The sequence below is a fragment of the Glandiceps talaboti genome, chromosome 2, assembly GCF_964340395.1.
Source record: "Glandiceps talaboti chromosome 2, keGlaTala1.1, whole genome shotgun sequence".
Classification (NCBI taxonomy): Eukaryota; Metazoa; Hemichordata; class Enteropneusta; family Spengelidae; genus Glandiceps; species Glandiceps talaboti.
This window is the reverse complement of record NC_135550.1, coordinates 32,038,312-32,110,400: the sequence shown is the minus strand read 5'-3', so window position 1 is coordinate 32,110,400 and position 72,089 is coordinate 32,038,312. Positions and strand designations below refer to the sequence as shown.

The following is a 72,089-nucleotide window of genomic DNA, read 5'->3' as shown; positions in this document are numbered from 1 at the left end:
TGTTCATATTTAATGATTCACCAGTGCTACCAATTCTTTGTTGCCTTCAACTTAAAAATTATTCTTTCAACTCATAGTATTAATTTCAATATTGTTTTTAATATTCATAATCCAGGCATAACATGAATGTAGATGTGATGTTGTCAAGTTAAACAAATGTTTAAAAGCAATTTAATCAACAATGACTATACAAAGTGAGCTCTTCTCTCTTTCTGGATCTCTGAGCTTGTATGACATGCCAACATAGTCCCTGACCTGATTACCCCTCAAGACAGTCCCTGGTCACCCCTCAAGAAAGTCCCTGATGACCCCTCAAGACAGTCCCTGATTACCCCTCAAGACAGTCCCTGTTTACCCCTCAAGACAGTCCCTGGTTACCCCTCAAGGCAGTCCATGATGACTCCTCAAATGAACCTGGAACACTAGTTAGTACTAGAAGTCCCCATATAATACAATTAATAAAGTTGACAAGTATATTGTAAATTGTTCATGATAGCTTGGACAAGCTGAAAGAAAGAAAATTAACTACCATAACCCAAATTGATTGAAACACTGTAGATAAGAAAATTAGCTATGAAAAGATATCATTTAAAATGGTTGGGACAATAAGTCACTACAATTATTCCCCGTTTTGCAAAGAGCTCTGTTAAACTTTCATTTACAGCAGTTTATAGCAGATACCCATACTTGTTGCTAAATTGAAATGTTTTCATCAGTTCCTATCAGCTGGTCAAAGATAGTATGTTTCAACAAGACATTGAATGCATGAATGAAGCTGAAGCAATCATTTTGTGTGCTTGAAAGAGATTATGTACACATTTATAATCACTGATGGTGTTTTTAGGACTCCCTGTTAAGATTTTATTTTGATGTAAATATTTAAGATTGATGTACCCATTGGATAAATAATTAAGAATTGGGAGCTGTGGTATTTATTTGAAATGATAGATGAATTCTGTGTAGTTAAGTTTTAGAACACATGATCTATTCATAGTGACTTGGTAGCTGTAATTCTGTAATTGACTGGTTATAAGATTTCTGAGCATGTGTGCAATGCATTATTTTAGTTGCCAGTAGTCATCTGGCATTAAACATGAAGTAAATATTCATTACCTGAATTTGTAGAAGAAATATGAGAACACAGTGCAAGCAAGGTGTTGTATATTACAACAACTTTTGTTGTGTTTTTCAAAGACCACAGGTTTGTGATTTCAAAATCAAATAGTATTACTTCAAATATTAGGAAAACTTTTGATTGTTTGAATGTTGTCAGCTAAAACATATACATTTGTTGATGGTCTGATATATTATACTCTTTGATTATATCACTACCTGTCTAGATTGATGCAAGTAACTTATCTAAAATTGATTGTATATATGCATAGCTGACATATCTATGGGCATCACAGCCTAGCACAACAAATGAATTATCATAGAATAACCCTGCATGGCATAAATGTACTGTTGTCTATGACCAGAATTACAGTTATAATGTCACTTTGAATATACCAGCACTTGTTATCACCAATGTAACAATAACTGATGTGTACAGAGGTCCTTGTGCAAACATCTTTTAATAAAAGATATTACAGAAGAAACAAGTCTTGGTATCTGTGTATTGTGTGACATTGTAACAATCGTCAGCATTCAGGAAACAGGAAACTAGGTGGGTGATATACACAGGTTCTATAGTATACTACTAGTGGTAGTAGGTCATTGTGATCACTGTGTTTGTAATGATGTCATGGAATTGCCAAGTTATTGTTGCTTGTGAGAAGACAACATTGAAAATTTTGTATTTATACTAATCTCTCATGGAAAGACTTCCTTTAGGGTTAGATTTAGGGTGGGGTGGGATGAATGAAGTCTTTAATACCTCTCTCCGTTGTAAATACATGTCTACTAGAAGAATATGTGTGAATTCAGTATAAACAATTAAACGTGCAGGTGCCAATCTGTAGGGCCACCTTAAAAAGTCATGGGTCATATGGTACACTTTTGATATACCTGTGAGTGTGAGTATGTATGGACGAGTCAAGAATTGTCTCTCCCATGAGAGGATCACTCACTTTGCATATGGGTTTTAAAAGGTCACTGAGCTAAATAAAGGAATATCACAAAATACAGAGGAACTGATACAGAGTGGAACAACAATTTAAATTAAATGTGGAAAGTTTGTAGGTGAAGTCAGTGATGGTTTGGACATTGTTTTCATTTCACAGCTATTATAAAAAAGGAGCCATGCATTTTAATATTCTTGAGTATGTTTATATCGTAATAACAACCGATGTCTTAATACTATCATTTATGATATGTTTACGGTATTATATTATAAAGCCTTTTCTGCAAAATTATAAATTGGATACAATATGAAAGCTCATATACTCTTTATTTACATGTTATCTTACCAAAATTTTAAAATTTGTCGGTAAAATACTACTTTAAAATATAACAGTCCAACTCATTCTGTCGTTATAACAACAGAAAATAATAACCACACTGTTCATTTCTGACACCACAACTTAGATACTAACATCGCCATTCTTATATAGGTCAAGTTCAGGTCACAGAAAATTATTATATAATAATAGTTGTCTGAGATTTGGCAACCAGTTCATTATTTCCCTGTGAAACTTTTATACTCCTCCTGGCGATATTGGATAAATCCAAGTTCAATACCAATCCTTGTAATCGTGATTACGAGATTGAAAGCTGAAATGAAAGGAGAATAACGTTTAGTACAAATAGACTGATTTGAAGATACTGCTATAGGTGGACACATTTCACAGCTGTGATTTGAAGATACTGCTATAGGTGGACATATTTCACAGCTGTGATTTGAACAGGTGGATAATATTTCACAGCTTTCTAATTTGTGTTTTTATATCTAACATTGAGATCATTTTTGATGCGCTCTGATTACTTCAACGTAAACTCTGTTCATATGAATTGGTTCATGATTAATTAATAAGATAGTTTTTAATGGTGTTAGCTTTATTTTACTAGTAAAAATAGTAGTATATATACCAACACAATATTTTGTTTACAGGTCAGGGTTTCAATCCTCTTTCTTGAAATAGTATTATATTATATAATATCATATTATATTATATTATATTATATTATATTATATTATATTATATTATATTATGTTACGTTATGTTACGTTACATTACGTTGTGTTATGCTATGCTATGTTATGTTATGTTATGTTATGTTATGTTATTATGTTATGTTATGTTATGTTATGTTATGTTATGTTATGTTATGTTAAACCGAACTGCTATCTTATCAACAATACCATACATATTGAGATACGGAGAGCAACTTCATAACTTTCTATGTAGAATAGATAAACATCCATGTGAAATATGATATGTAATAATGGTACCGATCATCGAGAAACATTGCAGTTGAACAACTTGAAGTCTAACAACAAATTGTAATTGGTTGTGTCTTCAAGTGATTTCAGTACTGCCTGGCCACTTTTAGATGTGTAATTGTTAAAGTTCTAGTAATTTTCTTTTCTTTTCATATAAGACACTTACTCAGGACAAGCCATTCGAATATTGCGGTTTTCCAGCTTTTGCCAGCCTGGAGACTATACACGAAACCCAGCAACGTAAGATGGAAAGATATCGCGTGAAATAACTGAAAGAGGAAACAATTTAAATGAATGCCAAAGTAGATTAAATAAAAGTAAAGTTTGATTCCACATGATCCAGGAAACAAGGAATACAACGACAATATCTATCAATATCTAGACATCCCGTCATCGTCTGTATGTAACGCAAATAAAAATTAGTACCACTCTCACTTAGTAGATAATTACTTTTGTTTCTACTTTTTTTCACAGCGAGCTCGAATCATATAATTAGTAATTGTATATTTGTGTTCAAACTGACCTCAAAATATATACACCGATGAAGAAAACTCTGCCAACGAGCTACAAGTCGAATGTACCGTGCACCGTGCACTACTGTCAAACACCCTCGGTTACTGTCTCAGTTGTTATTTGATCTTTTTCAGATGAAGAATCTAAATTTGCTCTACTCACCAAAATAGTTTGAGTAAATCCTTGAGTCGACAACCATAGTTTTTGAATTGTTGTGTATTGTAAAATATCGTTGAGTAACGCTCCCAGGAGAAATATACCCATGCAGAATGAGAACACCACGTACATTCGTTTCTTCCTCGTATGTCTGATGCAGTCCCAACTATTTGCCATGACAACCGAGCCATTTGGGACGTGTTAAACTTAGTCCGATATCCATACAAACGAGTTGAAGTATCTGCGTGACATTGCCAATCCAAAAAAATTATAAAAACATTTTGGTACAGTATTTATGTTTACAAATAGGTGCGCTGATGAAACATTCCATCGCGGGCGTAGTAAATTACGTCATCGAGAAGAATCTAATTTCCCACAATCCAAAGCGCTCGAAAAAGAGCGACGCGTCGCGTCGACGACAAACCCACTGTACAACATTTTACCCACAACTCTCTCTGATTTGTAGTATTGGACACCATCTCCTTGAAGTCAGACAAATCCCACCAGTGTATAGGGTTTTGTAAAAACATTTTTTCCATTTGTTTCTGAATACCCATTTTCATCGGTTCTGGTATCAATGATTTATTGTAGAAGAAGTAGCAATTTTAGGAATTTGTAAGCAGATTTTCTTGAAAGACATGCAGAATATTTGCAACGAAACTAAGGAAAATATATGCACCTGTTATGACTTTGCCAAAGATATAGATTTATTTGAATAGGTATGACAAAAGAAATTTACATACTACAACTCATCATACACACTGACTACCCAAGTTATTGACACTTTGACATTGAAAAGTGTTTATTCACAGCACATGCTTAATTTAGTTGTTAGTTCATTTTTATACAAAATTTAGAACTTTATTTTTGATTCCTAAGCGTTCTTTTGCTACATATTAATTGAACTTAATTACTATGCTTAAAATGTTGAAAAGTATGGATTATTGAAGAAGTTATAAAATAAGGAACCTCCAAGCATACCAATCAGAGAGAGTTGAGGGTAAGATATTGTACAGTGAAACCCAACATTCCCTTATAAATGTACTTATTATGTACAGCCACAGACAAGAATAGAATAGAATCTATTCTTGTCTGTGGTACAGCACACAAGTTTCGAAGTATGCCCGTTGTACTGCTGCCCTCTTGTGGTGAGATATGTGTTTCGTATGTTGCAGTACATTGTATAGTTTACTAGACACCCATGGTACTGGGGGGGGGGGTACATTGAATCTGTGCAAAATTACTTGGAGAGGCTCTGCTAAGACCTCCAATCCCATGCTGTTGTCATACCACACATCCCGAAAAAAAGAAAACCCTTTCCCATACCAACTGTATCGCACAAAATAGAAACTGTATAAATATATGATATATGCAGACGGCAGCTAGTTCATATAATGAAACAGCTAAATCCTGAGCAAAATTTTTTTTGGGAGAAACTGAAATCTAAATTTTAATAATTCTAAGAGTTGTTTTGAAAATGATATAAGTATTCTGAGCTATTAAAATTGAAGCAAAATCTACCTGTCCAGTTGGGCAGTGTTTTCCAAAATCTATTGACTCGAAAACGTATACCCTTTCTACACAGTGCAGTTAGCCTTTGACCTAAGAGGTGTAGTCAGCATTAGTAATATCTATGTAATCAGAAATATTTTGAACTTTACATCGCTGCACCACCACCATCACCACCACCACCACCAACAACAACAACAACAACAACAACAACAACAACTGCTGTATCAAATGTGTATATTTAACAGACGTATTCTAAAGAGTAATAACACCGTTATATTATGACTATCCTTGACTAGAATATTAGCTCACAAGTCACTGTGCTTGGAATCATACTGACTGACATTGACTAGCTAGGTTTACGGTTTTAACGAGTGCCGGTTAAAATGACAGCTTTTTAAGAGTGTTTGTTAATATGACAGCTCGAAACGACAACTTCACATGGGCTGAGCAGCTACTATTAAGCCGCATTTCATGAACGTTGGCGTACACTTGGTACAGGTATGCAGGGTAAATACAATTGTCTGAACATATTTCATTACTGTTCAAAGATTTTTCGAAAAAAAATTGTTGTCTGGCGTAAAACTTTCCAAAGATGCCTGACCATTTGGACAGTACACCAAGTACATCAGGGTGTGACTTAGTCCAGCCATGGATGTATTACGCCCATGACCAAGCTGCTAGCATGACGGTGCACGCGTTTCGCTCAACACCGGGAAGGGACGACTTACTCCAGGAGGCGCGACTCAGACTCAGAGTCAGAAACAGTATTAAAATATCCACGCTACATTTTCCTTCATTTCCAATGCAAAATAACAAATCCTAGACGACAGCGGTTGCAATGGATGAAATTCTTTGAAGAGGGAGTCTTCATGGCAACCAAAATCTTCTAGGTTTTATTCACGTCACTTCCCATGAAACCATGGTCTCCCCTAAGTTATACCTCAATGGTCTAACGGATACCAACATCTTTTTTTTTTACGAACAACACAGTTTGGAAAAAACTCTCGCCAATCAATACTTGGAGTTTTATACATGACGATTAACCAGCCCCGTTTGAAGATCTCCTTTTCGTAAAACTCGAAGTTGAAATCGACCGATCATTTGTAAGGAAATTTTGCCTCATCTCCTAAATGTATATTTTAGGAAAGAATAACAAGATTATTATGTGCTATCGTATAATAATTGATATACGTTGTTTCCCTTGTGTTGATGCAACAATATATATTTAACGTAATCCGGGGAGCGCTTCGTCAGATCGATCAGACGTATATGGTCATCAGATAGGTAAAAAGGTAAAACATGCAAATCAATGAAGTACGGTAACTTTAGCCTTCTTTTACAGAAGATTTTAAATCAAGTTTATCTCACGACCTTTGCCACCCGAATCTCCTCTCTGTTTGTCTGTCCCCCCCTCCCTCTCTCTCTCTCTCTCTCTCTCTCTCTCCCTCCCTCCCTCCCTCCCTCCCTCCCTCCCTCCCTCCCTCCCTCCCTCCCTCCCTCTCTCCCTCTCTCTCTCTCTCTCTCTCTCTCTCTCTCTCTCTCTCTCTCTCTCTCTCTCTCTCTCTCTCTCTCTCTCTCTCTCTCTCTCTCTCTCTCTCTCTCTCTCTCTCTCTCTCTCTCTCTCTCTCTCTCTCTCTCTCTTACATATATCTCCAAGTCTTGCTTCACAATGTTTAGAGACACCAGGACAGTATTATCTTAATTATTACCAATTGCCAGCATTGAACATTTGCTACTAAAGGAAACGTTATAAATAGTTTGCTTCAATTCCTTGACGCCGATAACAAAAGCAATACTTGATGTTTTTTGAGCCAATGTTCGGAAATGTAGTTTCCATTTATCAAGGAGCCTTTTTATGCTTGTTTTATTTGTCATTGACACGGTCTTTTAATTTATATAATTTATATTTTGTTAATTATTTCAAACTGATGAATAGAAACATTATAGCAATCCTTACGAGTTTGATTAGCATACAAACATTCCATTTTGATATCGAGTAGCTAAGCCTGATTACTTTTTCAAACTATTTTCTCATCAAAAACACAATGAATTTCGTAATTCACCTTTATTGTTTACTTTTCTGTTATCTGTTCATATATATCTTTCTTTTCTTGTAGGAAATCAATTCAAAATTAATTAAATATTCAATTGAATTAAATATGTTTCCACTGTATTGATACTCGCCATATTATACGAGTGTCTGGATTACGTTCAACGGTTGACCCTGAATAATCACATGGTCATGTTGTTAGTGGTGGAGGGGTAGCTTCGTAATCAAACACACAAGTAGCCCAGAATTTCCTTGATGAAGTTTAGCTTGGTCATTTTGCTAGATGAGGGCGCCAGTATTCTTCAAGTTATGAAGTCATCGTGATGAATCGACATTTATCATAAAATAACGTTGTACAATGTGGATACATAGACAAGTGATGTCACTGCTAGTAATGGGGTCAACACCCGGATATCGATCACCAGCGATAAATGACAAACACTATTGTCTTGTCTATTACTATACACAACACCAGATATGGGCTATACACGTACAGTTCGTCATGCATCGCAATTATAATTCCCTTGTTTAGTTTCAAGGTTTGTCAGCGATTTAAAATTTGCCACATCTTTTGCTGTGTTTGTACATGGTGGTAGCATGGACGTTGGGTTTAATACTTCCATTGTGGCAGTGGGTTCCATAAAGGTATGGTCCGTGAGTGAGTAGCGATAACTGTCTTTGTTGGAGCGAATGTTGTTTACCTTGTGTTTGTGTCGACCCTTGTTTCATGTTATATATTAGTCACTTATGCTTTGCTAGTCGACGATTTTGTCGTGGTCTTGTGACGTCACATTCCTGGGGTCACATTTTGCATTTTGGTGAGGTTTCACACTGTCGAGTCTATCTATTTGCAATGCAAATTTCGAACAGCACTCATATGTAAATCACTGACACAATCACCGACCACCAATATTTGTGTCGTGTTGTGACGTATGCGGCTCACAACAGTACTTTACGGAATAATGGGTGTCTTTCAAAGCTTTTTATAAAACAAAACCATTTGCATAAGTGATAACTATACGAACTGGAGCTGGAAACCGAAACTCGTTGTTTTTCGTTCAAGGTGACTATCCTTATGTTTATGTAGCCAGGACTGCTACCGTGTACGCATATAGGCAAACATGGCTGACAAGGCGGGTTTGAAAGGTACTAGTAAAAGGTCGAAGAAAGGAGTGAGGTCGAAATTATCGAAACTCTTCCGTAGAAAGAAACGATACAACGAGTTCGGATCGTCTGCAAACATTGTAACGCAGTGTGATGGAAAAGAAATTGACGTTGCCGAGTTGACGACAGAGGTGTCTGAAAATGGCGTCAAATATCACAATGACTCTAACAAAGGTAATCCTAAGTCAAAAGGGGGTCAAAGTCTACCAAAAGTGGCCAAGAAGGATGGCAATTCATCAGGGGTGGAAAATGAAAGGTTTGTTGATATAACAACAGTAATAGTCGAAGATATACCGTCAAGTGACGATTTTCCGTTGATTGACTTTAATGTGCAATGTGAGGCTTCCAAAAGTGACATTACTGAAAAGCAACTCAAACATAATGCCGAGTATCGTATTGATTTAAATGTAAAAACATCTTGTGACACCACAGTGACCATCGCTCCAGCGGATGAAAAGAACAATTGTCCAGGTGTACAACATTTATCAAGTAAAGCAGACTTGGGAATTAGCGACGATGAGGCTGTTAACAATGACACAAATTCCAATACACAAGCTATGTCGAAACCAGACAATAAAAACAAAAGAAGTAAATTCGGCAAATCGAAGACATTTCGAAAACTTAAGAAAAAACTCCGTCTTTCAAAGTACAAGGAACTTTCTGAATCAAGAGGAAACGTGGATGTAATTCCTCGGGGTGACGATGGTTATGAGGACATAAAGAAGAAAAAGAGACTCCAACAGGTGGGTGCCCTGGGCTAGGGTGGTGTTGATACGCTTACTCCAATCTCTTTTTAGTCGTCTGAGTTCCAATCAATGGAACAATAGTTAGACCTATAGATTGTAACTTTCAAGCTACACAATTGAATGGGGTTCTGCTCCATAGTGTAAAACATGGGGGATGTAAATTATAGAGAGTGGAAATTGTCTATGTGTAAATGTATAGAAATCAAACAGTCAACCACTGCTGTGTTAATAGTCCTTGGACTATTATATATTGTTAATATGTTGCTTTGATAATTGATTGCCTAAATTGTTGTCTGGTGAGTATACTTCTATTCTATACCAGTTTATCGACTTTTCCACGACGATAAAATAACATCAACTACACACAGACTCTAAAAATGTACCATTAAGACATACTGAACTGACGGGGAAATCGTTGAATCGTGACAGCGTCCTTTACAAGTCAAAAGATAATACCACTGAAAACAATACGACAAACAATAATACAATATAGTGTTGTTGTTATTGTTGTTCTTTCTTTCTGTTTTAACCTTGTCGTACACAATGCATCAAGTAATTTGCTATTAGGGAAATGACTGTAACAAGACTTGACATCTTATTGTTTAATTAAATACTTATAACAGTTTATATTGATTGTTTCAGGCGGGCAAGAATGTGGGAAAGGCATTCCGGACTGGTCTACAGAGTGTACTGGACGGCTATCAGCATGTTTCTCCATTTTTTGGCTACTTCGCCACCACTACCTATTCCGATTCAACTTACCGCAAGAATTACAATCCATACAATGCCAGTATGAGAAACAGACCAAATGTCATCCCCGTATTTGCATAGAGACATCAGAGGCCGTTTGCCAATGATTCATCGAGTTCTACTCTTGCAAACATGGCAGAGGTTTAGATACAAGCCATTCTGATAACCAACACCTTACGAGTCCAAACGTGATAGCTACACCAATATAACGATTCCCATATAAGGCAATAATTATCACATTTCTGCACGTTATGGCAAATATTTTATCAAGTATGTTTGTTCTATAGTTTTTTGTATAAATATGATTGGCTGACTGCAGTGTTATTTTCGTCAGTACAAACAAGTCGTCATGAAGGATTTCGTCTGGATAATTTCATCTCAATCTAGGATGCCAACATAGAGAGATCTGAAAGATTAGATAAAAGATAACATTAGACTAATTTCATCCAAGCATTACGTTATCACAGTACTACTTAACCACGATTATACAATGAACTCAAGGAGACTTGACTTTGATAACTTGAAAACTAAAAACCCAACTTTGCAAATGTCAATATAGTCTTCCCTTTCCGAATTTTAAAATCCAACTCCAAACAGAATTAAATCCACCCTATTGTGCTTCCATCATGCATACATTATTTTAGGATTTAGTCTTTGCTAAAACAATTTACTAGTACGTAATTTTACCACAAAGGCAGTTAACTGTAAATCTTCAATCAGGAATCTTCCAACAAATGTTCAACCATTAGACGCCACCCTTTGTTGTTTGGCTACACAGACAATGATGGTCAGTCAGTCTAGTTACATTTTTATATTGTTTTACTGTAAGTTATTTCGTTTTTAAAGAGTTATAAATTGTTCATAGATTTTAATGAAACTGTTTGTTTGAATTTTGATACAATTTTTAGCACGACTGAACTGAGAAGGTTCAGTAGTGATATAGGCATCATGTGGCAATGTGTGTGTGTGTGTGTGTGTGTGTGTGTGTGTGTCTGTCTGTATGTCTGTCCGTCCGTGTGTGTGTGTGTGTGTGTGTGTGTGTGTGTGTGTGTGTGTGTGTGTGTGTGTGTGTGTGTGTGTGTTTGTGTAAACAACTTAAAGTAAAAATCACTGTACTGATTGCCAGGATATTTGTCGGTATATTACCTTGGGTGTCTCGTTGGGAAATTGCTCTAATCAAAATGATCTTACCACCGGTGTGTGACTTGGGTTATTATTTTGGTAAAAAAAAACCCTTAAACTCCAAAACTGCTCAGCATATCGTTTGGTTGGAACATTCTTAGAGATGTTTAGATTAAGAATTGTTCATGACATGATGATCCCATCAGTGATATGCAAATTAGATCTAAAAATGTGTCATTTTTTGTCAAAAATATATAGTTCCAAAACTACTGAGCAGATTGGGTTGAAATTTAATGTGGATCCATCTGGGGATGTGTAGATGAAGCTGTATTCATAACGTGATGATCCCATCAGCGATATGCAAATTAGGTCAACAAATGTCAATTTTGGTCAAAAACTTATATCTTGAAACTGCATGGTGAATAGGTTGAAACTCGTTTGGGATGTTTCTTGAGCTATTATTCTGTCGTTATTGTTGAAAACATTTCGACACAACTGGCCCTAGCAACCATGACTGAAATGACGATACATATTACAAAGATAACAAGATGGTATGTGAATACAGATTCAAACAATGTATGCAAATATGCCTAGCAACAGGAACACGCCCATAACAACAGCTAAATGATGGTTTATATTGCAATGTGGAAAAGTGGGAAGGGTAGGCCGAAAATGTATGCAAATATCCCTAGCAACAAGACCATGTCCATAGCAACAGCCAAATACAGCTGCTACAACGCTATTGGCGCTATTTTTAGATTACATATATATAAACTTTTCAGATATACACGAACGTCACCTATCAGTGTGTTGTTGTGTTATTTAAATTGTAATCGAATTTTTTGTGAATTTCGATTCGGGTAACGATTTCGTATTTGCCAAATCTATCATACATAGTCGTTACAGAATCGTTTTCATAATTTCTTTGATAAAAGTAATGAGATACTATCACAATAAATGCAAAGTAAAATCTTTAGTTTTTCAATGAAATGCGTTTCTGGAATAAAACATGTCATAACTGAATGATTGAGACCAGTAATTATAACTTGATGGATAACCTAAACGAGCCTTTAATTTATCGTACTGGTTATTAAAATAACGACACACACCTGCCCATTACTCTGTAGTGTCATCTCCGGAAAGAAAGTCACATCAACTCACCTCCGAATCGGTGTCGTCAGCCAATGTAGCGCCACCAACGACCAATCATTCACCTGGTGGCACCTGATCAGCTGACATGTCAGTAGCCATCGTGGAGGAAACCAGTGTTTGACCTACTGCTTCAACCCGGGACAGCCAATTGTATAGAATCTCAGACCACTATAATTTCTGAGATGGAATCCATTGTGTAACTAGTCGGACCAAAAATGATTATATCAGATAGACTTTAATAATGAAACATTCATATCAGACAACAAATAAATCCGTAACATATAATTGCCAAGTTATTTCTCAACATGAACTTGAGAAATAAGAAATGATGGCCTTCTTTGTTATTGTTATAGCGATGGTCGAGACAGGACAAACTTTTACATCTTTCAATGTTTCTAATGATCCATATATTTATGCGTCTCTAGGCAATTAGTGTGTAGTCGTAAAAACGTTATAAATAGAATTTGTAAGGTCCGTAAGGTCGTTATCCCAAAGCTCAGGTCATGCCATATATGTAGAACATGCAGGTAGAAAGGGTAGAACAATAAAACGTGACAGCGTATTGAGTACTGGTGCATTGCCTGTCAACAAAGCTCAAAATTTATGACGCCAACTTTTCACCTTTGGTTATTAAATGTTAAGCGCCCTCAATTGATAACTCCAGTTTACTACTGATTCAATAAATGAGGCAGTCAACAAAACAGTTAAGAAAACCAATCAACACGTCAAACCAAAACATGTATACATAAATAAATTACATGTAATGGTATTACACATTCTTACATATTACATCTCACTATTAGTGGTCTGAGGTTGTATATGGTATGGAATGTACGTGGACAAGAAGACTTGCACTATTTCAAATCCCTGGATCTCTTTTTTGTCGGGGTATTCCGATACAATTGTCTTTGTTTATCGTTTGAGTATCACGCCCAAAGCTGAATTGTTAAAAACTCCTGCAGTGGTGTGGTCACACAGTAACCAATGGAATCCTATGAATGGGCATTGTTTGGTGTTGAAAGGACTTGGTATGTAATGGCTGTGACGTATAGATGCGCAAGTATAGCAGATTTGCATACACTCAACACAAATACAGTGACGGTGAAAAAAAACTGTGCAATCCAGCTGACGATAATTTAGGTGACACTTCATGAATATTTGATCATATTCGCTGTTCGTAGTGAGCCCGGGGCGAGCTCGGAATGTCGTGCCAACATTTGACAGTTGAACATTAACTACAACAAATAATTGTCGTGGAAACCTGTTAATTATTGGCTTCGTAAAAGTACACTACGGATGAAATTCCACCCTATAGTTTAACATTTGTTTTGGATCGGCATGTTGTGATCTGTCGTCATACGACTACATACAGTCCTTCACAACCATGGTAAGCCAGATTGACGATCAGATTGAAGGGGAAGCCGATTTCCGCTCGAAGCAGGAATCACGACCAAAAGGACGACGAGGTGGCTTCTTCCGTCTCTTCAGGGCCTTTTCCGGAAAGAAGTCGTATGATCAGCTTGATTCTAGCGGTGATGTTCGCGGTTCATCTGACGTAATCGCCTGTGAAAGTAACGTAGAAAATTGTTACCATTCTTCGACCAAACTGAACAAAAAGGATGGTTTCTTACGTCGAAGTTTTCGGAGAAGTAAACGCAAGTCACGAAATGCCAGACCGTCGTCAATGTGTGATTTTCGCACCCTGGAGAATCGATATTCCGGGTCTCAGATCGGCATTTCATCTACAGGTGATCCCAGCAGAGAAACTGGAACACGTGATGACCATAATAGGTTTATAGAAATAGAACCATTACCAATTATAAATGACCCGGGCTCATCTGTGGCTAGGACGTTAGATACTTTGCCATGCGATAGAAACGACATCGACAGCGAGGGTTCAACAGGTAAGCTTACAACTGACAAACCAACGACCTTCTCTGAGACGGTTAATGCCACAGGCAACACACGGGATCATAATGGCGACCCGACCCAAATACAATTGGAAATCCGTGCTTATTCAGAAATTGGTGACAGGTTACAGGTTGCCGAAACAAATATTAAACGGAGTGATATGAAAGCAAGCGTTGCAAATGCACCAGAGCACCAAGCAGAGGCGACGAAATCGAGCGGTGTGTCGAAATTAAGTCGGAGAGTGTCTTTCAAAAAAGGAGTCGTTACAAAATACAGCAACTTAGATTCACCGGACCCTGTAGAAGTTGCTGAAAAGTACACCCCATACCCGGATCTCTCCGAAAATAGACAAGATGACATTACCGGTGCAATTGGGAAAGTGACTTCACCCTCGGTAATAAAAGATCCGGTGAATTGGACCAAGCAAAAACTTGCAAACATCGCTTCGAAAACTCAGATGGGGTCCACCGGTACATATTTTGAACGCCACGACAGTTCTCACGCTAGGAAACTTTCCCTTTCTAAACTGAACCGACGAGTTTCGTTTAATGCTAAATCGGTTGTCTCGTCGTATGCTGATTTAGATGCAAGAGATAGAGATAATGATGAAGTCTTTATTGAAAGCAATGACAGCGTTATTTCCGAACTCGATGGTGATTTACACAATTCTTATGGAATCTCGACAGGTGTGTCAGAAGTGAATCTTGAGGAATTCGATAAGACTCTAAACCCAAACAAAAACAGCGACAATTGGAAATTTTGGCAAGGGACTCAAGTCGCAAGCAATGATTCTCAACAAATGCCGAGATTCAAATCAAATCAAATTCACGACACAGACAACACAGACAATGAATCCATGATGTCCGTTAGCTCAACGGTGACGACCAGTTCGACAGTCAGTGGGGCAGCTTCTAGGGCAACTAGAAGAATGTCTTCAAATTTGATAACACCTGTGCGTACTTACCAAAATCTAAATATCCCAGATGAAAATTCTGACTCTGGTAATACTCAAACCAAAGTTGTTACGATGACAACGGAGAGAAATAACTACTATGCATTCAGTGAAGAAATAATGTCAGATTATGCCAGGACACCGACCGACAAACATCAACACTTCTCCCACGATCAAAATGAATACCGAGATTATTTGAGTGGGACCAACTCCGTGAGAGGCAAAAACAACGATCTAATTGAATTTGGCAAAGAAAGTGTACTTGATGCCTCTAAAAACCACGATATTTCTAAACAAATTTGCCCTGACAATAACACAACTGTGATGCCCTTATATCACGACCTTAACGATGCAGGGGACTACTCACACCAATTTAGCGGGTCCGGGTCAAATTATGAGGTCAAAGGATATATAGAACAGGGAGGCGAAGTCTTCGAAAATCCACATTCGACTCATGTGCGGCCGTTGGAATCTACGAATCTGTACCAACATGAACGTGAACATAATTATAAAATTTCTGACATAGATACAATCGATGATGAAAACCACGGTAACGGTCACCATGGTAACGGTCCAGATAGACAATCAAAAAGCCATGTATCAGGGTACTTGGGTTTGAAAAGTTGGGCTGATGCAGTGCAAAACACTGCCAGTGGTGAACCGGTCAACGAGTTCGAGCTGAAAGAAAACCTTGGCGAATTTGGTCGAGGGGAACCAAAAAGGCAGTCAAAATTCCGAAAGGTAAGTCAAACGTGGTGGAAACAATCTAAAGACGAATGATTTCTGATTACTTTCAAGGTGAACTTAAACCCAGTGCTTGCCTGGTTTGCCAGACATATATTTTAAAAAACGAGAATTTTTGGATACATTTGAGAAGCTTAAGTTAGAGGGTCTCAGCTTTATATTCATATTTTGATCGTTAAATTATCAATTCAAAACTCAATAAATGTTTAGCAATTAGCGTTCAACTCAATGCATGAATGTATGATTGGAGGGCATAAATAGTGAAACTAAACTTGGTGAAATTGAATACATACTCTCATGACTGTAAGAAGACAGAGCTGCCACCACTATTATCTCAGACCACTAGAGAAAAACCAAGTGGTCTGGCAGTATTATTTGGAGAAATAATTAACCAAGAACTTAATAGAGTATATTCATCATTACCTTATTGTACATATCCGGTAATTTAATAATTACTATCCGTCAAACTTTATAAAAATTAGTAATATGTTACATGTGGTTGATTCACAATCTTTCACTAGCAAACACGACTTGCATCCATCTATCCATCGTTACATTGTAATGGATGTATACAAATTATCAACTAAGATACACTCAATGTCTGTAATGATGTAAGATTATCGATACTATTGGCGTATACAGTCAAAAGAGTAGAATAACACGAGTTTCTAGGACCACAAAATTCGACTAGTTTGATAAGATTTTGAGGCCAGTCCAGTTTATAGCACCAACAAACGTTTCTGTTTTGTTGTACGAATCGAATTGATATGTGAATCTATTGACGGATCAGGACATCGTCCAACCCTATTGTTGTTTTCCGAAGGTCGGAACTTTATCCCTTACGTGTATGAAATGACAAAGCCTGGACTCGAACAACTTCTCAAACATTCTAATTTATTCACTGTTTGGTACTTCGATATGACCTCGTGATAAACGTCAGTATGGCAAATAACAAGATTGACCTCAACTGACCCGATGAATTCCACAAATCTTTTCACGTAGAACCTGAGTTAGAATAGAGTGGTTGTACCACTGAGTTCAAGAATGATGCATTACTGTGTATCAATTCCCAAATGTGTCCACTTATGACCACGGTAGGTTGCTGTTACAGTAGCAGTTCATATGAAAATTTCAATCAATCGAACACATGTATGATAGAATTGTACACATCAACAGCCTTGCGATTACGAAATATTTAAACCCGTACCCTGGCACACTTACTTCAATGACACATTCATTGTTTTTTTTTTAGCAATACATTTTTGTGATTAATCGGTGTTTCTTCATGCTTAGTTAGTGACTCAACTAGTTCACCCGGACAATACGGTTTGTCAGTATATATATATATATATATATATATATATATATATATATATATATATATATATATATATATATATATATATATATATATATATATATATATATATATATATATATATATATATATATATATTGAGGGTAGAAGAAAATCAAGTCGGGTTTTTCGTCTCTACAAGCCTGTTTCGTGAGTAAATTACTCGTCAGGAGATGTTGATGTACATCGAGTGATTTACTCACGAAACAGGCTTGTAGAGACGAAAAACCCGACTTGATTTTCTTCTACCCTCAACATATACTCCGCTCTGCGTGTAGACGTATCGAGCACTGTACTACGGACAAATCTTACCACTGACTTCCTATATATATATATATATATATATATATATATATATATATATATATATATATATATATATATATATATATATATATATATATATATATATATATATATATATATATATATATATATATATATATATATAGTTTTGGTAGTACTGGAACTCTTTCTTGGTTGTAACTCGGAGTTTCACTCATTGTGCGATCATCAGACAACTCTTGTCTGAGTTGTCTGATGATAGCACAATGCGTGAAACTCCGAGTTACAACCAAGAAAGAGTTCCAGTACTACCAAAACTATTACGCTCTGCCACTGTGGTATAGAGCACTGTCTTAGCAGATTGATACTCACCGAGTTATATATATATATATATATATCGTGATTGTTTCTCTTTGTTTTCAGATGTTAAAGAGAAGGGGATCCAAAAACGAGAAATATCCCAAAGGCGAACGGTTCTAATATGACACTACTGATACCAAGTCATGAAGTGAGGTGCTAGGTGTATGTAAACATTCAACCTTCAGAATTGACTATTGTAGTAACACCACGTATCAAGCCAATAGGTGATAGTGATTTATTAGCCTGCAGATGGAGCACTGGGAATTTACAACTTAATTTTTTGTAATTAATCATTTTTAGAAATTTCATTATATGGTAATGTAAATATTATTGTTTGAAAATTTATTGTGGGATCGACAGTTATGTTTGGTTATATTATAAAAGTGTGTTTACTGATAAGATGGAAACGATGACCAGAGAGTCTTTCCTACACTACTCTGGAATCCCTACTCAGATAGTTTTGTTGTCTTCTAAGGAGGCTATTTTCTTGGTTATTTATTCTTTAATTAAAATGACAAGGCTCCCGAGGAGATTTTGTATCTTGGTTTTGAAAAGACTCCCTAAGTAGTTGTCTGAAACTGTACTAGTGTAGTTTAATGCACCTATCAAAAATGGCGGGAAATGGGAAAAAATAAATGCTAGTATCTACACTGTATAATTTATTTGGGTTTTTTTTAACGGAATGTTCCGAAACTGCCAAGGAAGAAAGGGTTGCCATGTACTTGTGTTGTACTGTAACAATTATATACTCTGTCAGGGTCCAACGCGACAGTATTCGACTTGTACGTCTGTAGTCAGACAGGTTTTTCACATTGAGATAGTAATTCACATACACAGTAAATAATATTAGTATCTACAGTTGATATACCATGGGAACGTAGATTTGTTATCATTCTATATTGTTTCAACATATTTGAATATATTATAAAAAAGAAATTTTCGTTCTTGTTATTTTCAAAGTTGTTTTTCTACATATTGAATTGAAATACGTTGTTTACAGAGTGGCAGAGCTTGATTGGTTGGTTGTGAGTCTTCTAATCTTTTGATTGGCTCACTGGACCTGTAATCGTTGTCATGGGAACATCTCATCCTTTCAATTCCATTCCATCCATAGGTCTACAGGGTGTGATAACTTGAAAAATAGCTGTCATATTTATGTGTCTCATAATCATAAATCTCACGCTACTCTGACCAAGCCCTGTCACTCGACCAATTAACACACACACACACACACACACACACACACACACACACACACACACACACACACACACACACACACACACACACACACACACACACACACACTTGCCGTTCATGTACTATATGTTACGTTCGTTGGTGGCGCTAGTGCAATTACCAACGGTTGTACAATTCAGCCTGTGTTCTATATATCTGGAGTTGAATTGATCATGGTTGTAGAATTGATGTGATTCTACATCCATGAATTTATCCACTTGAAATTAATTTCATAAAGTAACAAAGTAACACTAATGGATCGTCTTTGTAAGTTTTAGATTTAGATTTGTCACTCAGATCGTTTACTATACTTTTTTGAACTATCTTTTACAGTTATTTGAGTAGATTGATCATGGTTTGATACAGTAAAAAGCAATATAATCACCTATTCCCTATTTAATATGTGTATGATTGTGCGTGTTTTCAACTTTACGTCAACTATCTTGATATTATTGATTAGACCGTCATGTACTAGTAAAGGGAACAAACCCACGGGTGGGTGTCACAACAAACCCACGGGTGGGTGGGTGTCACAAGATCAAGTTCAATTCGGACCGAGTTGTAGAAAAAGTTGATCCATTACTAAAGATTGGTCCCATCTAATCTTTATGGTTCAAGTGATGAGATAACACTAATATATAATGCAAGAACTTGAGATTAAATTAAAACTATGATCTGCGTAGACAGTACATGTCCTTCGCTAAACATGTAGTGTAGTGTAGTGTAGTATAGTATAGTTTGGTGTAGTGTAGTGTAGTAGTAGTGTAGTGTAGTGTAGTGTCGTGTCGTGTAGTATAGTGTCGTGTCGTGTCGTGTCGTGTAATGTAGTGTAGTGTAGTACATTTTATTTGACATAGACATGAAATAATGTAAAAAGTACATTATCTGGAGTAAAAAACAACAAAAACAAAAAGTAAAAGATAATTATAAATATATATAAAACACTAAACTACACTCGAATAAAATGATAACAATGAATTAGAAAGCTAATAGTGATACAATTATCATTGTGAGCTCATTATTGTTTTGAATATTCTTTTTTGAGATTATTTTGAAAACTTCGATCATAAATTTCGATAGTTCTTTGAAATTGGTTGTTAGCTTCAATTACAGATGCAATTCGTTACAGCATGCATGAACTTCATCACAATATTTTTTTCATCTTCCTTGGTATCGTAGTCTTTATTTCGATTGGTAAATTATGTGCTGAGATCCTGAGCTTAGTTATGCTGATATGATAGGGCAGTGATGAGTGACGCCCTCATCGGTTATGTAATCACCAAGTGACATCCGAAGATGTAGACATTCTCAATCCAACTCATGCTCAAATCATGTATTATCACCACTCACTTACACTTATATCTGTAGGGAACGAACCAATCTGATTAGAATCCGATGTACATTTTTAGCCTGATCGCCTCGTAGATGAGGCGACCAGGCTAATAAATGTAAACATGTACCAAGAAGGTCAATTCAGGCAAAATAACGAAGGTAAAATAGCAATGAACGATTAGTCGACATCTACATCAGATTGGGAACGGACGTTCTGCGAATGTTCTAAAATAGCTACGCACTTTATATGTTGTACTAGGACATCTATGAATCGACTCAGTTCACAAGTGATTGCGATTTTCACCAAGGACATCAAATATTACCTTTCAAACAGCAACAAACACTTACTAAAGATTGATTTAGCAAATATCATCACATGATGTTACATAATATTTGTTATCGAACAAAAATACCGGTCCAGAGGAAGAAAAACAGTACACCTGAAAGTAAGCCAAGTATGTTGATGTATGTCATGTAAATCTTGGAACAAACACTTGGATTCAAGCGAAAAGGAGATTACAATGCTATGACGACAGCCAAAACTTATGCCCCAAAATAATTTCAGAAGTTACACTTAGCAAATCAAAATGTACTCTGACCACATTTTAAGGTGGGAAATGACTTCAACCTAGCAAATTACCCAAAATACACCACGGTGCATCTACCAAACAGAGACACTGGGGCACGTATTATTGCTTAGGTTGCCGTTTTCTTTGGAAAATATCGTACGAATTCTGCTGCAGCTACAAATGTATCAATCTCTATACTATACTAGTATAAATATCTCTGTTCTCCTTACAGGTAGGAATATATAGTCAGAAGGTTGTTATATTTAGTCTGTAGACCTGGAAAACAACAATCTATGAAATATTACACGCCCCTATAAACAGAGACACTCTCTAGGACGCGGACCATTCGATTGCATTTACTACAATGTTCTGAGTCCAGGATAACGAACCTGATTGAGTGGTCGGAAAAACATGGTACAGATGATAAATTCTTTTACATGAGCTTATTTGGAAAGCATCACGTCAAGGCTAATAGTCTCTGTACGTTATAAAAATGTTCCATTCGGTCATGAATTTTGACCTGTTCCACGTCAACAATAAACTTATATTCACTGTTGCAATGACTTTCACTCTATATAGCACCTGTGGCTATCCTCCGGCGCACACACCTATACATCGGAGTCTAACTTATGTGACTGCACGGGGACGAGATCGATAAATCACTGATAAGATGTCACCTCTTAGGGACCGGACAGAATTTACGGCAGGGGGGGGCCTGGGGAGAAATTATCTCTGACTTGGTTTTTTTCCTGGCCCCCCCATCCACTGTGACCTAAATTTCACAGCCCCCCCTTTCAAAAGTATAAAAATTTCATGGCCCCCCCCCAAAAAAAAAGAAAGAAAAAAAAAAGTGCACAATATCCTGCCCCCTACAATAACTAAAAAGAGTACAAATTTTTTTGTTACTGTAGCACAACTGTAATATTTCTTTTGGTACTACTATTATGTTAATATTTCAGCCCAAACAACTTAGTAGTTGTAGAGGAAGTTTTTTAGAAAACAAAACAAAATAAAACATTTTGACCATACATGTAATCATACACACGTGGTATAATCTTGTTTATTTCCCAACTAGACACCATAAGTAGTCATCACTTAATACCAAGGCATTTGATGTGGTGGTTTTAACTGTCATTCACTGATACATACACAGAAACACAGACACAGAGTAAACACACATTCACATGCGTGATTTGTGAAAAACTGTAGTGGGGACATTTGTGGGGAGTATCTAAGGACATCACATCACCTACATAGTGTATTCAAATATCTATTTATACTCATAACACAATAGCTATCTAATGTCAGACATTTGTGATGTCATGAAGTGCTAGCAAACTAAGGATTTTATGCACACTGAGGTCTGACAAATATAGCTTTCACTTTCCTACACCAAATGCATTACCAATACACATGTAAATGTAAGACATTTGTGACTTCATGAAAAGTAAGAAGAAGGAAAGAGAAAAGAACAATTAGTCAAGCAAAAAGACTGTTGTTAACTGTTTTTAGTGAGCAACTTGTGGATAAGGTTGTAGGAAAATACGGCCAGAAGGCAACTACCAAAGTTAGTGCAAAGTCACTGATGAAAAAACACTTAACACCACGCAGACATCTAAATGCTTTACAATATTTAGTACAGATAGATGCATTTGATGATGCTGAGGAGGGAAATAGTTTAATTTCACTGGTTTTAGATAGAAAGAAAGACAAGTCTTGCCTCACATCTTCAGACTCTAGTGAGTCTGAGAGTGAAACTCAAGAATAGTGTCAAGGAAAGAAATAAAACACCTATCTAAATTAATTTGGCCAGACGTTTTTGTATGTACATTTTTTACCAAAAGGTCACTTTTTAATCACATAAATTACAGGTCCTATGCTAGTATATTACCATATATATATATATATATATATATATATATATATATATATATATATATATATATATATATATATATATATATATATATATATATATATATATATATATATATATATATATATATATATATATAACTATGCGTGAAACTCCGAGTTACAACCAAGAAAGAGTTCCAGTACTACCAAAACTATTACGCTCTGCCACTGCGGTATAGAGCACTTAGCAGATTGATACTCACCGAGTTATATATATATAACATATATATATATATATATATATATATATATATATATATATATATATATATATATATATATACATATGTATCCTTGATGGTAATTACACACTGAACCTGTTTCCACAGTGCTAAAATGTATGTATGTATGTATGTATGTATGTATGTATGTATGTATGTATGTATGTATGTATACATATGTGTGTGTGTGTGTGTAAGTGTGTGTGTGTGTGTGTGTGTGTGTGTGTGAACAACTTGGAGTATATAAGAGTAATTCAGGGTGTATCAAATTAATCTTGAGTAGTGTTTTTATGCTTCACTAAATAGGTACATACAAACGTACACACTTCCATTTTAATACATAAATGAAAGTGTAGACATTCAATATTAAAGGCGATATCTAGTGCTATCTCATGCAATGCTAAATTTTCTAACATATTAATTTTTTTCAATGACAAAATATTTCGCGGCCCCCCCTTTCAAACCATGAGAATTTTCATGGCCCCCCCTTCAAGCCTCCCATTTTTTTCATGGCCCCCCCAATTTCTCCCCAGGCCCCCCCCCCGCCGTAAATTCTGTCCGGTCCCTTAGTACCACTAGTAGATAACCCTTGACTCATCTTTGTTAGATTATCTTGTTCGTCTTTGACAATACCATCTAAAATAAACATTTCCCCGGCCATCAAACCGTGTGATTCACTCACATACGTCATGTCATGTGTTGCCATGGTAACTGTACTTCCGAATCATATTTTGATAACAATAAATCGGGTCGGGGTATGTGAATGTCGGTCGACATAGTGAAGGATCTTTTCCTTTCCTATATCGAGCAAAGACATGACATTGCACAGAAAGTGGCTTCGGTGAAAACTGTATGTATGCATTCAAATGTGCAAAAACACGTATCTATCTGTATGGATGGATCTATCTATCTATCTATCTCTATATCTATCTATCTATCTATCTATCTATCTATCTATCTATCTATCTATCTATCTATCTATCTATCTATCTAGAGAGAGGGGAGAGAGAGAGAGAGAGAGAGAGAGAGAGAGAGAGAGAGAGAGAGAGAGAGAGAGAGAGAGAGAGAGAGAGAGAGAGAGAGAGAGAGACGACCTATTTGTCATCCATATCCTGAGCCATTGTTATTGGTATAAGGTCACGGTGTATTAAAGACGGAAATTGTCAGAGGTATGCTGTAAACAAAATGATGTGAGTACATGCAACATGTCACGCATACACGTAGAACACCGTAGTGGTACTTCAGTGTCGTGTATTCAGACTGTACTCAAGTTCACTCTTCAAAACTATTGCTGTGGCTTTCTGAATTTTCAGTAACAACATTGGGCTTTATTTACTGAGTTTTCATTAATACCAACATGTTACCGTGTCCATTTTGTTTATTTGTATAAGCTTATCTGCCATGTGTCACGTCCGCACGGTGTCAATATCCACGATAAACTCAAGATTCATTGAGATTAGGTGATTGGTTGGTTCGCCGTTTCAATATTTTACATAAATTAGCATACGTAATTTTCCATACAACGTAGCGTGCGTGTTGTTGTTGTTAGACATTTTGATTGAAAACTGAAACCATAGTGTGATCTGAACATGTCGTCTAAATATACCGGGCTTCATTGAACGGCATCAGAACCTCTTCGTGACAAAACACCACGTTATCTGTTGTCTATACAACAAACTACTAAATGTGCACAGTCTAAGTTCGAGCTTAGGAAATTGGGGTGTGTATGTGAACAGTGAACTGTGATCTTGTATTCTTGTGTACGTACGTGTCGAAACGTAAACATGGACATTGCGAACAAGAGGAACGGGCAACACTCCGCCGATGTCCACAAATACCATGGCTCGTACTCGCCGTCACTTGCCCGTAAGTTAAACCAGGCGGCACATTCACCAGGGAGCTACCATAAAACTGAATACAGTCATAGTTCCAGCCCAACATGTGGGCACGGGTTCTTCAGTCTCTTCAAAAAATCAAAGAAGAGGGGTTCATTTTCTTATGGCGAAATGGAAGAATCTCCGCCCAGTTCTCCCCGGGGCTCTCCTGTTACCCAGCGAAGGCAGAAAACGACACCGTGTTCTTCGAATGACGCTGACAGTAACCAGGATAGCGGGTCGGACACATCGGAACCGGAGAACGGATCGGGTCCCCAATTTCATCTTGACAACTCGTCCTCAGACGACGAAGACAGAGAACTTGCCAAAGGAGAAATAACTTTATTTGTCGTACCAAAAGTGATATGTGAGCCCCCTCCTGCTGGCTTGATATCAATTTTGAAGACACAATGTAAGATTACGTGCAGTATACCAGAAGAACCATGTGATGAAAAGAAGTCTGAAGATAAAACCGTGGAGAAAAGTGTTCACGATCACCCCCACCGAGAACATGGAGAATGTGAAACGGAAGACTCTGAAGTACAGCCCGGAAAAAATAACGAACAAGATTTACAGTGTAACACAGAAATCAAACAGTCCGAGGTACAAAAAGAAGCGAACAAAAAGGAAGTAAACAACGGTGAAAGTTTACGGTCGGAAAATGATGAGGACAAACATAACATTGAAGACGACATTTGGCAAAAACCAGAAGATGTTCCCGCACTTCAGAAGAAAAAAGTGACATGGGATCCTGATGTTAAAGATCCAAAACCAAGGAAAAATACGTACACAGCCTACATCGAAGGCTGGCACAGAGAGTTCCTTCGTCAGCAACGTGAGCGTCGTTTCAAGTACCAACAAATGCAAAAAAAGGTAGGTATGTTCAACCAAAGACGCAAAATTCACATCTAATGATCTATAAATGATAGTTTGGACAGTAATTTGGTCAGCTGCATAAATTATTCTAATTACATTTCCCGCGTCTCGCACGTTGGAGATCGATTCATTTGCATATTTGACCATAGGCTCAGCACTACATCTATGCTGGAGACGGCGTGGTACATGCTCCTGGCGCTCCCCCCCCCCCCGGGGGGGGGGGGTACTCCCACCTATTTGGTATACGTATATGTGCCACCCTTTGGGGTACATGTAATACTAAGTAATAGTCACTCGATATACTAAATTGCTAACAACAACAATAACAAATTGTAGTGTCAACAGCCATGTACCCACCTAACTCATCTGAATTTAGTGAGATCCAAATACATCCATGGATATGCAAACAAGTTAGAATCATGAGCAAACCTGTGAATTCAGATACTGATAGTAGATTTTGATTTGTTTTATATCATCAGAATTTACCAGTATCTCTAATCATGGACATGTCACTAATACATCCATGCTCTATAAATAAACTACTCTTAGACTTGAGAACAGCTATCCTAGTTACTGTGTATCACTAAACTATTCTGCTATCCTATTTTAATAACTGATATTTTGAATTTTTGACTTTTCTTGCCGTTCTCAAGTCAGGTAGGCTACCAGTACCTTGGTCAGTGCTACTATAGTTACAGCAACCATGGATGTATTAGGGGATATAAGTTATAATACATCCATGCAGCAACAGTATTGGAAATAATACAAAAGTATCAATGTTGAAATAATGATAAATAAAGGAGTGAATTCATGATAACATTCTAATCTCAAAATCAAATGATAGTGTGCAACTCTGTACAATATGTCAATATTGTACCTTCTGTAGCAGTGTGGGTCAAAGTTCACCTGTAGGAGTGTGGGTCAAAGTTCATTTTATTATGAAGGTAGACTATTTATAGTGTTTACATGTAGAGGCAAGTAGAGACCTGTACATGAATAGAATGTCAAGCTATTGTGACATTATTCAATGACACAGTTGGCAAACAAATAACTGGTTTTTACTGGCTTCTGTATATAAAATGAAGAAGAAAACTACTGAAGGGAGGGGGAGAGGGTGTTACAATAAAAAAGTAAAGGTAATTCATTTTGTGGCCAGAGAAGAATGTCTATAACTCTTTACTATAGATTGTAGAATATGAAAAGATCACATTTTATATACCAATATAGTGAAGTAGGTTTGCCTGCATTTTGTTGAATTGTATCTGCTTGATTACTTTCATTTTGTATAAGTTACACATTATCTGAAAGTGTTAAAGGTGGAAATGTGGCTAATACTATGATTGTTTTGATACTTAAAGTAAGTAACATTTGACTAACAAAATGACATTAGTTCATTTTATTATGAAGGTAGCTCTGTGTGTATACAAGTTTAGACTCTCTCTTCATTTGGATTACTAGTACATTCAATGTATTATACATGACACTAACTCATAATTCAAGTCTTTCAGGGCATTTTGTAGGGATATCAAAAGGTTAAATTATTTCCTGCTTGACTGGTATTTGAAGAGTTGAAATCAATGCATTGAATTGAATTGCCATTGCTATAAATTGTGGGTTTCATGTATGGAAGGAGTTACTTTATTTGCAACTGGTTAATACTTTTCTGTAAATACGTAGTCATGTTGTGTCTTGGTTGACAATCCCAATCCACAATCTCGAAACTCTCTACATGAGAAATAAACTGTGTGTTCACTGATTGTTTTGTGCTTGTGTTTGGGATACTAGCAAAGCATGTCAATTATATAACTTTAAATGCACGAGTAAAATACACCATCTATTGTATGCCCTCTGTGTGTCTGTTCAATGTGTGAGTGTAAAAGCTGGTAACAAACCAAGGGATAACTGTTTCTGTGGTTCACAGTAATAGCTCTAATATATGGTAATGTATCATGTTTTGTTTTCATAATTTTTATTTCTATCTCTGCTCTTTCTTCTACTTCTTTTCACTAGCAATCTGAAAGAGAGAAATACAATCAATATCGTTACAACTATGGATGTAATAGTATGTATCCAACTGTGGTACCTTATTTCTAGAACATTTACCAACAGCCTCTAGGTTAGTATTTGCCTCACTCATATCACATGAAATCCACTCTTAGTACATAACATTCAACTCATACTAACTACTGAGGTTTATCACAAGATAGGAAATTATGCTGTAGGTAATATTAATTGTAGCCGAGAGATTCATCCTGGTTTTCAAATAATTTCTATTGAATGCAAGGTTCTCAGTATTTGAAAGCCAACAAATCTGTGGGCTATATTAATTCACAAATTTATCTTACAGTGTATATCTTGTAACTTATTTGTCATCATGCAAACACCTAGTATTAGAATGTCAGCGTGGTAATAACTTAAACACCGTAAGTTTGTGAGTGGAGGTATAAATCGTAATGATACCATATATACTATTGGAACTAGACTATCATACACCGTCACCCATCATCTATATTCAATTGGGGTTTCTTTGCTAATTTTTCCCATGGTTGTAATTATCATTTCTTTCTCACTTGGACTAATTTTTCAGAAAAAGTATATTTATGTTGAAACTCTTTGGTAATTATGTGTTGTGATACAATAAATGGTTTGGATCTACATGAAACAAAACATGTAGAGAAACACATTGCAAGTACATAGTTTTGTTAAATCAGTTGAACTTTGCAAGTACAGAGTTTGGTTTAAGTTGAATTGTGCAAGGGTCACAAGGGCCTTATGATAGTATGTATGTATGTACAAACACAGACACAGTTTATGACTTTCAATGAGAATACAACAAATTAAATGGAAAGTCAATTTGTATTGTTAATGTAATAGGAAGTTGTGATTCGAATATGAAAACATTTAATCAGAAAATTGTGTGTATTTGTGTTTCACATAAAACTGATTTATTTTGTATTATTTTTTACTCCAGGTCTGGTCAGAACCAGTGAATTCATATAGGAACAAATGCATGTTATACACACCATATGGAATGGGGAATTTTTCATGTGATTTCATTATGTATTGACATTGAGCAGTTCATCTTATGCTGAGAAAGATACACTTCAGATGTGGAATGGTCAAAAGTCTGAAGTTGAATGCCCAACCTATGGAATAACGAAGCTACGAAAAACAAAGTGTATATTGGATAAAAGAGAGAGAATGCAATTCTTCATAAATATTAAAAGCCATAATGAATTACAATGCACTTCCTGTCTTAAAAGAGAAAAGTTTAGACCCACAATGCAACTGTCTCTTGTTTGTTCATGGCATCTGTATTAGAATCTGTGCCATATGAACATTAGACAATCTCCTGCAAGAAAATAAATAGTTTCTAATGTTACATGTATTTGTTTATATTCATTTCATGGCATAAATTGACTGTTGATTATACTAGATCTATTTAGTGATGTCTCAATTTGGCTGAAGTTATGGACCCTTTCAAGCAAGTGATGTTTTGTGTGATTCCAGACTGGATAAAAGCCATGCTTTGAAGTTGTTTTCTGAGGTTGACCATTTCATCAATGATGCAATCAGCATTGAACTCACAACAAAGTTAATAGCAATGTCATACAGTACACACTTACTGTGTTACTAACTATGACACCACGTTAAATCACTCATATACTTTTTTGCATCAGTAACATTACTTGCCCTCATCATATGCTAACTTGTAAGTTGGTGACATATCCTACAATCAATCAAATCACAGTCCCTGTAATAGAGAGACTGGAGACTGTGATCAATGCTCATTTGCATATTGATGATAACACATGCAATCACTCATAAAAGTATTGACAATATCACATAAAATCAGTTCAGTACTGCATACATATACCTATACCTTGTGGTTTAACATACCGGTATATCATTTAAAAAATATATCTAAATATGTAAATAAAAAAATAAATAAAAAAAGCATCTGCTGCTTCTGATAAGATTTGTAAATTTCCAGACTGAAGATGGGACGATATGAACACTATCCTTTTAAGTCAATAGATTGTTAGATCAGTTGATGTTTGTTGTTCTTAGTTTCAACCAAAATTCTAAGGCATTGATTTGAACTCTGTCAGACTCCACAGTGAAATTGTACATAGCGTATTCATGTTCTATATTGTATGTATTTTATCTTGGCATATGAAGGAGTCAGGAAAACAAACAAATTGTATCATATTTTGTAATGATAATCTTTTCCATCAAAAAGCATCAGTTGATCACTGTAATAGATTTATATTGATGCTACTTATGCATTTTAAATGCAATGAATTTTGTGTAAAATATTATGATACAAGCTAGTGTATAGTTTAATGAGGTTTCCTGGCAATTAAACTTTAAAGTGCTATTGATTTGGGGCACACAAATGTAAATAGTTTTCCATATTTTCTCATTTCCTTCAAGATTTTTGTACTATAAACACTGAATTGAGGGGTTCTAAAGGAAGGGTATGTCAGACATAAATATTGTAAATCAAGTTTTCGTGGTCTAGATGCTATCCATGGCTTCAGATCTCAAGATCTATCTTCACCCTGTCTAGTATAATAAGAAATCATGAACTGAGAGTTGTTCATGCTAATAAGTAAAACCCCAACTGTTAGAATAATGTAATTAAAGTAGCATCCTGAGCTGACAAATATACCATATTTGGACATTATGATACTGCTCCCAGTAAACATTGACTTATCATTGGGTGATATCTTGTGATTTCACATGATGTAAATGACTGTGTGATGGCTTTGTTTGATTTGAAATTTAATCAGGAGCTAGACTTGACAAGAGATCTTGAGATTTGAAGCACTAGACTAAATTTTCATTATTTTACTAATAACTCAAGTACATGTGATGTATAATGAAGTTTTCCTGTTTTTATTATTTAAGAGTAAACATATACAATGATATATGCAATGTCAATGACTTGCTGAGTGACAAACAAAGCATTGATTTATTTCTTTGATATAGTGGTAGTCAGAAACGTGCTGTCGAGTATCTTACAGTACTTTGAAATAAGGTCAAAGGTGACAGAGTTCAATTTAGTGGGGTTGTCAATATCCTATGTTTTGAATTGAACAGTGAGTCATCTATTGTTTGTCATGTATTTAGTCAATCCCATGTCCCAATACAAAAAGTTGTATAGGTTCTAGACTTGATAAGATTTGCCAAAGAAAATGTTTACTTGTCCATCATCTAGACTGTAAGATATGCCCTGTTGTTCAGCCCTGGCCCCTATCACGCTTCTTAATGAGTGCTGGATGAGCATGGCAGGAATGTCTATATCTTACAGTCTATCCATCAGCATTACATATCATAGAACATTGTATGAATTATGGTGATGTAATGGTTCTAAAATTACAAAGACATTACACTGTTTGAACAAGTGATTTATGTTGTAGAATTGGGATAATATATTGTCAGCTGTCTCTGACTGTACAGTCTCATTCTTTCAAACATCTAATTCTAACTATAAAACTAATCACAAAATTAAGTCAGTATGATAGTGAACACTGTCCATAACATATGCTACATTGCAATGCTATTCAATAGTTAGTATGATGGCAGACATTGTCCATAAAATATGCTACATTGCAATACTATTCAATAGTTAGTATGATGGCAGACATTGTCCATAAAATATGCTACATTGCAATACTATTCAATAGTTAGTATGATGGCAGACATTGTCCATAAAATATGCTACATTGCAATGCTATTCAATAGTCAGTGTGATGGCAGACATTGTCCATAAAAAATATGCTACATTGCAATACTATTCAATAGTCAGTGTCCGTAAAATAATATGCTACCCATTGCAATGCTATTCAATAGTTGTAGTATACAGTGAATTGGCAGTTGATGTAGTGATGTCACACATTTTGGGGGGGGGGGGGGGGGTAAGTATTATACTTATGTGAAAACACAGTAACTGCAGGAAATGAAGATTGGGCTTGTAGAGTTATTAGCAGTCATATTAGTGTGTGACATACTGTTAGTATTATATTACTCATATATATACTCATAATAATGTCATGAACTCTCTATGAACTGCAGTTTGTAAGGATGACCTTGGTAATCAAAGGTCACATGTGAATACTTTGATAGATATCCATGGCTGATGTTAATTTGATTTTCAACAGTTTCACAGAAATCATTTTAAACAGAATTGTGATCATAGAAATGCTGTTTATGTGAGTTAATTTATCAAACGCATTTATAAAATGTTAATCTGATTTTATACATATATTTGAAATCACTCACAGTTTAAAATTCATATAACAGGATGTCCTAAGATTTTAAGTTGAAATGTTATGCTGACCCATGTCATATGGTGACATGTTATTTGTGTTGTTGTTGTTGTTGTTGTTGTTGTTGTTGTTGTTGTTGTTGTTGTTGTTGTTTAATATTGGTGGGTTGTGGTTGTGATTTCAAGGTAAATGAAAATATAGCATGAGTGTAGATATAAACATGAAACCACACATCAGTTCAGGTTAAGGCAAGTATTTGTTTGTTTTTTGTTGTCTTTATTTTCAAATTATTTGATTAATAATAGGTAGCTTGAAATATTTTGATAAAACCTCATATTTTATGTCTGTTTATTTTAGTATAATCATAAACAGATGCTGACCTATTTCTACATCAATGTATAAAGCTTACTACAGTAAGGGTTAATGATCATACTGTACATTGCAATTGGTCTTCTGAACCCTGGTATTTTTATTGACCACGTTCATCTCATTATGTACCATTATATTTACATCAGAACTTGACATTGTAATTTTAAAAACAATGCCCATTAACCTTATGTAAACCATTAATTTGTGTGTGGTAGTCCTACCATGACTAAAGTTTAAAACTCACAGGCTATGTTATCAAATACCTAATATTTGAATATATTAAAAGTCAAATTTTGTCCTTCCAATTAGTCTTGGTGTGAAGTTCATGTATGGTACATTGTAACATTGTATGACAATGAATGAATGAATGTGTGTGTGTGTGGGGGGGGGGGGTGTCTAGTTGGGAAATTGTTCGAATCAAAATGATCTTACCACTGGTGTGTGATTTGCATAATAAAATGTGATTTTTGGTTAAAAAACTTAAACACCAAAACTACCCAGCAGATTGGTCTGAAATTTGGTTGGAATTGGTATTTAGATTAAGAATTGTTCATTACAAGATGATCCAATTAATGATATGAAAATGTGTCTTTTAGGTAAAAATCTTTAATTCCAAAACTACATAGCAGATTGGGCTGAAATTTGGTTGGAACATTCTTCAGGGTGTTTATGTTAAAAAGTATTCGTGACATGACATCCAATCAGTGATATGCAAATTAGAGCTAAAAATGTGCCTTTTTGCTGAAAAATCTATAATTCCAAAACTTCCTTGCAGATTGGGCTGAAATATAATAGGGATACATCTGGGCATTTGTAGTTGAAGCTGTATTCACAACATGATAATCCAATGATATGCAAATTTGGTCTAAAATTGTCAATTCTGGTCAAAAACTTATATCATGAAATTGCATAGTGAATGGGTTGAAACTTGGTGGGGATGTTTCTGGAGATGTTATTCTGCTGTTATTGTCAAAAACATTTTTACACATTTGGCCCTAGCAACCATAACCACGCCCTCAACAACGGTGAAATGACGATGCATCTTAAAGATAATAGTGATGGGTAGGTATGATTCAAAAATGTATGCAACTATGCCTAGCGAAAAGACCACGTCCATAGCAACAGCTAAATGATAGTTTATATTGCAAAGTGAAAAGGGCAGGCAAGTTAATAAAGATTCAAAATGAATATATGCCTAGCAACAAGGCCACGCCAATAGCAACAGATAAATACAGTTGTGCTACAACACCATTGGTGCTATTTGTTATGTTTCTCATTACTATTTCATAGCAACTATGGGTCAGTTTATCGATTTTAGAAAAAAAAGGTGAAAATATAACAAATCATCTTCTTTGTGTTTTTCTTCATCTCCTTTTCCTCTTCTCTATGTTCCTTTTATTGGATTGTGGGTAACAATCCTTTTCACACTTTCTCTACACAATTAGCATTTTCTCAGGCCCCCTACTTCAGTTGTGAAAGAAATACTCTCTTTGTGAACAAGTGTTGTTGCCGCTGTCATGACTGTAGATGACATCAACTGTTCACGCACTTGATTAATCTTGCCATAGAGGACACTGTTCTGCAAAATATTAAGAGCCAGCAAATTTTTTTAATTTTTTTATTTTGATGTTGGAAAAAAATTGGGTCACCCTAATTCACATCCCCATTGTATAAATCACTGCCCAATATGATACATCACAGTTCCATCCTTTAAATCACAGTCCCATCCTATGATTCACAACCACCATATAATTCATGGCTCCATCCTCTAATTCACAGCTCCCATCATATAAACCACAGTCCCATCTTATAAATCACAGTCCCATCCTATAATTCACAGCCCCCCTCCTATTATTCACAGCCCCCTCCTATATATAATATGATATTGTAGTAGTAGTAGTAGTAGTAGTAGTAGCAGTAGCAGTAGTAGTAGTAGTAGTAGTAGTAGTAGTAGTAGTGGTGGTAGTAGTAGTGGTGGTAGTAGTAGTAGTAGTAGTAGTGGTGGTGGTGGTATACATACTCAAGATATATTAGTATGCTCTTCTGTTACATTCATTGAAATATAGACAATGACACAATACAGGTGTATATTATTCTCTTTTATTCATATTTTCACATATATCGGTTCAAGTGCCTGTGTTTATTTCCACTACTGAGATTATTACTGGTATTTGTTACATTATTTTTTTTTAGATAAATACATTTTCCAATTTGATACACATTTTAAATATTTTTTCTATCAGAAAAGGGGGTCAAATCATTCATTATCTTTTGTGAAAACGTTTTATACCCATTCATTGATCTTTCGCATAAACATTTGGTATCATTCCATGGTCTTTACGTGACTGAAAAGTTCTTTGAGACCTTGATTCTGTATTTATTAGGGTTTCAACTACCCTTTACTGATACACATTAAAGGATACAACAATACCTACATACCAAGTTGTGTATGTGTACACTGTGTACGTGTAGACCTTTCCTCTTTGGACACTGAACCAGATTAAGTATTCACACCAAATGTCATTTATTGTTGTACTTTACCTTTGATTTGAACAAGATGTTATTATATAAAACACGCTTAAGTTTCTCTGTTGCTGTAATAAATGTTTTTAAAGACTTGTGTGAAATTCTCTATATATATATATATATATATATATATATATATATATATATATATATATATAACTCAGTATCAATCTGCTAAGACAGTGTGTGTGTGTGTGTATATATATATATATATATATATATATATATATATATATATATATATATATATATATATATATATATAACTCAGTGAATATCAATCTGCTAAGACAGTGTGTGTGTGTATATATATATATATGAAGTCAGTGGTAAGATTTTCCGTAGTACAGTGCTCGATACGTCTGCACGCAGAGCGGAGTATATGTTGAGGGTAGAAGAAAATCAAGTCGGGTTTTTCGTCTCTACAAGCCTGTTTCGTGAGTAAATCACTCGTCAGGAGATGTTGATGTGTATATATATATATATATATATATATATATATATATATATATATATATATATATATATATATATATATATATATATATATATATATATATATATATATATATATATATATATATATATATATATATATATATATATATATATCCAAGTTGCTTAGACCTGTTGTTCACATTGTTCTCGGAGTTCTGTATGAATGAAATACTAGTACTGCAAATATTCAAGGCTACTGTGTGCTCGGATAAATTTATGGACATAAATGACTACATTTTTACTCTATCTCCCTCCCTTCATTTGTCACTAGAACAAAACAAATACTGTACATTGTTCGTCTACGTTTACTTTGGATAGTCTGTAAAATTTTAAAAACTAGTCAAAACTAAATGGCATATTGTTTGTTAAGACAATATATGTAACAAAACTTACAGCATGAGTTGAGAGGTATATGAATTTAAATTTGTTGTTATATTGTTTATGTAACTAGTACTGTATGTGAATGATGTAATAGATGTGTTGCTAATCTAATACAAGAGTGTTCACCTTTAACCTGGAATCCATGCGGCTTTCCAATTATCATGATGATTGATATTTAAAATCCCAATCCGCATGGATTCCAGGGTAGTTCACCTTTGACATTTTGAAAATAATCAGGTGCCAGAGACCGATTCTGGTTATCTAGGACGGCAGTCCTTTTTTAAATAATATGCATATTTGTTCTATAAGAAATATTGCAGTAAAGACATGATAAGAAAATGACAAACATGAATTATTGAAAAACAACACTCAAAGTATCAATTTATGTGCACAGAATCCTAATGTATAAGGCCATCGTTAGACAACAAATACGACTATCCTTGTCAGTTTAGGAGTAGTGTAATACTTGTCACGAGATAGTGACTCGTCGACCCTTGACCCATATCAATACCTATGACAAGCAATAGACAGCGACTACTCCCCAGGTAGCTACAGCCATCATTGAGATGATTGTTATCAGTTAATGATAACCTGTGGTACTACTCATTATTATTGCATTGTGTACATGTATTACAAATACTTCTAATTTCATCCGCATGTGTCATAAACAAAACGACGAACTTGCAAATATCAGAATTAAGTGACAAGTAATTTAACAGTCCCTAATATAATAGTTGATACCAGTCACCTGTGGGTTAATGGCTCATATTCTATTCAACGTGGACGAGGGTGGCCATAATACAAAATAATGGCGTTATTAGGTATATGCTACTAAGATTCAAAAAAATACCGTCACAGTTGTGAACGCTAAAAACAAAGTGCAAGCACCGGTGATGGTATTTTTTGGAATTTTCGTAAATAGCAGTAGCAGCAGCAGCAGCAGCAACAGCAGTGACAACAACAACAACAACAACAACAACAACAACAACAACAACAACGACGACGACGACGACGACGACGACGACGACAACAATGATAATAATAATAATAATAAAAATAATAATAATAATAATAATAATAATAATAATAATAATAATAATAATAATAATAATAATAATAATAATAATAATAATAACAACAACAACAACAACAACAACAACAACAACAACAACAACACAATTTAGGTTTACACTTGTATAATGCATCCGACAAATTTTAGATGCAAATATTCGGGTATTTGATTTGATTTTTCCCCATAACCTTACAGTATATACAAGTTTATCCAAGCAATGCGAGATATTTATGCATATTACTGTAAATAGGAAACACGGATCGATCGGTTCACCAGACATCTGTACTTTAACGAAATATCGTAGTCAGAATAATAAATTCCGTGATTTCTCTATCTGTACACAACAATGCAACACAATCTCACATTTATTTTTGGCTGTTATAATCTGATTCGATAGAAATATAATTGTTCAAATAACTTCTAACTTGTTATCACACGGAACGTACAGCCGAGACAAGAACCATAAAATGTATGGCTGATAAATGCCAAATTCCATAAGCATTGCCATCCGCTTTGTTTAGTTTCAGGAAACAAACAAACAAACAAACAGACAGACAGACAGACAGACAGACAGACAGACAGACAGACAGAAAGACAGACAGACAGACAGACAGACAGACAGACAGACATACATACAGACAGACAGACAGACATACAGACAGACAGACAGACAAACAAACAAACAAACAAACAAACAAACAAAAGTGCTGACTAAAATTGTTGTAGTTTACTGATCGTAAGTCATGATGATTGTAATTTATTACTAGTAGGCGTTACATATTTAGTGTATATATATATATATATATATATATATATATATATATATATATATATATATATATATATATATATATATATATATATATAATCAAAGTAAGTTGGTTGGTTGGTTGGAACTTGAGGTGCTTAGTTGTTACTTTGATTATTCCCGCCCTGCTCACCCAAGCATCAAGCACTCTCTTCTACGAATTTAATACTATTTACTAGGCCATTTCAATGTAGTAATAACTTAGCTTAGTGATTCTTATATATTCTTATATATATATATATATATATATATATATATATATATATATATATATATATATATATATATATATATATATATATATATATATATATATATATATATATATATATATATATATATATATATACACACACACCTTCCATGTTAGCATAGAAAATATTGAATTTGCAATACTCTGAAGTGGGGTTACTCTATCATACATATAAGTTCTATTGACTTTTTTTTAATATGAGTTTTAAAAATTGTTTTACGGCCACGTAATAACAGAATAAGCCTACATGTATAATTACTTAGCATACCTGATGATTTGGAACCCAACATACAAGATAACAGGTGGCCTTGTGATTGTGATTGTGACATGATAGACTGAAGTTTCGTGCAAACTTTGTCTCCATAGCTAGACCGGTATAGTAATTACCGGTAATGTCGTCACCAACTCCACAATCAGTCGCGGCTTTGATAGAACATAATTTGTAGGGCAAATGTTATCGACGTGACGCCATACACTTATTTGACGACCAACATAAACCTTTGTGAAAATATTTCTAAAGTATCGAATTTATTCGAAATTTGTAGACTGAAGACAAGACATTTATGATTACTCATTTAAGAAAGTTCCCTTTTTAAAGTTGTTTTTACTGTTTTAATCACCATACAGGTAAGCGTTGGGTAACACAACTGGACATTGTTCGGGTTAATTTTGTTTTGCTATCAGACATTCCGAAATGAAGACAGCTAGACGTCGTAAAGTCATTTATTGGTATATTTACAATCATGGTAGCTTTGGTCTACCTGTATGCCATCGATCAAATCATATTAATCAAAATAAATTCTACTAAAACATTTATGTGTTTTTATGAATTCATATTTTATACCTGTCATTGTATATTGCTTACAATTCATACACTGTTGTGTTTCTATAAATCACTGAAATTAATTACGACCTTGAAAATAAATCAAACCTCTGTAGATATCAAAATACCAAAGGATGTTTACATAGCTTGGAATCCAAGCCAACTACGGGTTTTACATAGACTAAGTGTCCTATATTTTATTGGGATACATTTATTACACAGCGAAGCGTATAGAAAACAGACGGTGGCTCTGGTGGCTTACCACTCTCTCAAAATCGGCCATTTCAATGTAGTAATAACTTAGCTTAGTGATTCTTATAGTATTGTGACGTGTATCAAATCGTCATGACTATAAATACATTTATACACACGAAAAAGTGGGGTACCAGTACAATCAGTGGAACTTTAAAATAATCATGCCATGGAAATGTACTGCCAGCATGCAAAACTGATCAAACTGCACAATTTTTACTGGAATTACTACCATAAAACCTCCATAATCTAAATCCCCATATCGTCGTAATAGGGTAATACCACAAACAAATCCGTGACACGATCCCATGCCTCGATAGGTGATAGCAAAAAATGAGAAATAACATAAGAATTATCTGCGATTAAAATACCGCTTTGAAATCCATGCAGTCACATTTGTTTAGAGATTATATAACATTGTACTTCCAGCAATACATGGATGCGACCAAGGAGAGGGCAAAAAGCTAGCCGCCAAGTTGGTGAAATGTACAATGTATAGGAATGGCTGATTGATGGAATTGAAGTTTAATTGGCACATATTATATCCTTCAACTTCCGAATCGTTTTTTCCCTGTCAGCTTTCTATGATTGTTGGTGAGTCATTGAGAGAAGTCAAGCCAAAATGTAAATCGTTAGCAACATAAATTGACATACTTTATGTTCATGACTCGGTGTTGATTTCAATCTGTTTATCTGATATTTACATTTGTACCTGTTTTTCACTTGATTTGCAAGGTAATAGGATATCCGGACTATTAGATAGTCGTCCTTCTATGCAGATAATTGCATTAGTCTGCTGACCATGAAGTCATCACAAACACCCCCCCCCTCCCTTCACTATCAAGAACCAAGGAATGTCGACATGTACTTACTTTGTTTTGATGTAATTAACTTTGATTACTCGTCGAGATTCTCATTCAGATGGATTGGTATGTTCACTTCCACACTTCAATGTTGATTAGGACCCACCATCACTGCAGATGTGATATCTAGATGTGTTAATTGTCTGTTTTTGTTTGTTTTGTTTTTGTTTGTTTTTTCTATCAATTTAAACTATGTTGCGGCTCCAAACACAAAGAAAATAATTATTTGGAAATTACCATTGGAAATATTCGTATTGTTACTATTATAGGGTTTTATAACCTTAGGTTTCACTTTACACGATAAACTGTGAAGATCACATCGACAGAGAAACATAGATGTAAGAGTTAATAACATTTTGATGACGTAATGCTTCAAAGCTGTAAAACAATAGGATACGGACACCATGAAGGAAACAGTTTCGTGCTTTTTGTAAAAACTTTCTCATTTGAGTTGATCAACATTTCGTAAAAACAAAATATAATTAAATGTCAAATGCAAACTATAGAGGGTGCTATAACTTATTATGTGATGTGCTGACATCTGAGGCTGCACCATCCATTTTTGCTTTCGATTACTATTCATGGGTTAGGAGAAAGTGTGTTGTGTGTGAGGACGGTATACTGTGCTATTCCAATGTTTATTCATACATTAAAACAATGAGATATGATCGTTACAATTCAGGTGTTCTCACAGAAAGCAATCATTGACACTAGATTTACTTGATTGGCTGTATTTGCCAACAATAAATACCAGTATATGTATTCACCTTATGGGTAGAAGTTATAGAAATGTTTATATGATAGAAATTCCTTCATTAGATGACTTCCTATATTAATGTGTTTTCATCCAAACGCTGCGATAAAAGTCTCAGCTAATAAACTCAAGATAAAAAATATCACTTCTGAAAAGAAACTATCAAGTATCATTAGGTCCAAAATGTTTTCTCAGTTGCTGAGATGACAATACTATCAGCAGTAGGACCCCAGAGCTAAAAGGTAAATAACTGGGTTTTGGAAGTCGTTCACACTCCAAAATGCACTGCTTTCATTTTGTTCTTATTTTAGTCAACTTTGAGTAAAATAGATTCCTGTGATTTCATTCACAATAGTCATTGATGGATGGAATCCTCTTTTGTTCCACTACATTGACTTGTTGCACCCTGGTATCATAAATTTTCACAGTAAAACTATACTTCAAATTTTACTTTATCTAAGAAACCACTAGTATACATTATTGCAGTGCACAATAGATAAAGAAATAGGGACACTTGATCACAAAAAATAATTTTTCACAGCAAAAATATGTTGTTATCAATCACATTTGGCTTCTAGTTTTATCTCCTACAATAACATAAAATATCATTGCTATGCTTATTTATTTTGCTATGTCACTTAATGAACTTGTGAGGATTACATCACATCACATCACACACACACACACACACACACACACACAGACAGACACAGACACACACACACAGACACAAACACACAGACACAGACAGACAGACACAGACAGACAGACGGACACACACACACATACACACACACACACACACACACACACACACACACACACACACACAGCAAAACAGAGAAAAACCAGACCTTGTCAAACAAAAGATACTACTGTTTGTTACATTTATTTTAAATTTGTGGGTTGGCATGATTACATTAAATACATGACACACTCTTTCTATGATACATTGGGGAACTGACATCAAGTGTTTGTACTACTTCATTGTATATTTGGTGCTATTTCTTTTGTTCTCTATCATAACATATTTGAAAACATCCTTACTAACATGCCATCTTAATGACAGTACAAGCTAACCCCCTTCATGACAGTACAAGCTAACCCCCTTAATGGACATACAGTACCACCTAACCCCCTTAATGACAGTGCCACCTAACCCCTTTAATGACAGTACCACCTAACCCCCTTAATGACAGTACCAGCCAACCCCCTTAATGACTGTACCAGCCAACCCACTTAATGACAGTGCCAGCCAACCCCCTTAATGGATATACAGTACAGTCACTTGTTAATGACTTGTGTTATTTTCTATAACATAACACTTGTCTTTAGTCAAAAATGAAAGCTATGACTTATAGCTTACTATAGACAGCCACTCCTATCACTAAGACAATGTGTTTCCACTTATCAGTACACATCTAAATGGTTACAGATTTTGATAAATAAACATATATTATAAAACAAACAGGAAAGTACATGAAAAGGAATACATAATGGCTATACAAAAATAAATAAATCCGGTACATTTCACAAAATGAGTTTCTTCTTGAACACTTGCACAATAATTAGAATATTGAAGTGAAAATGTAGATAAAATCTTTCTTGAAACAAAGACATGATTGCATCGATGTTATCATGTATTACGTATTTACACTGAGCCTTCCCTGTAAGTATAACTATAAAAATTGGCACATGCATCACGTGATGGTATCACCTTACACCCCTCTTTTTCATATACTGTGAATAATAGGCTTATTGTATACAACAATGTGGGTTATTCTATGGTATATATTTAGGGGTGACAAAAAAGAACAATCTGCTAATTTTGTTATAACCAGCTCTTAATATATAAACTAAATCTGCAACCAATGTTTTGAATTTTAATTTTACCAGTGACAAAATCATTCCTGGTATAAAGTGTACTTGCTATTTCAAATTGAAAATGGACTCTTGATGCACACTTTTAACTACACATTTAATATCTGCTGGATAATCTCATGGTTGAGGGTGAAAAAACCGCACTTCTAAAAATCACACAGGAGTACCTTATATAGAAAGTTATCTTCACATGCTTTAAATATGTTTCAAATTTATGTTTTTGTGTTGTTTGTGTCTTCACCCACACATTTCAGAGTTTTGACAAAGTAAACCCAGACAAAACTGACTCTGCATTATCTTAGAATGTTGAAATGAGTTGGAAATGAGAACACTGATTTTTAAGGTAAATATAGGTAATCAAAATATATGCAGTGTAACAAAACAGACATGACAATATCTATTTATATCAATGTAGGAGGATTGTCAAAGGCACAACTGAACTGATTGTGATGTGATGTGATGTGATATATTACATATTATATTATAGCATTACCAATTCCAGTGAATTTTGTGACGTCATCGCTGTACATTATTACTGATAATGTACTCCGTTATTGGGCATCGGGGCCCTGGAATGAGCATAACAATACAAGCTTATGTCCGTAATAACAATAACGTGTGTCGCTATGATTAGTATTCAGCTTCCGGGCCGAACATGGCAGACAATGTTCAGCACTGTGTATATTATACGTTGTTTTGCGTTTCTTGGTCTACAAATTCACTGGAATTGGCAAAACTATAAAATAATAACAATAATGTATGCCCTCCCAGTCCATAATGGACTCAAGCAAACTTTGCACTCCATAATGGGCTCGGCTGTCACCTCGCCCATTATGTCGTTCAAAAGTTTGCTTTCGTCCATTATGGGTTGGGAGGGCGTACATTATTGTTTAAGTATTGCTATTTGCTGATTTTTGTTACAGCATAGACCCTACACAAAAGTAGAGTCTATTGTTACAGCTCATACAAGTATACTATAATTGCCTTCACTGTAGTCAATGTTCACTTCTGAGTGATAATAATCTTGTCATTATCTTCTTGTTTTTGAGTTGTCTTGTTAAATTTGAGTAATTTCAAAATATAGCTGCCCAAACCTCTGAAGTAGATGGATACTCTATCCCTACACAGTAGTTGGTCTGTGATAGAAGAGTCTATATGATAACACAGCTGATTTACATGCCAAATCTTTGGGTGCAGATGCATTATCGAGGCATTCAACTATCTATATAAAATCTCTAAATGGCAAATACTGATCTATCAAAATAGCTACCATACTGTCAAGTATAGCAATACATTAAATAATTTAGCAGCACACATTGACATTTGACCTAACCAACAAACACTTGCCTCCACACAAAACTGGTTGAAATTTCAAGAAGAAAGCAATAATGGATTGCCAAGATTATTGCCTACCTTCATACTGCTACACTAACTAGCTGCCAATTCTACAATGTGATTTTGTGAACACTAGAATGTTAAGCCTACCTTGTGCAGACCCAGTAATGAAAATAAACTAATAGAAAAATTTGAGTGCGTTTCATTTCTGAAGACATTTTTATGTCTGAGTCTGATGACATGCTATTGGTACTTAATTTATCTCTCATAACAGGCTTGTAACTAGAGGTGCAAAGACCTGGTATTAGGATCTGAAAATTTCTATGCCCAAATTGCCCAATCAGGTTGGATGTAACATAGGATCATTCAAACATCGTCATTACGTAGATGAACACATGCAGCTGATTGGGCAATAGAGCACAGAAATGTTCAAATCATAACACTGAATCTTTTTCCACTCGAGTTGCAAGTGTGAGAGATAAATGGAGTACCACTACCGCCATAAACAGGCTGAAGTAAGACTATGGAAGGATCTTGTAATTTTATGTTTTCTTACACAAGCTTTCTGTTATCATATACATATACAAGTCTACAGACTGGGTTAGACTTTTATAAGAATGGAATATTATGTATTTCAATATCTGTACTATATTTTGATGCTAACATATTGTTGGTGTGTAGAAGGTTCAAGAAGGGAGGAAAACACAAAACAATGATGTAATAGAATGTTGCTACATTTTGTTAGAAATATTTAGCCTACCTAGAACTTGATATAATCAAATGTGAAACTCATGAAGTTCAAATACTAAGCCTAGAAATACAATATGGAATTAAGAAAGTCAAAGCTTATTTTTGCTGCCTTATTAGTATCAATGTCACCTCTATATCTTCATTCATGGGAATCATAATCACTTGATTACTCTCCATGGTCTCAAATTTGGCACAACTAAATTCTTATATTTCTACTATGTGCATGTGAAATCAGTATGTTATAGTCCAGTATTACCAGTAAAGTATCCATGACAACACTGAAGAGTTCATTTTGCAATGCATATACATCATACCTTTCACAGGCATCAAAAACTATAAAAGAAATATCGCTTGATGATTTAACATATGAATTGTTTCTTCATTTTTTCTTCAAACATATCCATGATGTACAATAACTAGTACAAAAATTTAATGAGAAAACATTCAAAATTCTACCCCTACTATGCAAATTGCATGTGGGTGTGTTTCACCACAGGAGAGTTGTTGAGTTGACAGATAGGAAGTAGTTTTAGGGTTATTTTTTCAGATAAACAATCAAAAGATCTAGAACATATTGCAAGTTTTGTTAACTATACTAAGGTATAGTTATGAGGGAAAAAGTCTGAAGTATCATGATGATTATTTTAGTTTTGGTTTGGAAAACTTTTCAAAACTGGAAGAATGAAATCAAAAGTTTTGGTTCCAATTTTGTTGTAAATGAGTATAAGAGCCTGCCTCAACTAAAAATTATGTAAAATATTAAGTTAAGAATTGAGGAAGAAGCTGGCTAAGTTTTTGTTTCATATCCACAAATTGTGATTAAATTGGATTTTTGTTGACAAAAGTTTATATGTGTACTAAAACTAACGTTTGTGAAATAGAACTGAAATTATTCCCATTGTCTGAAAACAAAGAGAACTCAAAACTTTGACTGCACCAAATCAGAGTTATACACACTGTGTACAGTAGAAAGTAGTATGTTACTCCGTAGGATAATTTTAAGAAGTCATGACTTGACCTGCATGAAATGTTTTGACTCTCAATCATCTACAAAGAAGAACATCGTACACGGAATTTGTCACTGTTATTAAATGCTTGCATCTTCTTATCAACTGGCGACAGTAAAATGTAGTATTTTTAACACATTAATTTTCTGTTGTGATAAAGTTGACATTTTATACCTTTAACTAGAATCTAATATGACCAATGATTCTGTGATGTGTTCCTGTAACTTATATTCATAATAAAATTCTACATGACAGGGTAAAATATGAAATGGGAAATAATAATTATGATAGGAACCTTTGAAATAATAAGTGATACTAATTTGTTTAGTCACACATAGCAACTGGCATTAATATTTCAAACACTATCGATTATACATGGTTTATCCCATCCTTCACTTCCTAGTTTTTATCACTTCTACAAACATGAAGAACACATGAAATGAGAAGTGATAATCTCAAAAGTCAAATTTGAGTAGACTTTTTCCTCAGCGATATGGTTTACAAAGAAACTTCTTATGAATTCAAAGTAAGGGACACATTAAAAATTGACTGTACACATACAATACTATGATACACTGTGTATACAGACATGTAGCCTTGTGATTTGATAGGATGAACATTGCACATCTCATGGATCTACCAAACACTTCCAAGTTCTCTTTTTCTATGGACACAGATTAAACAAATACTTTTTTGAATCACCAATTTGTTAGGAAGTCAAGATCAAATGCACCACCACCTGATGCAGGCATTGTTGCAGCTTTATCCTGATAAAATAAGAAATGAAATACAGAGAAATGTAAGATGAGGCAAACATGAAACAAATTCCAGCGGTCTTGAGAACAGTACATCAGTATGCAAACAAGTCTTTATAGAAGACGCATCTCTTCCCACCCCACCCCACTCCACCCTACCCCCACCCCACCTCATTAAATAAACAGTTGTATGGTGACTATGATCCAGGTAGAACAACACAACAATAATTGAGATCACATTTCAGGAATTCATGGACATGATTTTATAAATAATTATGTTATTTCCATTGATATAATCATATTACCTTGTAACACATTTGTGAAACTATGATATCAACAATGAACCAAATTATATTCAACAGAAAGCGTTAGTTATCTGAAATTCAAAGTTGAATAGACATCAACAGAAAGCGTTAGTTATCTGAAATTCAAAGTTGAATAGACATCAACAGAAAGCGTTCGTTATCTGAAAATCAAAGTTGAATAGACATCAACAGAAAGCGTTCGTTATCTGAAATTCAAAGTTGAAAAGACAATCAAGGGAATACTTACAGGTAATTTTGGTGAGTCCTTCATGTCTCTGATTGCACTTAGATTTGCATGAATCTCTGAATCATCCAGTGTCATTGCTTCCTTACTCCTGGCCTTTCTGACTTGTGATGGTTTTTCCTCTAGGAGAACATAGCCTTCTACTTTAGGGTGTTTCACTTTCTCCTTCTTATCACTCATCATGGAAGAAGTGGTACTGCTACTACTAGTACTTGCCATTGTCTCCCTACTACGTTCCCTTTCTTTCATTTTCTCTTTGAATTCCTCCATCAGTTTATCCTGGCTGGTTTCTAGTAGATTACTACTTGTGGAGTGAACACTCACATTGTCATACTCACTATCTCCATCATCACCGAGTGAAAACTGTAGAGAATGTCGAGAGCCTGATTTTTTATCAAAGTCAAAGTCAAATGAAAGTTTGTCAAGTGAGGTGCCCTCTATTGTCCCAGGTTCTGTTCTCTGGTCCTCTTGTTCACTTTGTTCATCCTGGTAATCATAGTTGTCAATGCTGTCTGAGGAACCCCTTAATTGTTGGAAATCTTGCTCTGATGGCTTAGGAGTTTTTGGTAGGTTCACCCCTATGTCTTCTTCAGGTGATGGTAATGACAGGTTTAACTGGCTCTAAAAACAAAATGGGACAGATCTTAACATGTTTAGTGTTAAAGTGGTGTTATTGGTACTCTTTCCAACTTTACCACATAAGTTCACAACTGGAACAAAACAAATCCTACCAGGGATTGCAATACAATATGTTTGAAAAAGATTCACTACTCCAAGCAAATATATATATGTTCCTCTGTAATCTATGTTTTAGCCATAATCTCTGTACAAAGCCCTAGGAATACAGGTAAATATAAAGTCAACCCACCCCCACCCCCACCGCCACACCACACCACACACACACACACACACACACACACAGACACACACATGACTAAACAAACGATTTCACTGAGACACAGGATATTCATAATGCAATATAGACTCTAATTTATGGATGAGAAAGTTTGGGATTCTTTTTAGTGTGTTGTGGTTTAGTGTAAATCTACCAAGTTTTACATGATTTTATGAATAAATCTATTGATTTTCATACCAAATATCTGATGTCAAATCATGTAATCTACCCAAGAAATACAGATATTTTTTGTCAATAAATATGTACACCAAACAATGAAATCTGTTAAATGATTAAATAAAGGATTTCTTTTGGTTTCAATAAATCATAGGTTAGAATGTCCTCTCTGTTAAGGACTGAGGAGAAGCCAGTAACATTAATATCCCCTCCCCACCTAGTTTACCGAGTGAAGGGGTTAGAATACAAGAGTTGTGGAGAACCACAGATCTTGAAGGGCACACCAGGGTGATGATAACCCTGTAACCTTATGTTCATTTGTACTCACCTTAGCACACCAGGGTATGTGAGAACCCTGTAACCATCAATGTACTCACCTTAGCACACCATAGTAACAGTCTATGTGAGAACCCTGTAACTATCATATATACTCACCTTAGCACACCAGTGACAGTCTATGTGAGAACCCTGTAACCATCAATGTACTCACCTTAGCACACCACAGTGGCAGTCTATGTGAGAACCCTGTAACCATCAATATACTCACCTTAGCACACCATAGTGACAGTCTATGTGAGAACCCTGTAACCATCATATATACTCACCTTAGCACACCAGTGACAGTCTATGTGAGAACCCTGTAACCTTCATATGTACTCACCTTAGCACACCAGGGTATGTGAGAACCCTGTAACCTTCATATGTACTCACCTTAGCACACCAGGGTATGTGAGAACCCTGTAACCTTCATATGTACTCACCTTAGCACACCAGGGTATGTGAGAACCCTGTAACCTTCATATGTACTCACCTTAGCACACCAGGGTATGTGAGAACCCTGTAACCTTCATATGTACTCACCTTAGCACACCAGGGTATGTGAGAACCCTGTAACCTTCATATGTACTCACCTTAGCACACCAGGGTATGTGAGAACCCTGTAACCTTCATATGTACTCACCTTAGCACACCACAGTGACAGTCTATGTGAGAACCCTGTAACTATCATATATACTCACCTTAGCACACCAGTGGCAGTCTATGTGAGGACCCTGTAACCATCAATGTACTCACCTTAGCACACCATAGTGACAGTCTATGTGAGAACCCTGTAACCATCATATATACTCACCTTAGTTTCCCAGCTGAAGGGATCAGAATACTCATCTTTCCATTTGAAAGTCTATAAATAAAACAAAAGATAAATGTTTTCATTTCTTACTCATTGAGCATTTCTTGGCTATCAATAACTGGTTTGTACATGCAGATTTAAGAACTCACGGCTCAATACAATTCACTGTCAGAAAATAGTGTACATTATTTATATGTACCAGAGATTACTTGCACTTGTGAATGTACATACTAGTGTCATTTGCACTGCAGTGCAATACCAAAAATATTATTATATACCTGAAATCTAAAAATATGACAAATATATCTGAAAATCAGGAATTTTCCTTCTATTATGGCTGTATACATAGGTACTCGAATCAATTTGTATGATTTTAAAAAAAATGTATAATAAATGACTTACATTACATTAAAAAAAATATCATACAGATTGATTTGAGTGCCTATGGCTGTATATCTGTGTATATATATATATAAATATATATTTATATATATATATATATATATATATATATATATATATATATATATATATAACTCGGTGAGTATCAAAACTATATATATATATATATATATATATATATATATGTATATATATATATATATATATATATATATATATATATATATATATATATATATATATATATATATATATATATATATATATATATATATCAGTTTACCCGTTACTCAGTGAAATGAGACGATACATCAAAATAGATATTCCACATCATTTGACATGTTGGCGAAGGCATTATAGCCACGCCTATTACTACATCTGAACCCCGACTCCGAACTTTACCTTGGCTTTGCTACTTGAACCTTCATCTGTATAGACGACCATCTTTTGTCCACTGACCACTTTTAGTTTGGGGAATACTTCAGGCGGCGGTGTCGTCGTGGTTTCAGAAACTCCCTGATTCGCTACATATGCATCTGTGAGTTGTGGAATGATAAAAAGACCGTCGATCAGTCTGTCTTTGTCCGTTTGGTTCAACGTCTTCCAGACCTTAATATTGTCGTACTTGTATTTCATCTGGTCTGTCACAATTCGCTTTGCCATCGGGTTGATGGACGCGAAATAGCTTGCTACTTGATCTTCCATCGATATTTCAGATTTTTTGTTCGCCTTTTTCTTGGGTTTCCTTTCCTTTCCTTGCTCTTCCGACGGCACTCCCGACTCGATGATTGCAGTCGCCATCACGGATGTATTATCACGTCATTGACCTCAATTTGACCTTTAATAATACGAGAACGAGATTGTGTGGCGAGACTCAGCTGCACGCAGCTTAACCAGCTAGCGATCGTGATTCCTTCAAAACGAACGAACGAGGACAAGCGAAGAGCAGGCCATTGCAAATAATTAACATGGACCATTCCGGATCAACGCATACATTGGTATTGTATATACAACATGTATACTATGCGTGAAATATTCAAGTGGTGTGTCGTTTACATTTGTAATGTAACTGAAAAAAGATGTGTACTTCCATGATAGCATTGATACACAGCAGACGACATGATGAACATGTGCACACCCTAGCTTCCGCTTGCAAGAAGGGGACTACATACTAGTACATAGTATATTATACGGCATTCAATTTTGACTGATGTCCCCTCTGAATCTGGAAAGGATAACGGTCATAACCATGAACTCGGCAAATGAAGGGATTGTCGTTGGTACACCCACCTGTGTATTAGAGGAATGCAATGTGTAAATGTAATGTAGAAGAGTGTGATGTATTTTTTTGTATGCAGTTAGCTTTAATATATATTGAGGAATATGTACATAAAATCTTGAAGTACACGAAGTCTTTACACACATATATAAACTATAGACATTTATAATGAAGAGTTTGGTCACATTTTCTACTTTTATTTATATTTTCACAGCTTGAGCTATTTTCCAAAGAAATGTCAGCTGTGATAGCAGACCTTCAATGTTTATCTTGTTGTCCAAGGTGTATTCTGAGATTATGTGGAGAACGAAACAATGAAGTGTTCAGAAAATCAAGTTTACAGGTACAGATATCAGAAAGATGAAGTTTAAATTCTGTTTTGATTTAAACTACAGGAATTTGTAACTGAGCTGGACTCAGAAATGATTTCAGTCAGTCATCCTCAGCCCATGGCTCCTAGAAATACCCAACTAATACCGCCATGGTCTATGTTACATATTTCTTAGAATTTGTGAAGGAAACAGAATGTGCTGAGTTGTATTTCCTACCATGCCTTTCTTTATGGTGACGACTCGACTTCATTATGCATCCTGATTCCTCATCTTGTATTTTCACATATATACTTGCACTCAGATCATGTTCAAACCAGATCACAGTGGTCTCACCATTAATTAAAGTAGGGTTCTTTAGGTCTGCAATAGTTAATGCTTGCTTTCTTAAAGTGACAAAAAGTGTGTGTGTGTGTGTGTGTGTGTGTGTGTGTGTGTGTGTGTGTGTGTGTGTGTGTGTGTGTCATGCATATATTATATGAATGTCACCAACAACTACATCTTATAGTCACTCAAGTTGAGCTCAAGTGATTAGTGTTTTGTTTTTTTGCTTCCTGTGTCCTAACCATGCACACATGTCATATATGTACTTCATTAGTTTGTTGAATCTAAATGCTAATTAATGTATATTTCATTGAATTAGGATATAGAAAAGATGATTGAATCAATGCTATCAGTAGACAACAAGGTTGAAGCAAACAAACCCAAAGTTGATAAAAATGAAGAAATGAATAATACACACAGCAGCAATTCACCACTTCCTATTTGTCCCAGTTGTCTTGGGTTATTACACCTTTGTAACGATGAAGATTTTCTCAAAAAGGTGAGTAACTTTGAGAATCAACTTGATTTATTTCTCTCCCATTGTATCTCCATGTTTCTATATACTACCAGAAATTTTACGTCTAGAATGCAGTGTCTTTATCTTGAGCAGTTAATGAAAACTGTTTGTTATACTGTAGTCTAATATATAAAGAATAAAATGACATAATTTTATTCTTAGTGTGAGAATACAGTATCACAGCAGTTAATATGGTGTTGTTTTGCCAGTGACTTCTAGTCATTTAAACAAGTGACAGTGAAGGGTAATATATAAGTAACCTTTTATTTGGGAACAAAAATGATGAAAAATACTTACAAGTTGCAGACCATGTCCCTTTAACATCAAATCAATAAATTTGTCATATTATCTTTTAGGAACATTATTTAGTCATATTTTTGGACTTTGGAGTTATACTTCATAAGATCACTGTCAACAGAACTATTCTGTATAAATTCTCATACTTTTGCTCTCTTTGTTTTCAAAGATCATTGCAGCAGTTAGAGAGGCAGACTATGAGTTCAAGAAATATGCCCTTGCTGTGACTGCACCATTACAATTCCATGTGAGAGAGGTAATCTGCAAAGTTTGATAAACATTTAGATAATCTTAAGCCAACCATCTGTTTTATATTGAATGTTTTATTCTCATTTCTTACTTTCACTGAAGTACCCGTCAGTATTTTACTAGTCTAGAGGCAAAAATTGAAAGTTAGACTCAACACCTTACAGACCCAGTAGATAAAATTGTCTTTAGTATTTTGTCAAAGAGTCATCAAAGGTAGACCAGACCTGCAACAACAACAACAACAACAACAACAACAACAACAACAACTGCACAATGAGCCATTGCTCTGTATTCCGGTTACTGAAGTAGTGGTTAGGCATATTTTGATTACAAGTAGTTGGTATAAAATATAATTTGTAGGAACAACATTGGGAATGTTTGTTCACTTTATAGTGTCTGTCTTTATGCTACAATACTCTACTAATCTGGCCCTCACTTCCTGCCAACAAATGGCTTGTGAACAGCACTCCTAGTGGCCAAACCATGAAATCTTTTGTCTTTCCTATACCTGAAATATAGACTTTTTTTTTAAAAAGTTGATTTTATAATATTTCTGTTTTACTGTAGTTACAACTTTTATTCACAGCACTCTATTTTACTACACCTACAAGAAAGGCACAGGTAAGTCAATAACATACACATGAAAATTATATAAAAAAGTATAGACTAAAAGGATTTCTTACATTGTATGCCGCTATGTCAAAAGTTTCACTTTACTTCATAGTTTGTCATGTATGGAGTACCTTTTGAGGGGTGGTAATTGTTGGCTGGGTAAAAAGTACACGGTGAAACCTGGCTGAGTACCTCCTGTGGGAGGGGGGGGGGGATAATGGGCTCAGTAATAGATATACGTGTAGCCTGCCTGATTACTGGCACTGGCCTTGGAAAAATGTAAAAATTGACAACCTTGGAAGTACATTTTTGAAAAATCTCAGAACGATCTAAAAAATAGCAACTTGGAAACTCGGAATGTTGGCTAAAATATGTGGTCAAAGATTGTACATGCATTCAAAGAGGGGATCAAACCATAATGCTTAAAAAATCAAAAGTCATAAGTCTGCACAAGTAAACAAAAGGTAGGAGTCAAAACCGTGGTACGTATGTATATAACCTTAAATCTTTACTATGTTCACAAATATGTCATGTCTGTCAAAGCAGGTTACTCACATATATTGTGACTACACTACACTAATCAGAAATGTTTTTTATCCGTTAGGGAGATTTACCGTGATGTAACATCTGATGATATCATTGCTGCTAAGGATGTCTTCAAGTGGATATTTAGTAGTATATTAGCATTAGCATTGAATGTGTCCTTTGTTCCTTTGGTAAGGCTGGCTTGTTATAAATTCTATTTCTCAAAATTCATCAGTGTCAGAATCATGCACATTTTTAGGTTTCATGGATGAAAACAGTTCAGTGCAGTTTATGTCTATTTCTTGTATAACTACATGTATTACGAGTACACAATGAATAACGTGTACTAATATTATCATTACCAGGTATTCAGATTTCAATAAGTGAATGGATGTTCTATCAAACTCACAATCACCATGACATTGTAGTCTAGAGAAATACAGATTACTGGTAAGACAGACAGACAGACAGACAGACAGACAGACAGACATGAGATAAAAGGAGAAACACAGACAGACAGAAATGCAGACAATCAATGGGGACGGAAAGCTTTTATCAAGATTTTATTTTTAAATGTTGAGCTGTCAAAGAACTCTTAGAACAAGATATCTATAGATGTATATGTAATAATTATCACTGACTGGCAACTTTTTGTTGTTATCATTGAACTGACTATCATTTTTTGTTGTTATCATTGAACTGATGGCAACTTTATGTTATCAGTGAACTGACGGTAACTTTTTGTTATCAGTGAACTGACTGTATCATTTGTTGTCTATTTCAGGACCCATTTGAAATTAATTTGGTCTGTACACATCCAGAAACTGATAATGAATGTGAACAAATGTAAGTGAAATTATGCTGGTTGAGTCATAGACCCTACATGGTAGGGGTACATTATTGAACTTTAAAAAACAAAAACATGTGTAATAGTTAGATAAGATAGCATGTGCCTCAGCAAAGTTATTAAAATCTCTGCAAACTTTACTGTGTGAAAGCTTGTTTCTGGTAGTTTTAACATATTACATGAAAGACATTTTAGGGTTTACCATCTTGTTTTTGAGGTCATCATCATTGTTTTGTTTTCCCACAGAGTTAGCACATTATGTGGCAGCCATTTTGACCTCCTTTGTAAATATTTACTTGACGATCCCTGATGTAATCTTGATTTCAACTTAGTTTTTCATAACAAAGTATATGTGAAACTTTAATATTCTTGTATTCTAGGCATGTACTAATTGGATTAAAATCTGATGTCGTGAATTTAGCAAGATTTCTTATTTACCTCTGTTTCCTATGTTCATTGTTGTTTGTTCTTTTTGTTTGATGAGTGATCATCTTGTACCTACATCTGACAAAGTACCGTAGCAGTTCATGTTCAAATCCTATACTTACATGTAGCCAATCAGAATCTGTTTTACAATGTAACACTTAAGCATTGAAATGAAACAAAGAGAACCACCAAACAATACCAATAACATCATTGTCTGTGCTCTGCACTTGTGCTCTGTCTCCTTCTGATACAAGTTTTCGATGCAAGATTATATTTATTATAAGTTACATCTTGTGTCTTAAGAAATCTATTTTTTTTTTCATCTACAGAATAAGTGAAATCAAGGCAAGAAGTGGTTCAAGGCCAGGAAAGAGGAGAAAGGTATATTATATGATTTAGAAAGGTTATAACACAGACAAGTTAGTTATAACACAAAAGCAGTTCAAAGTTTATTTAGCATTAAGCTTTCAATCTGTCTTGGTTGACAATCCTCATCAGAATGACAAATTCCATAGTTACAGCTGACCACTAGGTGGCAGTATAATCTGTCTTGATTGACAATCCTCATTAGAATGACAAATTCCATAGTTACAGCTGACCACTAGGTGGCAGTATAATCTGTCTTGGTTGACAATCCTCATTAGAATGACAAATTCCATAGTTACAGCTGACCATTAGGTGGCAGTATAATCTGTCTTGGTTGACAATCCTCGTCAGAATGACAAATTCCATAGTTACAGCTGACCACTAGGTGGCAGTATAATCTGTCTTGGTTGACAATCCTCATCAGAATGACAAATTCCATAGTTACAGCTGACCACTAGGTGGCAGTATAATCTGTCTTGGTTGACAATCCTCGTCAGAATGACAAATTCCATAATTACAGCTGACCACTAGGTGGCAGTATAATCTGTCTTGGTTGACGATCCTCATCAGAATGACAAATTTAGTTACAACTGACTACTAGGTATATTATGGTTTAGTTTATATATCCTATCTTGTAGATACTTTTGAAGGTTTAAGATTTAAAGAAATAAAATCAAAAATAAGAAATAAAAAATGGTCTGTAATTCATATCAATAGATTTGTTGACAGAAGGACTTTGGAATGTGTCAGATTTCTATCACATGTTGTGTCCATAAGATGTGATAATGCCTTCCAAGGTATACTATAATCAGTAAGATAATGATAAAGAGTAATGACTGGCCTGTCTAAATGATCAATTTGTTGTTTTATTGTTGTCATAGATTTCTACACCACACACTATAACAAGACCAGCAGTAATGACTGGCCTGTCTAAATTATCAACATGTGAACTATTTAGAAAGTAAGTACATTGTATTATTACACATACTCCTTTAATATAACTACAAGACAAAAATATTACTATTTTAATCACTGTTACACTAAACTTGCTTGTTTTTGCAAACAATTATCATGAACACTGTCCTACTTCTGAATTCCATCCTGGGATCTTTCACAGTCTTTGTCTACACACGTAGAGATGAGCACTGTACGATATCTAAGACACTTCTTTGCTCCAGATATGTATCATATTTTCCCTCAAGAAACACCCACTGAAAGAAAACTATTAATGAGACATTTACAGATTTAAATAACACCTAAATGATATTCAATTAATTTGATAACATTTCCACATACTTTGCTTTGGCAAAAACACTGACAACTATGGCACTCTTGTCAGACACATATATAACATTTTGCCATATCAGTGCTCTAAAACCCAACACTACAAAATTAATGTTAAATCAAAGCTTTAGTATCACCTGATTTTTCAAATAAATGCTTGAGCATGAGAGTATAACAATTCCAGAGAAAGTGTTGACAATCATGGACTAGTCGATATTAGATTAAAGAAAGGGTCTGTCCATAAATTATGGCAGTGAGTGTAATATCATTCATCAATGCTGTGCAAGTTGTTCATGCTAGTATTTCTTATTGTATTCCAGATTATCTAAATGCCCACCATTAAGTCCACACACAGTGGTAGATTGCCATGTGAAATGTTCACATGGCCCTTTGTATGTAGCAGGTAATGTATAGCAGCCATACTACATATAGAAAATGTGAAAATCTTGGGGTTTTTTCAACATAGGAAAAATGATGGTCAGTTGCACAGTTGAGAGAAAGATAAACCTGATGTTAAGCACACACAAATCTTAGAACTCTCATTAATATAATATTAATCTTCATGAAATCAGTTAATTTGCATGGAGCTATCATAATGATAACTTTAAATGTAAATTAACCTCAAAGATTGCTAATTGAGGCTTTTATATTTGCTGTCAAACAACATCATTAATAATGAAAAATACTATGAAAATGATCTAGTTTCTTTCAATGGAAGGTTTCCAATTTCAAACTTTTATTTGGATTAATTTGGATGTAATTCTGTCCTATGCTTCTCACTTCCTGTTCATTTTATTGGTACAATTTCTATGTATCATTTAGAAGCATTGAGTATGTTCCCTGCTTTTACTATCCGTACACTTGCTGTTCATTGGTACAATTATAGGTATAATTTCTATGTATACTTTGGAAGCATTTATATATGTTCCCTGCTTTTACTATCCGTACACTTGCTGTTCATTTTATTTGGTATGACATTGGTACAATTATAAGTATAATTTCTATGTATACTTTGGAAGCATTTATATATATTCCCTGCTTTTACTATCCGTACACTTGCTGTTCATTTTATTTGGTATGACATTGGTACAATTATAAGTATAATTTCTATGTATACTTTGGAAGCATTGATATATGTTCCCTACTTTTACTCTCCATATAGGAAGATACAATAAGTATAGCCGAGAACTTAGCCAAACGCCATGGATACTGGATGGCGAAAGGAAAGGTATATCATCAGTTGAAGAACTGCTCTGTGACAAGCTGAAAGATAGAGTGATAGCCAAAGGTATATTTACAAAGTGCAGAATTCTTCATCTTCTGATATGCAATACCAGAGATATTATTACATACCATATAAATTATTGCATCATACGGGTACAAATACAAGTATCAACAGCCATGAACCTTTGACCTTTAACCTTGAACCTTTGTACAAGTAAAAGTGACCAACAATCTGATCCTAAGGATACAGTTTGTAATTACACGTATAGGCAAACAGCTTCTATTGTAAACAAGTACCAAAAATGGCTAGAAACATCTCATGAATTATGGCTGTTTTTGTACTTAATTATTGCAGATGGTTTATCATGTTTATTCTCATGCCTTGTTGAAACTTTTAAAGTCACTTCTGACTAATCCCAGAATAAAAATAAGTTTTGATAATGATAACCCAAAGGAAATGAAAACAATTTGAAAGTTAACATGAGAGTGAATGAAAGAATGTGTTTTCAAATGTTCATTGCTAATATTTTGCAGGATACAATTTTTCGTCATCAGGAAGAGAGGATATTGATGTTTGTACATTAGGCAGAGGTATGCTTATGATGCTACTTTCATTTCATATGAGGTTTTGACCAGGCACTTTGTGTTAGCTGTACTGATCTAAGAAGTATGCTTCTTTCATGTCAGATGTATGGTTTGAACCAGGCACTTTGTTTTAGCTGTACTGGTGTACTTAAATTTCATACAGGGAACTTTTCCTGACTCAATTTTTTATTTTAAACTTAATTGACTAACTTCATGATTTGGAAAACACATGGTAAGATTTTGAACCAGGCACTTAGTGTCAGCTCTACTGGTCTAAGCAGTATACTACTTTCATTTCAGACGTATGCTTTGAAAGTGCATACTTTTTGCTAGCTGTTCTAGCACAGCGGTCATCATTGTATCTAAAAACGTTGATGTTTAAATCAGAATTCAGAATGTGAGAGGCAATACTTGTGTTAACAAAGTGTAAAAACTTACATGTCAATGTCAGAGCATGGAAGTAGGTGATACTTCCATGGTGAGAGGTAGTAGATGTGTGTATTCAAAATTCTACATGTCACTATCATGATACATTACTATATATGAAGATACCATGATTGTGTAACACTCACTGTCAATACTGGTAAGAGAAAATAACATCAAGTTTTGTTACTATTCCAGGGAGGCCATTTGTTGCAGAATTCATTGATCCTCATAGAACTATGCTGTCACCTAATGATATGAAACATATGCAACAGGTAAGTGAAAAAGACTGACATTGATGAACTACTATTCATGTCTGTTGCTATGTGTGTTGCTATGGTCCACTTTCTGTGTTATTGTTATTATGAAATTTACTTTATTATCCCTCATGGGGGAAACTTGTCTTGCAACAACTCAGACAAACATACATATACATAGTAAAAAAAGTAAAAAATACATAAACCATCTTAAAGAAAAGTACAAAGACATTGAAAACTGAGTACATATAAAAACATACCTACACTGTTTTCACTTCTTTACATTCTCTGGTTATTCTGATGGTAGATGGTACATAACTGAGTCAAGCACGGACATGTTCTTAAAGATAATGCTTTGTATCTGTGACCCAAGGGAAGCATCTCAAAGTAATGAACTAATGCATTGGAAGGGCTATTGGTAATTTTTGTAACTTTAACGAATGCTTGATTTCCATACACTGATTTTAAATAACATCACTAATCATTTGCTGGTTGCTGATAACAGTGCATAAATTGTAGTTTTAATTTACCTAATGTCTTGAAATCTGTTGTTTGCCAGGATATCAATGGTGGTACCAAATACATTGAAGTGAGGGATCTCCAAATCATTGATAAGTACGTATGAAGTGTTATCACTGTGAACTTACATAAGTAATGAGACACACATCTTGGTTGTACAGAAAATGAATAAGAAACCTTTTACAAGGGTTATAAGAAGTTTGCACAGTGTGGTACATGGGTCATTACTGCAATAGATATGCCATACATCATTGATCTACATGATATAGTACAAATCAGTATGTAGTCGTTGTCTCCCCCCCCCCCCTTCCGTTTAGTAGTCTGTGTTTGAATGATATGGTTTAACACATGTTTTCATAGATGAATTTTCATAAAAGTAGCAATAATTCACATATTTAGGAATACTTACCTTTAATATTTGTGTGATGTCCCTTTCAAATAAAACACAAAGAGGACAGCATGTTCACCATATCACTCCAGAGACAGTGACACTTTCAAAGAATACAAGTCATACACTATGTAGGGAAGTCTTGTACAAAGACACAAATGAAAACTGAATGTCTCAACACAACACAACACAACACAACACAACACAACACAACACAACACAACACAGCACAGCGCAACACAACACAACACAACACAACACAACACAACACAACACAACGTTTCCAAAAGTTGTGACTATCTGTTGTCATATTAGCATATCATCATTAGGTCAGTAAACACCATACGTATCATCATTAGGTCAGTAAACACCATACATATTGTTGAATGTAATTTTTTCACAGAGAAGAAACTGCTAAACTAAAAGAAGGTGAAATGGAGAAAACCAAGTCATATAGTGCTTTGATTCACATAGATAAGACAATACAAAAGGAAGATATTCTTTTCCTCAAAGAAGTAAAGGTAAGAAAGAAATTTTGTCAGTTCTGTTAGATTTGTGAAAAAAAGAAGTAATGTTGGTCTGTGCTTTTAAGTGATGAGTCCACAGATTCCTGTATAAAACACATTCAATGTCATTCACTCACATGTATATATAGTCTAGCTGCTAGACCATCGGCAATTCTGCTAGCTTTACAAGTGACCACAGGTTGTATAGCCTGTTGAGGGCTTGCCTGCAGCTATGCACCAGTGGTGCTTTCATTGCCAGATTTTGTTTACCAATCTTCTGAGCACAGATCCAAGGTCTTGTTACAGTTGCAAGACTATTGAGTTTGAATATTCACACAAGCATACACTGCGTCCTTCAGTATATGACTTAATTCTTATGGATATGAACTGAAATCGACTAGTTTTACCTGTTAGCACTTAATCCCAATACTAAAGAGTCATTCATTACTTTATTTTGTCTCAACAGGATTTGAAATTATATCAGAAAACACCAATCAGAGTACTACACAGAAGACCACTAGCAGTCCGAGAAAGATTCATTCATACCATGTCAGCTGACTTTATTGATAAACATCATTTCAGACTTCAACTCTGTACTCAGGCCGGCACGTATCCTTTGATTGATTCACACAGTTTATATCCTGGTTGTTATAAAGGTTGACAACTACTTACCACATTGTCAATGATCTGTAAAATTAGAACTCCTCAAACTTTCTTTTTTGCTTATTTCTATTAAAATCAGTCCAAGGTATGTGTTACCATAGTTACCAATTGAGAAATGTGAATCAGAAGTGAATATTGTGAATACAGTTCTGTATGTGTTTAATTTGCATTCACAAAGAAAGGAAAGAAATTAACTGAAATTATTGGCTAATAACCATACTCAACATTAAGAAAATACACCGTGTTTTCTTGTGATTTATCATAGTGGTGATAAAATACTCTCTTCAAATTCATACAGAAACCAAACCGTGAATACTAGTACATAGCTGGTAGTGTAAGACACTTAACCTTCTACCCATCAGATACATCAAGGAGTTTGTACATGGTGATTTTGGAAGAACTCAGCCAAGTTTAGGTTCAATTATGAAGTCAGATACAGATATCTTAGAATTGGATGTAGAGGTATGGAGCACATACTGTTACACACAAGGAAATCATATTAAAAACATAATGTCTAAAGATGCAACTATAATGATACACAAAGTTAATAGGAAATATAACACCTGCACAGGTGGAGTTGTTAATATAGTATGGTACTATTCAGATTTCCTGAAATAGAAATGGTGATATATATATAGTAACACTGAGTATAACACACACATGCACATAAACACAGTCTCTCTCTCTCTCTCTCTTTGAGTATCTCACTTTGAGTATCAGATAATGAAATCTGTTCAAACCACCAAAAGTATGCAAATATTGAGAAAGAGAACAAGACTTCCTCCAAGTTTGATGGATTTATGAGTGAACAAAGTTTGTAAAATGTTATTTCATTCCACTTCATAGCAAATACAGAATGAACAATTTAATTAATATTCAGTTATTTTTTCTCTCATCAATACAAAATAATTGTGAATATGATTCAGAATCTGTATTCTTTTTCTTCCAGGCAGTAAATGTTGACTGGCCCAAGAGAATTGATGACTGATGGCTGACAGAAAGATGTCATATTTCAAATCACGCACCAAATTCAACTGAACAACAATGCTTATGTATTTTCATTAAAAGACTAGAACACCACACATTTGGTTTCTATTAAAATCGTCTGTTTTTTAGCCATGAATCAATAAGGATTAAAATCTGATGTAGTCAATATGGCTTGATTTCTTTCTTTACCTACAGTATTTTCTTCGATTATTGTCGTATGTTTTCAATTTTGTTGTTCAGTAAATGAGTGTCTCCTTGCTACATCTGACCCAATACAATAGGAGTTCACATTCAAATCTCATACGTATGCACAACTAGATTATGCAATTGCATCTCCATCCTTGTTCCCACTAGTTACAGATTTTGAAATTGATTCATTCGACAGCTGTCTTTCGGATGTACATTGTCCTGTAAACCTTATTATCAAAGCGAAAATTGCAAGTTCTATCAACGAATCTTCCAGTGACACCTCTCAGGTTATTCCTACTTCTAATTCTGTAAATGGTAATTTTAACTCGCTCAAAACTAAATGGCAGACTGAACTTTCAGGTGTTTTCAAAAACACATTTAATGAGCATGCAGAGGCCATTGAAACCCTCAACAAAAAGATTGTTAGTACTAACAAATGTATGTTGCAGCAGGTTGACATGGACATCTTAACTACAGATCTTTGTAAGATTTTCATAAGTACTGCAAAGTCGGCCGGTATAACCAAAGAAGTTACTCTTAGAAAACCAAAAGGCAACAAGAAACAGTTGAATTCGAACAAACCATGGTTTGACAATATTTGTTTACAACAAAGGTGTGAATATATTAGAACCAAAAATAGGCTAAAGAAAATTAATACTTTCGAAGCCAAAATGGAGATTAGAAACAGAAATAAAGCATATAAAAAGCTAATTAAGCAAAAATACAGATGCTACCACAACAGTTTGCATAAGAAATTAAGGAATTTAAAGAAGGAAAACTCCAAAGAATTCTGGGATATTATTAATAAGGCAGGTAACCCCGAAACTAAGCTAGGAAAAGTGTCCATGGAAGTCTTTTTTGGTCATTTCAAGAACCTCAGCCAAAACTGTAATAGTTCTGAGCAAGATGATGCGATATTTAACCCAAGCACTGTAAGCCACTCTGCCAATGAGTTTATTAATTTTCCCTTCACTGTGGATGAAGTCCAAAAACTTGTAGCTAAGCTTAAGAACAGGAAAACCTGCGGAATTGATAATATCACTAATGAATTTATTAAAAATAGCCCAGACAGAATTTTAGAGATAATAGTAGCCCTCTTTAACCTTGTGCTTGATACGGGTATAGTCCCTAGTGATTGGTGTATTGGTATGATAAAACCCCTGTATAAAAATAAGGGATCCCCTGATGACCCAGACAATTATAGAGGAATTACTTTACTTAGCTGTCTTGGGAAGCTATTCACGTCCACACTTAAATGCCAGGTTAAGCTGGTTCATTGAGAGCACTGGTACCCTTGGTGAAGAACAGGCAGGATTTAGGGAAGGTTATAGTACGATGGACCACACCTTTGTTCTACATAGTATTATTGATTTGTATCTATCTCGTAGGAAGAGAGTATACTGTGCCTTTATTGATTACAAAAAAGCCTTCGACCTAGTTGACAGAGCATCACTTTGGAAAAAACTTATTAGCCATGGCATTAATGGTAAAGTTATGAATATTATCTATAATATGTATGCAAATGCCAAATCTTGTGTCACAAATTGTGGTAATATTTCTGAATTGTTTATGTGTAATATTGGTGTAAGACAGGGTGAAAACCTCTCCCCCCTTTTATTTGCGATTTACCTGAATGATTTTGAATATTCAATTAGTAGAAGCTATAGAGGGTTAGGCCATTTAGCAAATGATTTCAGCACATTTCTAAGTGATGATGATGTTGAAGTGTTTTTACGTTTATATGCTCTCCTGTATGCTGATGATACTATTGTTCTTGCAGAAACAGAGGAGGAGTTGCAAAATGCACTCAATGCAGTTCACACTTATTGTCAAAATTGGCACCTAACTGTTAATACTAGTAAAACCAAAGTGGTAATTTTCTCTAAAGGCAAAGTAAAGAAACATAAAATTTTTACTTTTGGTCATGACAAAATTGAAGTTTGCAGTGAGTATGTATATTTGGGTATGACTTTTAATTTCAATGGTAAATTCACAAAGGCTATTAACAAACAAGTAACTCAAGCTAGACGTGCAATGTTTAGCATGAAGGCTAAAGCTCAAAAACTCAACCTTCCAATAGACATTCAGTGTGATCTTTTTGATGTGTTTGTTGCTCCTATTCTTCTGTATGGGAGTGAAATATGGGGTTGTCAAAACTTTGAACAAATCAATATGTTTCACAAGAAATTTATGAAAAACCTTCTAAAGGTAAATAGGAGAACTGCAAACTGTATGGTGTATGGAGAACTTGGCAGATCGAACTTAGATTGTATTGTAGAGAAAAGAATGATCAATTTCTGGATACACCTCATTAATACCAAGGAATGTAAGCTTTCAAGCACCATGTTTAGGTTGCTTAAGTCTATGCACGATCAGGACATTTTTAAATCTGCTTGGATTGTGAAAATCAAAAGTATTATCGACAGATGTGGTTTCTCAAATATTTGGCATGATTATAAGGATGTGAATACAAATTGGCTAAAACATAGCCTTGCATTGCGGATAAAAGATATCAACCTACAGAACTGGCAAAGTGAGGTACATTCTAACAAATTATGCAACAATTACCGGATTTTTAAAAATGATCTAATATTTGAAAAATATATCTGCAATTTAAACCCGATGAACAGAATCAATTTAACTAAATTTCGCTGTGGAAACCATAAACTTCCCATTTCAGATCGTCGTTTTCAAATTGAGAACCACAATAACTTGTGCACTATCTGCAACCTAAACGAATTAGGCGATGAATACCATTACATCCTTGTTTGCCCTGCTTTTAAAGAATTTAGACATAAATTTATCAAGAGTTATTATTACACGAAGCCAAATACACTAAAATTTGAAGAGTTACTTAACTGTAAATATTACACCGAAACACTTGCTAAATTTGCTAAAATCATTATGACAAAATTTGAGTAATCTTTATATATATACATGTAGTCTCTTTCATCTGCCAGGTAACTGACTTTTGCCTTTGTTATGCATGTTTTTTGGTTTTATTTTCTCAATTTTTCTTTTTGTGTAAGCATTCTTTTCCCACTTGTGTATAATGTATATGTTTTCTGTCTGTCACTTCTGTATATATCAGTTGTTTTTTGAAAGTACTTTTTGATTTGTATTTTTTGATGTGTATATTTTAACTATCTCTCATACTCCCATTGAAAGGGGTCGCAGAGTAAATAAATTATTATAAATAAATTATTATTATAAATAAATTATTATTATTATAATTATTATAAATTATTAATTATAACTAATCAAAAACCACCTTACAGGTAACACTCCAGGATTGAAGTTAAAAACAAATAAATCCACTGAAATAAAAAAATTGTTATGTGTGCCAAAACACTGCTCAAATGGGACAATCTGAGGTACAGTACCCATAGATTTTTGACATATGACATATTCTCATTGGTAGAGTGGGTTTCTCAATGCATTTGATTTGAACTCCTATGTATTCAGTCAAATGTAGGAAGGAGGTGCTCACTCTCAGAACAACAAGATGGAAAAACAAAGGACAATAAATGAAGGAGAGGTAAATAAAGAAATGAAGCTGTATTCACCACATCAGATCAATGCTTAATGTGTGTATATCTGTATTCACCACATCAGATCAATGCTCATTGTGTGTATATCTGTATTCACCTCATCAGATCAATTATTGTGTGTATATTTCTTGTATGTGTACATGATACATTAGGTTTTGTTACTTTGTCATAACTATCAAGGCAAACTACAAAGTGTTTATGTGAAATATTTAGTTCATCTTTGATCTTTACTGTTTGTATTTTAATATTTATCATATTAATAAAATTTGGAAAATAATAAACATATCAATACTTGATCATAATGTCTGAAAAACAAGTAATTGAGATATTTCCAACAAAATGGTGCTTGAGATAAAGATGACAGATAGATGTATTTGTCCATCATCATCAGTTGTTGATAGAAACTCTCACACAGTATGAATTCTACAACTGTATAAATTACACAATGTAGATATAAGATAACAGGAGTGTGCATAGTAGTAAAACAAACATTTTCTGACAATTTTACACTGTACTCAAGTAGAACTTGCAAAAAAGTAATAATGTTACATACAAAAATACTTCCTGACTTCTGAGTATTCATGTTTACCTGTTGATTGAGCCGTGTAATGATTGATAGAGATGATATTAAGCAAACAGACACTCACTTTTATTAAAATCTAATGTAGTGATGAATACAGCCCAATTTCTTTCTTTACCTCTATGTAGTTCATTTATTGTCTTTTGTTTTCGATTTAGTTGATCTGTGAGTAAGCACCTCCTTCCTAATGACTACTACTGTACTGCACTGTACTGATCAGATTTTAATTAGATTGATATGTTGTGTTCAAAGTCTTGTATTATCATGATTATAGAGGGTATGGAATCTGCAGGGTACACTCATTGTCGCAGTTTTCGGACAGATATCGATCGTCAACACGCTCTCCGGAATTGTCATATTGTCAAGCTCAAGCATTCCAATGAAAAATGAAGTGATGCTAATTTAGCTTTGATTTAAATATTAATTTTGTAGCGTTGGTTTTGAGAGCACTGATACTTGGCGATCACAAAATTACGTATGTTTCTCCCCTAATACATCTATGGTTAGCCCCGCCCCGTCTACCCTATGAGAAACTGGTCGAGATCATGTGTAAAATGATGGATACGCCAAGAAAATTTAGGCAACCCCTCACATGTTGCATGTGTTGTTTCACACCTACCTATGTCATTGTATGTGGTGTGTGTGTGCTTTGGCTACAATGTTTCAAATCACGCGACATGTGTTCTAAACGCAACGGTTAACAGTGCACGCGTACGTACGTTCGAGGTTCACTTGATCGAAGTTTGCGAAATGAAGTTCGTCGTGCCTGCAGCCTGTGCAGTGGTCATGGTCTGGTGAGCTGGATCCTCGAGAGGTATTACTAGCAATACTTTGAAATTTATTTGCAAACTAAGTTGACTGAAGATTGTATAAACCATTGATATGTACGCTAACTTCTCTTCTTACTCAGTAGTCTAACACAATACGATTTGGTTTACCATAAAACGGTGTAATATTTTCATAGATTGCTATTACATTTCGCTCCGTGTAATTTATCAACAATCTGCCAGGGAAAAGGGGAAATGCCGAGAATATCTCCAATAAGTAACTCTGGTGTCATGTTTTTCGTGTTCCAGGTACCTTGTAATGTACATGTACCGTCTGATGTCTGTTATACTACTAACTGTGAATATAGTTGTCAGGTGAGACTTTGCGATTATGGCAACAGCAAATACTGACGTTTCGTCAGCTACTGATGTTGAAAGTGAGGATAGGATCCAAACCGAGTCATCACCACACGGTAAGAAGACCATTCCGTAATACGCTTTTATTAATATTGTACTCGTAATGGTTTGGGTTGGACGTTGGGCTGATGACCGATTTATATAGTAGAGGGCATTGTCGAAAACCTAGAATTTTTAATGACAACCATGCCATTTGACATAGCAAATTTTGTTAGCGATGCTTTTTGTAAGAGAGAGGAATTTATGTACAATGTTTAAATACGTACGCTTACTTATTCATAAGTTAAAGATTTGTATTACTTTAATTGTGTGGCGATAGGTAAGTCCACACATGACACTTTAATAAATAAACATAACAAATAACAAATAACATAACAAAGTAGAGGGCAATTAAAGTGTGGCTATCATGAATTCATTGCGGCTGTTTTGAACTTAAGCTGAACTTGGTGCAACTGGAAAGTTGTAAAATTTTGTTAGATACAATAATTTTCTCGGAAAATCGTACACTGTGAACAGTATTGCATCACCTGTGGGTATAATATAATTTTTGCGGGGTCCTTTTTGCGGCGGTATAAACAATAAATAAATTCGAATAGATTTCCCGGTCCGCACCCAAAGTCAGCGCCCTCAACGGCATTCATGATTTCAACCTGTTTATGTACTTTTTATGGACAATATCGACAACTGATTAACATGTACAATGTCAAATTATTGGTATTTTAACAAGGTTCAGTGAATATATTGTGGACTGAAAGCTAGGCTTTGAGGCTGTCACCATGTGAAAACTCCACTAATTGTAACAGGAGTATCACATTTTGATCAGACAAGTAGACTATTGTAAAATTATCACACTTTTCATGTTTGCACCTGTGTTAAATCTTTGGATTCCTTCATAATTTTTTATGTTTTGATTTATACCTACTAGTTGTCAACAGAACTATTGATGTAAACCCGCCTATTGCTGCCAGTAAACCAGCTCCATCATGCATTGTTGTTGGTATACAGCAGCAACAACAACAACAACAACAACAACAGCGAGGAGGAGGAGGAGGAGGAGGAGGAGGAGGAGAACAACCACAACTACTACTGCCATCCAGTGGAACCAGTGGATTAGATGGTATCAAATGGTCACCTAAAAAAACAGCTGTACACAGATGTATAGAATGTAACAAGTGTTTTAGCACTCCATCTGGATTGAAGAAACATGTGGTCATCCACAGTGAGCTACGTCCATTCCCATGTAGACTGTGTGATAAGAGTTTTAAACGTTCTGATCATCTGTAAGTACATTTTTGTATACATGTATCTGTGCCTCATCCATAATAGAAAACTAGAAGTAGCCTGAGGGTGTATATAGAACAACAATTTCCTCCTCAGTTTGCAAGCTCTACATCATTTATAGATTCCTGCAAATTTATACACACATTTCTTCTACATGTTTTTATATTCTTGAGATAAGTCAACTATTATTTCCTGAATTTGGCCCGTATCTGATACTATCCTAGTGCCTGAGGACATGGTGGTTGTCATTTTAGAGAATAGCACTACAAAAGAGGTTTACGTGAAAGATGCATAATTACGTGCTAGTAGTATTGATTGGATGACATAATTTATACTAGCACTGTGGTCCAAATACAACATGTATCTTGGTACTTACTAGTATATGGAAGGAAAATTCTTCTTTTTTTCAAAAAAATACTTAAAAATTGTGGTTTGTGTTTTCGAAATTACAGGTCAAGCCATATGATTTCAATCCATAGACAACTAAAATGCACATACTGTTGCTCAGTTAGAGGTTGCAGCAAGGTTTTCCCAGATGAAAAGAGTTGTAGAAGTCATGTCAGACAACATAAAATGTTGAAATATCAAGCCCAGGAGCAGCAAAGTTATCAAAATGATGATAAAGTTTCCAATAGTACAAATACAGAAGAAAAGAAGTTTAAGCAAATTATGGAAGAGAAGCCATCTTTGGTTTCTCAGTCTGAAAATTCTACTCCTGTGGTCACTAAATATGTCTCTATTCTTGGAACCAACACACCAGGCATATATACAGCACTGAAGTCGGTAGTACCTACCACATCTATTTCATCTGTATCATCCAGTACTGTCACTGCATCTACCATTTCATCATGCCAACAGTTTAGTGACCGTCCATGCAGCAGTAGTAGTATTCAGTTCACAGACAGTAGTACCATGGGCAAGACAATCATGACAATAAGACCATCTACTTCTGCTACCAAATCTGAAGAACATGTCATTCAGATGTCATCCTCTGATAGGCTGCTGAACGCACTAACAGTTCTGGCAGATGAAGTCCAGAAATCCAGAATGATATCAGGGAGTGGTGGTGACCATCCGTTTTTGATCACAACTAGTGGATTGGCAGACAGTAAACCAGGTGGCAAAGCAATCACAACTAGTGGATTGGCAGACAGTAAACCAGGCGGCAAAGCAATCACAAGTGATAATAGTAGTATGACATCTGAAGCCAAGATCATAGCAAGTCCAGTGAAAGGAATGATGAATCCCACTACAATGACTTCACTTAATAATTCTTTGACTTTTGACAAAGATATAGATCCCACCATATCTGGTGTATCTTCTTTGGCAACAAATACATCACCCAAGATGGACATGCAAGCACAACTGTCTCCAGCATCAGAAAATACTCATTGTGCAGCAATGAAACTCCTCTTGCCACATGATAGTAAGGGAAATGACAATGAATCAGTTTACACTAATGTTCCTCAGGCTGTCAAGGTACCACAGGTTGTAATGGTACAAGGAGATAGTGCTAAGTCTTCCTCGACTACCAAAATGGCTTGCACATCACCCATTGTGACCAGTGTAGCTTGCAGTGACTTGCTTGACTCTAAAAGCAGCCAGGAAACATTCACCTTGCCATCCAATGGCAATCGTGCCCAGTTGTCCAGTGTGCATTCTGTAGAGAAGGAGCAACAAAAAAGTATTACACCTGAAAAGAGAGATGCCAAACAGACTCTTGCAGCTTTCTTAACAAAAGTTATATGCAAGTCTGTTGAAAATTGCACAGAAAAGAATGCATTACAGTCTCAACTGAGCTTGAAAGGCAGTGGGAAACAGGAAGCACTTGGATCGACCACTCTTGGATCTTGTGATAAGGACAGAAGAGAAGGAGGTGTAGTTGCTGATTTGATCAGGTATAATTAAAAACAAAAATATTTGTTTGATAATCATAGTTATCTGTTACGTTATATTGCTTGCAAATTGGTGACATTTCTGGAATTTAAAGATACTATTTTGCATAATATGTATGTTGATGTAACAGACTGCATGTTGTACTTAACTCTGATACTAATTAAATAGGTTTTTGAGAAAATTTTTGCAATGTCATCACCTGTGTTATGCTATGAGATTTAGTCTTAGACTATTACTAATCAACCGTTTTGTTTTTGCACAATTTCCATGTGGAATCCTTCACCAAGTATAGTTCAGAGATAAGGTAAAATTGGAGGCCAGTTTTATGTATATATGAATACTTATGTGAGATCAATTTTGGTTGAATCAGCATCAATTTGCGTATGGGAATGTCCTGCAAGTATCATGATATGGAATGTTGTGAAAATAACATAATTTTTTTTCTTGTATATTTGTAGTCAAAATGAGTTGATGTGTCATGTTTGTAAAAAGATGTTTCTGTCAATACGTGCCCGTTGTGGACATGCAAGAGTGCATCAGTCAATGGGATGTAAATCCAAACTTGGGACAAAGATTGAAAGTCGTGTTATGTCAACAAGTGAAAAGAAGCCTTTACTGGTGACTAAAACAGGTATGTATGGTAGATTATTGAATATATTCTAGCATTTGAAATGTTTCTTTTTCATCTAAACTTCACTGAAACTGAAATAGTTTGCACTGAGATATATCACTGACTCTTTAAATGGCAACTCAATAATACTGTGAGAGCATCAAGGTCACTTTGTGGTGATATGGGGATGATATAAAGGATTATTTCAGCATTTCACTTTAAAAGATCTACCAGCCAACACATACATGAC

At 35.0% G+C, this 72,089-nt stretch overlaps 6 protein-coding genes across 8 annotated transcripts in view; 5 read left to right on the top strand and 1 right to left on the bottom strand.

The window, feature by feature from the left end:
- The window catches only part of LOC144448778 (zinc finger protein-like 1 homolog), a 9,754-nt gene extending 8,166 nt beyond the window's left edge, over positions 1-1,588 (top strand). Inside the window, exon 6 of the mRNA XM_078139067.1 lies at positions 1-1,588. This exon is cut by the window's left edge and continues 1,838 nt beyond it. The gene's annotated coding sequence lies outside the window, so the exon portion shown is untranslated.
- Positions 1,589-8,532: 6,944 nt separating this feature from the next.
- Positions 8,533-11,013, top strand: LOC144453560 (uncharacterized). Its single transcript, XM_078144880.1, has 2 exons — positions 8,533-9,520; positions 10,166-11,013. Exons 1-2 carry the CDS (start codon positions 8,735-8,737, stop codon positions 10,352-10,354), a joined length of 975 nt encoding a protein of 324 aa, XP_078001006.1. The 5' UTR covers positions 8,533-8,734; the 3' UTR covers positions 10,355-11,013.
- Positions 11,014-13,682: 2,669 nt separating this feature from the next.
- LOC144449760 (uncharacterized) lies at positions 13,683-19,375 on the top strand. Its single transcript, XM_078140340.1, has 2 exons — positions 13,683-16,151; positions 18,220-19,375. Exons 1-2 carry the CDS (start codon positions 13,932-13,934, stop codon positions 18,274-18,276), a joined length of 2,277 nt encoding a protein of 758 aa, XP_077996466.1. The 5' UTR covers positions 13,683-13,931; the 3' UTR covers positions 18,277-19,375.
- Positions 19,376-24,957: 5,582 nt separating this feature from the next.
- LOC144448033 (uncharacterized) lies at positions 24,958-32,086 on the top strand. Of its 3 annotated transcripts, XM_078138193.1 has the most exons (3): positions 24,958-26,181; positions 28,195-28,300; positions 29,156-32,086. In XM_078138193.1, the coding sequence occupies exons 1-2, from the start codon at positions 25,219-25,221 to the stop codon at positions 28,276-28,278; spliced, it is 1,047 nt and encodes a 348-aa protein (XP_077994319.1). In that variant the 5' UTR covers positions 24,958-25,218; the 3' UTR covers positions 28,279-28,300; positions 29,156-32,086. The 3 variants fall into 3 exon arrangements, with proteins under 3 accessions (XP_077994319.1, XP_077994311.1, XP_077994327.1); XM_078138185.1 differs by lacking the exon at positions 28,195-28,300; XM_078138201.1 differs by lacking the exon at positions 29,156-32,086 and having other exon boundaries at positions 24,958-26,185; positions 28,195-28,280.
- Positions 32,087-41,939: 9,853 nt separating this feature from the next.
- Positions 41,940-50,742, bottom strand: LOC144448920 (uncharacterized). Its single transcript, XM_078139288.1, has 4 exons — positions 50,344-50,742; positions 49,540-49,590; positions 47,339-47,956; positions 41,940-46,798 (listed from the first exon to the last, which is right to left on the bottom strand). The coding sequence occupies exons 1-4, from the start codon at positions 50,740-50,742 to the stop codon at positions 46,730-46,732; spliced, it is 1,137 nt and encodes a 378-aa protein (XP_077995414.1). The 3' UTR covers positions 41,940-46,729.
- A 99-nt stretch (positions 50,743-50,841) lies between these two features.
- Positions 50,842-62,684, top strand: LOC144446722 (tRNA pseudouridine synthase Pus10-like). Its single transcript, XM_078136546.1, has 18 exons — positions 50,842-50,939; positions 51,435-51,563; positions 52,193-52,372; positions 52,857-52,943; positions 53,523-53,557; positions 54,153-54,264; positions 54,858-54,919; positions 55,676-55,727; positions 56,594-56,673; positions 57,317-57,399; positions 58,159-58,284; positions 58,755-58,811; positions 59,427-59,503; positions 60,045-60,100; positions 60,796-60,913; positions 61,365-61,507; positions 61,924-62,023; positions 62,511-62,684. The coding sequence occupies exons 1-18, from the start codon at positions 50,910-50,912 to the stop codon at positions 62,547-62,549; spliced, it is 1,566 nt and encodes a 521-aa protein (XP_077992672.1). The 5' UTR covers positions 50,842-50,909; the 3' UTR covers positions 62,550-62,684.
- Positions 62,685-72,089: the final 9,405 nt, after the last annotated feature.

Excerpts from the sequence above, each read along its gene's own strand:
- LOC144449760 (XM_078140340.1), top strand. The coding sequence starts at position 13,932 with ATGGTAAGCCAGATTGACGATCAGATTGAAGGGGAAGCCGATTTCCGC. Across the intron at positions 16,152-18,219 it reads GGCAGTCAAAATTCCGAAAG|ATGTTAAAGAGAAGGGGATC; the intron begins GTAAGTCAAACG and ends CTTTGTTTTCAG.
- LOC144453560 (XM_078144880.1), top strand. The coding sequence starts at position 8,735 with ATGGCTGACAAGGCGGGTTTGAAAGGTACTAGTAAAAGGTCGAAGAAA. Across the intron at positions 9,521-10,165 it reads AGAAAAAGAGACTCCAACAG|GCGGGCAAGAATGTGGGAAA; the intron begins GTGGGTGCCCTG and ends TGATTGTTTCAG.
- LOC144448920 (XM_078139288.1), bottom strand. The coding sequence starts at position 50,742 with ATGGCGACTGCAATCATCGAGTCGGGAGTGCCGTCGGAAGAGCAAGGA. Across the intron at positions 49,591-50,343 it reads GTTCAAGTAGCAAAGCCAAG|ACTTTCAAATGGAAAGATGA; the intron begins GTAAAGTTCGGA and ends TTTTATTTATAG. Across the intron at positions 46,799-47,338 it reads AGGACTCACCAAAATTACCT|GATAAAGCTGCAACAATGCC; the intron begins GTAAGTATTCCC and ends TTATTTTATCAG.
- LOC144448033 (XM_078138185.1), top strand. The coding sequence starts at position 25,219 with ATGGACATTGCGAACAAGAGGAACGGGCAACACTCCGCCGATGTCCAC. Across the intron at positions 26,182-29,155 it reads ACCAACAAATGCAAAAAAAG|GTCTGGTCAGAACCAGTGAA; the intron begins GTAGGTATGTTC and ends TTTTTACTCCAG.
- LOC144446722 (XM_078136546.1), top strand. The coding sequence starts at position 50,910 with ATGGACCATTCCGGATCAACGCATACATTG. Across the intron at positions 50,940-51,434 it reads CCGGATCAACGCATACATTG|CTTGAGCTATTTTCCAAAGA; the intron begins GTATTGTATATA and ends ATATTTTCACAG. Across the intron at positions 55,728-56,593 it reads GGCCAGGAAAGAGGAGAAAG|ATTTCTACACCACACACTAT; the intron begins GTATATTATATG and ends TTGTTGTCATAG.